This window comes from Aethalodelphis obliquidens, unplaced genomic scaffold (genome assembly GCF_003676395.1).
Source record: "Aethalodelphis obliquidens isolate GAN/ISIS:26980383/991018 unplaced genomic scaffold, ASM367639v1 scaffold7, whole genome shotgun sequence".
In the NCBI taxonomy this organism is placed as follows: Eukaryota; Metazoa; Chordata; class Mammalia; order Artiodactyla; family Delphinidae; genus Aethalodelphis; species Aethalodelphis obliquidens.
Genome location: NW_020837951.1, coordinates 24,040,372 through 24,101,585, shown reverse-complemented (window position 1 = coordinate 24,101,585; position 61,214 = coordinate 24,040,372). Strand labels below are relative to the sequence as shown.

At 39.4% G+C, this 61,214-nt stretch overlaps 1 protein-coding gene across 4 annotated transcripts; it reads right to left on the bottom strand.

Annotated features, from left to right (window-relative positions):
- Window positions 1-663: 663 nt before the first annotated feature.
- Window positions 664-54,500, bottom strand: CTNNAL1 (catenin alpha like 1). 4 transcript variants are annotated; one of them, XM_027105280.1, is made up of 15 exons: window positions 54,254-54,500; window positions 37,028-37,217; window positions 30,745-30,932; window positions 28,522-28,641; window positions 25,956-26,045; window positions 24,738-24,908; window positions 21,666-21,866; window positions 19,189-19,275; window positions 15,956-16,114; window positions 14,054-14,146; window positions 10,703-10,853; window positions 7,129-7,166; window positions 4,736-4,786; window positions 4,492-4,646; window positions 664-754 (listed from the first exon to the last, which is right to left on the bottom strand). In XM_027105280.1, exons 1-15 carry the CDS (start codon window positions 54,392-54,394, stop codon window positions 679-681), a joined length of 1,911 nt encoding a protein of 636 aa, XP_026961081.1. In that variant the 5' UTR covers window positions 54,395-54,500; the 3' UTR covers window positions 664-678. The 4 variants fall into 4 exon arrangements, with proteins under 4 accessions (XP_026961081.1, XP_026961082.1, XP_026961083.1 ...); XM_027105281.1 differs by lacking the exon at window positions 4,736-4,786 and having other exon boundaries at window positions 54,254-54,463; XM_027105282.1 differs by lacking the exon at window positions 14,054-14,146 and having other exon boundaries at window positions 54,254-54,463.
- Window positions 54,501-61,214: the final 6,714 nt, after the last annotated feature.

Genomic DNA, 61,214 nt, shown 5'->3' with positions numbered 1-61,214 from the left:
TGGAGTTTCATGAGACACACAGGGCAGAAGGGTGAGTGTCAGTATATGTGTCTCTCCCTGAATGCCCTAAATCATCAGGAATATGGAGGAAGAAAAGGAAACTAACATGTACTGAGAAGCTATAATGGTCTCAGCCCCATGACAGATGCTTTCTTATGTGTTATCTCATTTAATCAATATCATTCATCCAATTCAATAAAGAAGAAGCCAAAAACCTTTCCTCGCATTCAGGACAGTATAAGATATGCATCTGCTGACAGGATATTTTCACCTACTTGGGAAAACCTAAAACTTAATATTGCATCTAGTGACTATCAAAGCCCATTCTACTTTACCCCTATAATATTTAAGTTTTTTTCCACTAAGATAACCAAAACAGCTCCACAAGATGCTACTGCAGTCCTCTACTTTTCTACCACTCTCTACAGTACACATGTGCTGTGTACGTAGGTAAACCTACAAACATGATGCAGTAAATCATTAAGAAAACTAGCTATCACGAACTTTTAGCCCAGAATTAAAGTATCAGCATAGGGGAACTCCCTGGCGGTCCAGTGGTTAGCACTCGGCACTGTCACTGCCAGGGCCCTGGGTTTGATTCCTGGTCAGGGAACTAATAAGATCCCTCGGGCTGCATGGCACAGCCAAACTAATAATAATAGTAATAAAAATAAAGTATTAGCATAAAATGGAAATAAAACATACCTCTAGTTGATGAATTAAATCCTGGGAAGTTTTTATTGGCCCCTCTCCCCTGAAATAAAGTGAATTATTAAGGAGGTAAGAAAAAGTTACTGCCTGGAAACTGATTTTATATTAAAGTTTTAGAGCATTTTGTGTATTAACAGATCCCAAATTTTGAAGAATAATATTGAATAGACTAATAATATTGTAACTATTCTTAAAGCAGCTTTAACATTTAACTATTACCTCTTAAGGCACTTTTTAAAAAATTGGTAAACATTATATATGTTAATTTTATAATGTAAAGAAACTTAAAACTGAGAAGTTATATTTAAGTTTTATTTTTCTTTTTTAAGCTTCTTCATTTTGCTTCATAAGTTAAAGATATGAGAGCTGATAATATGCCTTAACTAAAAGACCTTTGTTCCATAATGGAAAAAAGGTCAGACCAAAATCAGGACATTCTCATTTTTGATTCTAATTTCAACTCTGGCAGGAATTCAGTTGTTTCTGATGAGGCTGTCAGTTAAGTTTCAATTCTGAGTCTATAAAATAGTCATAGCAATATTTGTGCTACCACTCTCATCAGAAGATTAGAGAGTATCATATTGAAAACTATCAAGAAGAATTCAGGCCTTTACAAGTAAAAAGTAAATTATAACAAAGAGCAACAGAATGCATTAAGATGAGCAACAGCCCAGGCATGAATCAGAAGATCTGAAATCTGGTTTACCAGTTCTGCCTTTTAATAGCTATGAGATATGAACGAAACATTCTTATTCTCTGATAAACTGTTGTAAGGATCAAATGAAATTATGACGCAGAAGCTAATTTAAAAACCATAAGGCACTGGTAAGTGTGAAATTTTTAAAAACCATAATGTACTAGAAAAGCTAAAATATATAAATTTTAAAGAAATATGAGTAACTGTATATAAATGATAAAGAAATTATATAAATTGTTAAGACAACCTTACATGACAGCCTGAAGAAAAGCTATAAAATTGCCCAAGAAAACTACAAAATTGGATACTGTGAAGACTAACAGATGAGTCTCAGAAAGAAGCAATTAGATGAGGCTGGTAAACCATCATCTTAAGGGAAAACAGAAAAATTGGGGAAAAACAGGTACACCGACAGGGTGGGTAGAAGACAAAGCCAGCTTAAGATTTTACCACAATCATATTACCAGCACTCGCCAAACTGGCACAAGGTGTTATCCATTACAGAAAATCCATTTTCTTTTCCTGAACTTCAGTGGCTCCTGTCCAATAACCATATTCCAGTAACAAGTCCCATTCCATAGAGCTTTAGTTACCCCTATTCCTCATGCTTCCTAGTCTCTGTGGGATGCATGTCACCCCTGACCAAAATCCACTATTCTGATTCAGAAATAAAAATTGCTGACCATATATAATCCTGAAATATTCTGAAATAAGAAACAAGAAACAAAAGGGGCAATCACAAACTTAAAAAATTTTCTATTGATGAATCCTTTATGTGGGAAGATTTTATATACCAAACTACATTTAGTAAGTAATAATTTATTTCTTGAGTTTCTATTGGTCAAAAAAATTTTTTTAATCTGATTTTTATCACCATGAGATAATTAGCATGATTCCATCTCAAATGAAAGATCTTTGTTTCTACAGTTTAATCTTCACATTTCAGTTACCCACACACTGAGTGTGGGTAAACAAAGGAATTCCATTTTACTTCCTTTTGCAGACTTGACTCATCCGATTTTTAAATGATATGAACCAAGAAAGGAGGTCAAAATTAGTTTTGGGAAAACTCAATCCCAGAGAAGCTTGCTAAGAATTAAGAACAGGGTTTCCCTGGTGGCGCAGTGGTTGAGAGTCCGCCAGCCGATGCAGGGGACGCCGGTTCGTGCCCCGGTGCCGGAAGATCCTACATGCCGCGGAGCGGCTGGGCGCGTGAGCCATGGCCGCTGAGCCTGCGCGTCCGGAGCCTGTGCTCCGCAACGGGAGAGGCCACAACATTGAGAGGTCCGCGTACAAAAAAAAAAAAAAAAAAAGAATTAAGAACAAAGGAAGGAAACCACCAAAGGGGGGGGCGGGAAAGGTCTCCAATGATGGCAAATATGGAAAGATATTAACAAATGACTGCTAACCAGAGGCAAAATTATTCAACTATCATTTCTCCTTCACCCTCCAGAGGAATCATTTCCCTTGAAAAGGTAGAAGACATCATCAAGACAAGAATGAATGCTTCTTCCTCACTCCTAATCTTCCTTCCATATGAAGGAATCTTCACTAGCACAGCATCCCTCACTTCACTCTGCTCTCTCACTTATTTCACCCCATAGAAGAGGGTGGACATTTATTGATCTTTTCAGTCTTTTTGGTGACTTTGTGAAAATGAAAATAAATTAGACATGGTAGCCCTTTCTTTTCTCCTTTTTCTCTTCGTAGTAAGGGTGCCTTTGGGATATACCTAGTCTGCCAAGTATTTTAAGAGATACATTCTTCCCCTACAGGGTAAGATTTCTTAATTCTAGGGATTATTTTTAAAAGCCTACTTGCCTATGGCTATAAACCTCATTGAGTATCAGCTTTATCAGTATAAATGTTACTGGACCCATCTGCCTATTCTTTTGCTTATTTTTTCATTTTGTTCAGAACTTTGGTGGGGAAAAGGGGCTATTTATTGAGCCCAAAAGCCCACACAGTTGTAGAGATCCCAATTACTTTAACTGAGCTTAAGACTCCAGTCCAAATGGATTACATTCCAGATTACTGAAATAATATGCAGATGTGAACGACTGCTGGTTATAATTTCAAAATCAAAATGAGTAGGAGAGAAGCCATAACACTGAAGATATCAAATATCTTCTAGTTTCTAAAAATGAAAAAGATAGATATCAGAAAACCAAAAGCTCAAAGTTATTCCTTGAGAAAATTCTAGAACAGGTCATTGAGCAGAAAACAGATAAAATTTTTAGCAACATGGAAATACTGTACCATATGTATAGTCTTCCATTATTATAATGGAAGACAAATGTGAGCGACATGGACTTCATTGAGGCGTTTGACCAACAGTCTTGTAAGGTGAACAAGACAGAGAATGTAGGTCAGGTAAATGTAAAGTTAGGGAAATTCTCTGCTATATAATGAATACTGATCCATGGAGGTTTGGCACCCTATTGAGGTGGTAGACATCATGGCTCTTTTCTTTGATCTGTATATAATCCGTCACTGTGTAAAGATTTAAAAGGCATGTTTTGTTTTCTTTTTTATGTCTTTATTGGAGTATAATTGCTTTACAATGTGTGTTAGTTTCTGCTGTATAACAAAGTGAATCAGCTATACGTAAACATATATCCCCATGTCCCCTCCCTCTTGCACCTCCCCCTCCCACCCTCCCTATCCCACCCCTCTAGGTGGACACAAAGCACCGAGCTCATCTCCCTGTGCTATGAGGCTGCTTCCCACTAGCTATCTATTTTACATTTGGTAGTGTATATATAAAAGGCATGTTTTCTAAACTTACTGATGCTGGCTGGGAGAGACACTGATATATGGGATGCCAAAAAGCAGAAAGCAAAATTATTTCAAAATTATGGAAGGAACCGTACACAAACCTAGAAAAGGATCTCTTCTAAATCTAAATCCTAGTTAAGTGAATGTCTTCTTGTTGCATTCACTTAATTGTCCTAAGAACTACTTATAGGCTTTTTATCATATATTTGAAACCGACTTTAACCTATCAATGTAACATGGCACTTTTTCTTTACACCAGATATCATTAAATTCATTTTAAAAGATTAAGATGTAACTACACTTACCTAGTAAATAAATACAGAGAATAGGCCATACTGGACATGTTCCGTCCGTATCGAACAACCTCGTTCTCCTGATCCTCCCACTTCTCAATCTCACAGTTGGCATCAGAGGTGAGCAAACCCAGCTTGAGTCCAAGCTTTGCTATCTTGGCTTGCTCCTACAAAACATACATTTTAATCACAACAATGTAGTCATTACGTAAAAGGAAGATTAAAAGTAAGACTACTGCAAAGAAAAAGGTCTTGCCTCAGAGTCAGGCTTGTCTGGCTTTAATGATTTCAGGTTTGCGTTATTCTTCTGTGACAAGAAAAAGATTAGGGCATCTTAAAAACAGGTAGAGTTAATTGTGAAGAAATGCAATAGTCATAGAAAGCATAACAAAGTACCTGTAATAAAATTTTAACATAAAAATTTTCAGAACATACTGAAACTATATTGAACTGTTTAAGTAAAAACAAACAACTACAGTTGACCCTTGAACAATGTGGGGCTTAAGGGCATTGACTCTCCGCCCGCAGCCGAAAATCTAACTTACAGTCAGCCCTCCGTATCTGCAGTTCCCCTGTGTCTGTGGTTCTGCATCTGCGGATTCAACCAACCCCAGATGGTGTAGCACTGTAGTATGTACTACTGAAAAAAATGCACAAAAGAGTGGACCCCAAAGTTCAAACCCATGCTGTTCAAGGGTCAACTGTAATTGCAAATACTCTACTAATACGTGCGTTCAGCTTTGAAGAAGTAGTTAGTTAGAAATCTGGAGTTAGGAAAAGCAGATCTGTGTCCCAGAAACACTTAAAGACTTCTGCAGTCTTTTCATAGTCCAATTATTACACCCCCAAACCTCCCTGGCCCCTCTGTTAAATTATTCTTAGGAAATGATGTAATAAAATTAATCACTATATGTAGCTTTCAATATATTCCTAATGTTATGACTCTGGAATTCAATTCCTTTAACAAGTATGCCTTTTTGAGGGCTAAATTTCAGCACCCTAGTTTCACTGACATCCAGATTCCTAATCCTATATGCCAGGTTATATAGGAGATTATACTTAGAATTTACGATTTAATATTTGAACCAGCATGTTTGATGGCCCCTATATTTGAAACAGCAAGTTTCTTTCTACGTAGGCTATTTAGAAATCAGAATATATTTCCCCTAGGGGAGAAGAAAACTTTGTACACTGGTTAGGTTACCAGACTGGCCCACAGATGCTTACTTACTTGTAGAAACAACTACCAATAGCAATGTTTCTTTGAAAAATATATCCAGAAGTTCTCTGGAGATGGCAGCCCAAGTTGGGCGGCATTCCTCTCATTCTGAGATCTGGTGGGAACTCCCCTACCTGGGGCAGGAGTTCCAGAACAGCTGGGCTAGTAGGGCCAGGAGATGCAGGGAGCCATTTATTTTTTTAAAGGAAACATTTATTTAAACCATCCACACACACACATGCACACACACACACACACACACACACACCCCACAGAGTATATATTCACACACATGTACACAAAATACAGATTATGATAAAACAAAACACGCATGTGCCCACTTAGCTTAAGAAGATAATAGCTTTGAGGTATATGTGTACTTCTCCGTTTTTTGTTTCCCTTATTATTACCATGACTTATTGCTTCTGACCAGCTATTCTGTCACCAATTTAACTGCAGAATAGAAGAGCCGCAACTTTTTCTCGTTTTTCTATCCCATCGTTTATATTTGTTCATTTAACATTGCCCTTTTGAAATTTTCTAATCCTGTTTACTATAGAAGAAATAGGAGAAGGTAAAGGACAGAAAATAAATACAGGGAATCTATAAAGAGGCATGGACACACACACACACACAGGCTGCCTCTTAGGTTCATTAGAAAATAAACAGAGATGACCAATGATCTCTTCGGCCCCTCCTTGTATAGTCACATCATCTGCATCTTCTTCCTTAGTCTAGCACAAAGCAACTTATAAAGCATTTAAGAAAGTTAAGAATACCCTAGAGGTTTTTAGGTTTTATTTTATTTAGAATCTTACAACCCCATCTTATTCTTTTAAATTTAGTTGTGTTTTCGTTATTTTTACTTTTACAAATTATTATTATCAAAGTGTTTAATGAAGACCAAAAGGGAATTGCCTGAAAAGGTACAGAAACCATCTTAATAATGTAACCAAGCCTGCCATCTAGTGGGCACTATTTTGCAATGCAGCCAAGATGCATCAGCTTCAACTGTGTAAAGCTAATAAATAAAGCATTTCAAGCCTCTAAACAGAATGGTTTATTTTCATCAAGAAAATTAAGAAAGTTATTAGTTTGCACAAAATTATTCCAACATGACCTTGTGAATTAGACCCAAGATATGAAGAACAAAAAGACCTCTGACTTCAGATTACAGCTTCTTATTAATCATAAGATCTGTTACGTATTCCCTCAATCCCTCAAATCTAACACAAATAACCAAACTGTGGGCTACATCTAGACTGCTACTCAGAATAACAATTCTGAACAGTCAACATTTAATATCCTAACTTTTTTTTTGTCATGTCAATCACTGGAAGTTGTGGGGGGAGCAATAGGCAACAAGAGCATAATTTGAATTCTGAATAAAAACATTCTCAAGAGTACAAATACAAAGGTTTTCTACTTACCATTGGCTTTGGAAGTGAAAGGTAGCCATACTTCTCTCCTACAAATAACATATATAACTTAAAACAAATTTTCTACTATTCACATTTAATTTTTAAAATATTATTAAATAAACAGAAATGTTAGCACATTAGTTTTGATAATTTAGTCTATTAATTACATGTGACTGAGAAATAAAATTGTAATTTGGTTGGAAAACATGAAAAAAAAATATTTGGTACAGACTTTGACGTACAGAATTGTTTTTGAAGCACTGTCTTCACAGGGGTATTATAAGTTTAATACTCCCTAAATCCTTTGTTTAATACTCCCTAAATCAACATGACACTTGTGCCATCTTTACTTCTGAGTTTACACCTCCAGATAAATTAAGTCCAGAATTAAGTTCAAAGGCCCTCTCAGCCCATGAGGATAGCAAAATAATCTCATGACAACCTAACTGCTGTCCATTTTCAATATCCAGAGCTTTTCTGCATCTCTACCAAATAAAGCTAATCCCCCAAGGACAGGAAAGCCTCATTATTTCACTGAAGGTGTGCAATATTATGCCTCATTAGAAGTTCTTATAATTAGCTTTTTTGGTTCTGAAAGGGGCTTTATATGGCATGATCCATCAGAAAAAGATTCATGTCCCCAGACCCACTTAAAATGAATCCCTAACCACTAAAGGCTAGGCAGATTATTAACTAACCTCAGGAGTAGGACTGGGGTATTTTCGAATTTGGATTAGACCAAACCCGGTTGTTATCCTCAAACTCTCCCTTACCTCTACATTCAATTAATCATCAAATCATACTAATATTACTTATAAAATTCTTAAATCAGTCCTCTTATCTTCATTTCCACTACTATCATGGCCCCATCATCTCTTGTCTGGATGGATCACTCCCTTGTTCCCGACTCATACATCCCCCAAGTAAGCTCATGTTTATCCACAAGCATGTTCCTCTTCCTGTTCACCCCATTTCAGTGAACAGCACCTCATGCGTCCAGTCTGCCAAGCAATAAAGTAGGTGCAGAGCTATGGAACCTGGTACGTCCCTATAAACTGAAGCTTAGTCCGATTAACTTCAAGATGGTGCAAATATAACAAAGGAAATTCAGCTTCCTTAAATAAGGGATAGAATCTGCAGGCTATGAGAGAAAGCTTCTTTTTGACGTTTATTTGTCTAAGATAATCTCAAATTCTAAATGTTGATACATACTTGTCACTAAGGAAAGGTGGAGTCTTTTTGATCTAGGTCCCTTCTAATACAAAGGCCATGGCCTCCCTGAAGGCAGAACTGGATGAAGGCAGAAAGGGAGGAAGACAAATATTGATTTTTGAGTTCTTTAAACAATCCCAGGAGGCTCTATTATGAAATCGAAGGGTCTCCGGGTAAGGGGACAATAACCTAGCTCTCAGACGGACTTCAAATATGCGAACACTGCTCTTTTTCACTGCTTAGCATGTTGTTTGCTACTTAATTGTTTGGCTAACTGATACTTGCAAACGTATCTAAGTTTCCTAGTCAGGAGAGTCAAGATATGCAGAGCAGAACTAAAGTGGCTAAAATAGAGCAAAGGTTTTCCAGTAACAGTTATAATACTAGTTATACCAGTAGCAAAGAGAAACCAGAATCTGAAGAATACACTCTGTCCTTTGCAGTGGGCAGGTGCGAGGAAACAGGCAGCCCCGTCCTAATAACCATACAGAACAGGAAGAGCAGCACTGTGCCACTGGACTCAGTTCAGTCAACGGTGGCTGACTCAGAGTTGGGCTTCTTGGCGGAAAAGCTATTCTTATGAGCTTCATGATGACAGTCAGGAAAAAAAAAAAAAACAAAAAAAAGAAATTAAGCAACTCTATCTCAATTAACCCCACATAAGTAAGGATGCCTCTGAACAGCAAGATACTACCAGTTAAACAATGGGTGTCCCATTGATCAAAGGCAGCAGTGTCCCACCTAAAGAGGAACTTCTGTTCAGCACTTAGGAAGTTAAGATAACCCTGATTTGTGGGGGACAGGTTACTCAAACCTAAAGAAGAGATCATTTACATAATATCCAGTTTGAAAGTAAAAGAAACCACAGTGACCACACAGGCCAAAAATAAGTATAGGATTTTCCTGTTTCAATTCTGGTCTATCTGTAGGGGACGCTAGTCTAGCGCTCAGAAAGACCAGGAAGCTTCTTCTCTTCATTTCTTAAACAAGTCTTATGGCAAAGTGATCATTCTTCTTTAAATATAGATCAATTACATCAATTTACCTTTTAATATATAAAACTTGCCTCACATAAAAACCCATGCAGCGGGGCTTCCCTGGTGGTGCAGTGGTTAAGAATCCGCCTGCCAATGCAGGGGAGATGGGTTTGATCCCTGGTCCGGGAAGATCCCACATGCCGCGGAGCAACTAAGCCTGTGCGCCACAACTACTGAGCCGGCACTCTAAAGCCCACGAGCCACAACCACTGAGCCTGTGCCACAACTACTGAAGCGTGCGCACCTAGAGCCCGTGCTCCGCAACAAGAGAAGCCACGGCAATGAGAAGCCCGCGCACCGCAATGAAGAGTGGCCCCCGCTAGCCGCAACTAGAGAAAACCCGCGCACAGCAACGAAGACCCAACACAGCCAAAAGTAAATAAATAAATTTATAAAATAAAAAAACATGCAGCTGTAAGTACTTTATCAAAGCATCAAAATGATATGCCATTCAGACTAGCTATCACAGAAATCTTTAAATGCAGAAGCATGGTAAGCATTTATTACACATTACAAATTATGTAATATCTACAAAGTCTACCATTCCCTGATTTTTAAGCAAATCAGCAATTACCCTAAATGGGTGTTTTTTAAAAAATGAAATGTTTAGATGTTCATAATCAGTAAAAATAAATATGTAATTTGATGTTATTATGGCTTTAAATGACATCTTAATTTAAAAAACAAACATGCTTGACACTAACAGAAGCCATTAGAAAGGAAATACATAAAAACACATGAACATAGATAACTGGATACACAGTACAATGGGAAATAAACAAAACTCCAAGTTGATGTTAAAATAAAGAGTAAAAATTATGCCTTCTGTACACTGTATGGTGCTATTCTACATGTTGTAGAAATACCAATGAACTTACCCACCAAAGGAAATATTCCAAGATTACGTAGTCATCAAGGAAAGAGATTCCATCCAAGTGGAAGGAAAGCAATTCGAAAATCAAATAACTACATTCATTTCATTATGAAGTTAGTAGAATTACATCAGAGAATTATTGTATTACAGAAGAGCATTTGTACTAAAACTAAAAAACAATTTATAAGAAATATAAAAATAACAATTTCAATAAGAAAACTAGATTGTTAATATTCATTCAAAGGAATCTACTATACTGTTGTACAACAAATTTTATTGCTTTGATACTAAAACGAAGGACAAATAATATTTTTATAATTTTTTGTGGAAGATACTTTACTATAAAAATAACCCAGTTGGGTTATAACAAGTTATTCATTTTGCATCTGAGGTTTGACATTAAAAAACTAATAGTTACATTAAAATACTAACATATTTCAATATATAGACAGTTTCTCACCTCGTCTTCCTTCAAACACATCATTGATTTCTCTCAGCAGTGTTAACATGTCACTAATTTGGGATTCCCAGGCTTCACAGAATACATCTAGATTTTCTTTAGCAATTTTACTAGATGGATGCAATGTCAAAGTTTCAGCAGCAGAAATTATCTAAAGAAACAATATACACAGGTGTGAGTTTCAAAATCTTACCTCTCAGAATCATACTGGAAATCAAACTTAAGCCTGTACTGTTCATATCACTCAATAACACAACTACAAAGCAATTTCCACACATAAGCCCCATGTTGGGCAGTATGGACATACAAAACTTCCTGTTTCTTATAATCTTATCTATAGATAAATAGTAGGCACTATTATATATAAGCCTTTATTCAGGGAGCAATTATCTTTATTCAAGGAAAGTTCTGTTTCAACAAAGTTATTTCCATAGCATAATTCAGAGTTATACTCTGACTACAAAGAGTGTACTGTATACTGCAGAAGAGATGGTGTAGTAGTGGTAGTATTAGTAACAGTGGTAGTAATGGTGGCAGTAGTGGTGGTAGCAGTAGTCATAGTGATGATAGTAGTAGTGATGGTAGTAGCAGTATTGGTATTAGTACTGGTACTGGTAGTAGTGGCAGTAGTAGTTGTAGAGGTAGCAGAATCAGTATTAGTACTGGTAGTGGTAGTGGTGGTGGTAGTAGTGGTAGTAGTAGTAACATACACATACACCTGTGAGGACATGGTAGATATATCCTTGAGGTACTGTGATAGGTGCTTGATATACATTAGTATTAATCCTCAAAAACACAAACAAAATACTATCCTTCTCAATAAGCAGTGTTCCCATTTTACAGCTAGAGAAACTGAGACTCAAAGGTACCAAGTAACTAATATATGACTCTTCATTCACCTGCTGTATGCCTAGCACTGTACCCATGTTCCAGGTGCTGGGGAAACAGTTGTTTCATTCGAAACAAATAAATGTTCCTCTCTTCATGGGGCTCATATTATAATGTGGGGAGACAGGTAATTAAAAACATGTAAGTAAATTATGAAATATCTTAGATGATGAACGATATGTACAAAAACAAAGGGTAAGGAGGATGGAGGGTGTTAGGCAGTCACAGTATTTTAAGTTAGGTGGTCACTTGCAAAGGTGGCATGTAAGCAAAGAACTGAAGAAGGTGAGGGAGTCACAGGGAAACCTAGGGAAAGTCATTTGGGAATAAGGCGGGAACATTTCTGATACATTTTAACAACAGCCAGTAGGTCAGTGTGACTGGACTGACATCAAAAAAAAGGAAGGTCACCAATGGCCACGTGATGGAGAAACACGCACAGTAAAGATGGACTTTACTCTGAGTGAGATAGGAAGTCACTGAAGAGGTTTCAGAAACTGATATGTAATGGAAAAGAATACGAGAAAGAAAAACTAAATAAATATATATATATATATATATATATATATATATATATATATATATAAACGGAATCACTTTGCTGTACGCTAGAAAACTAACACAACATTGTAAATCAACTATACTTCAATTTAAAAATAAAGAAAAGAAACTGCTATGGTCAGAGTCAGGCTGCCTTCGAGAGAATTAGACCTAGGCGCTCCTCCTGGGTGGGCATAGTCCCACAGGCACAGGCTTGACAAGCAGGTGGCAGCTTTCAGAGTAGAACAAGGTTCCCCATCTTCAGGGAAGGTGGGCAAATGGCTCGCCATGGACTACAAGCTAGATGCAGCAGTATCACCTTCTCAACCAGGAGCCACTGTACAGTGTGGAAACTGTTCCACTGTGCCCTGGATATGCTGTAACATTGTAAAGGAAATATAAAAATGACATTGCTAAAGCAGAGGTGTCCAGAAGTAATATAAATTCTCCTAGAGGCATGCTCTGTTTTCTTAAATTATCCCTTTGTGAGACAGACAGTCAAGACTAGGAATAAAAGCTGAAGCTATGGGAATAGAAAAAGCTTCTCAAGTTACAGAAATTGACAGCAGGCTCTATCTATCACCATCCTGGAAAAGAAAATATACTTTTCCTAATATCCCTGCTGCAATGAAAACAGTAAGCAGAGAATTACAACCAAATAGCAAGTAGGGCCTGAGGATATAGCAAGCAGGGCCTGAGGATAACAAGAGCTGATTGTATATGGCAGGAGAGTCAAACTTTAGCTCTACTGAAATACATTTATGGCCAAGGCAAGTAGTATGACTCCCAAATGGACAAGTAAATATTGAAGCCTTGGTTTCTCCCAATAAACAGAGATCCTCTGGTTATAATAAAATGCTCAGCCGATGGTCACTGCTGAGGGTCACTCAGATAGTTCCTGCTTCCGTGAGAAGCTTTTGATACTGTTCTCCACGGGGAGTATAAACATCCTTCCAGCATCCAGCTTGGGTCTGCTAGAGGGCACACACCACCTTTGTCTCTAAGTTGCTTTTGCTGTTCTCAACTATAAATCCAGGAGCTCGACATCTACCATCCAATAATGCAATAAGGAGTAAGTCCTTTTGGCTGCCATGATGAATAAAACAAATACACCTGGTAAATTGTATTTCAGAGCTTAGACCTAAAAGGGAAAGGAACTTCTGTCCCTCCCTTTTTCCCTTAATTTGACAGACAGTATTAAATACGATATCAATTGTTAAAATGCTTTTGAAAATTATAAAAACGAAGTAATATTATAGAGAATTCAGAAAAAATAACTCACAGTTCTCCCTAACAAGCAGAACTTTCATTTCTGCACATTCTTATAGTCATTTTCTTATATATGTACATTTTATATAGTAGCAATTATAGCATATAAACAAATCTGTATCCTGCTTTTGTCACCTAACATTTTAATGAAACATTTTTTGATGTTGCTAATTCTAGTTATCAAAATTATTACTATAACATCATACTATATTATTTACCTAACTTAAGATTGTTACTTTGCTTCCAACTGAATCTTATTATAAGTAATGTAACAAGTATTATTTTTATTTTTCTTTTCATCTCCTTATGTCCTTAGGAATTATTGGGTCAAAACATGTGAGTATTTTTATGGCTTATCACATAATGATAACTTAGTTTTCAAACATGTTATAACGACCTGTATTGTAAACGGCTTCAATTAAATAGATATAAACTAGGGCATCAATTAAATGGGCCAATCTCTAATTTGCCAGATGACCAGATAATCCAATGGAATGTTCTGGCACACTACCAACAAAAATTCCATTACCTTCATTTCGCTCAGTAGATTTGGCCCGTAGTTATGCAAAACCATTTGTGTCTTCCTTGTGCACAATTTGTTATGACACTCAGATAAAACATAATATGGAAGGAACGATCTGCTGTTGATCATACCTGCTGGCCAGTCACCTGAAATGTCTCCTCTGCATGTATACAGGTTATTTCAAGAGGTTCTGTCCCAGACACATGTCTCAACAATCGACAGGTCTACAAAAAACCATTTCTACAGTTCAACATTCTCATTCTTCACAATACATAGCATCATTTTATAATTAACAAAGAAAATAAAACATTAAAACCTATAAAAATAAATCTGTACATTAATAAGCTTATTATAATATTGCATTGGTTACCAACGGATTCTCTAGGAGCAAAGCAGGAACAAATACGGGTTTATTAGCATATACCCTACTGTTTCTACTTCCTATCTGATCATGGCAAGGTGGTCACAGAATATTAGAATCAAGAGGAATCCTGAAAGGACCTTGCAGTGCCCACAGATTTCACGTATGAGGAAACGTGGCTCAGAGAAGGACTTATCCAAGGTCTCTCAGCTAAACTATGTCAGTTACCACAAGCTACACATTCTTTCTGCCAACAAATAACACTTCTCCCTGTCAATTAACACACCTTTTACTGGAGATAACACTGGATTAGGCAAGACTGATAGAATGAGTAAAGAGCCTGTATCAGTGAAAATTTTTGAAAATAATTTTTCAATAATTTCTTGAGGCTTAATACAGAAAATTGGGGAAAAAAATTTTTTTTTCACTTTTTAAAAAGATTTGCTGCAGGATTCCTATAATTAGCAAGTGTGCCTGCAGTCACAATGCTTGACTTATAAACAAAACAGCATCAGATCTACTTTAAAAGGAGATGTATCCACAGTCATTTTAAGAATGCTCCCTAGTAGTTTTCAGATGTAAACAAATAAAGGAGAGGAAGCCAAGCTTAGTCTAAAAGTTCCTTCTAACCATTAGTATGTGAGATTCAGTGAGCATGGGACATTAGATAATATGAACACAGCTAGATGGTTCATATCTGTGCATTAATATACATGTTGGCTGGGACGTACCTCATATATACAAGGGGATATATTCTTCACGTGCACATGGGTTGAGTATACATTTCTTTACTAGCAGATGTCTGACATTCTCAATAGGTAGAAGGCTTACAATATCAATCAATAATTGGAATTATAACAAAAGGGGCAGGTTATGCATCAGTAACACATAACAAAGATTTGGGCACAACAGGAGAGATTCCGAGAAGGAATACTGTGCTGGATGTCTTCTCTTTGTCCCTCCATATCCACTCTTTTTCCTTCTTGGGAGACTGACCTATGTGGTCTACAGCTGTTTGGCCAATGGGAAGCCCCAGCAATACAGCAGCAGGGATTTGGAGGGTAAGGGCCTTTATTCTCATGCTCTTTCCCTGCAGGCTGCCGTGAGCTGTCTCTGTGTCTAGTCCTGAAACCACAACTACTCAAGGCTCTCTGAAGGACTCTGTGCCCTTCCAGTTTCCAGAAACCACTCACTCCCCCCGTTAATTTGGTTGTAGGAGTAGTACCAGCTCTGCTGTCACTAACCCCAATTCCTGTACTCTCATGGTTTCCCCACATCCTATCCATGCAATTGTAAATGGCTCCTTTGTTAAACCCTCTTAAGATTAACCTAATTTGAACGTGCCATCTCTTTCCTGCTGAGACTCAAAAGATTCAAATACAAACAGGGTCATACGATGTATCTCCACTGCTCTACTCCAAGATCTAATCTCTTTGATGGAATAAGGAAGGAGGTTAAGAAGGGCATTTGTGGGTTCTAGCATTTTTTATTGTTTTGTTTTAGAGGACAAATTGTTTTAAGAACAGATAAACATGATATTTTTAAAATTCCAAAGGCAAGAGAGAAAACCCTCTTATGAGTAAACCAAAAACTGTATTTGTGTTAATATTACTTGATGATAGTACAGCTTTCATTAAACTACAGTTTCTTTAACAAGCAACCTATTGCTCACCTCAACAAGCCGCTCTTTCTGTTCAGAGAGTTTGCAGGCATATTCAGCCAAACCTTCTAAATTTCCTTCTACTCCAGTAAGTTTTAATGCTTTGAGAACCACATGATCAGCGTGGTATTTTACCAGATCTGCTGCCAGCTGAACTGCTGTACTATGAAGCTGCAGATGTGGGGAGTGAAGGGTAATGAAAAAAAGACAACAAACAATAAGGTTTTGTGACCAAAAACCTCATGAGTACTTTAAAAACTAAAGAGTAGCAACCTCATATCAGTCCCACTTGATCTGCTGAAGGGTGTGTATATATATATATATATATATATGTATATATAAAATATATATTCAACAAATTTTATTAAATACCTACATTATCACAGGAACTGAACTAGAGGCTGGACATACATGACAAGTAGGACACAACCCCTTCCCTCGGGGGCTCAGTTTATATTGCTATCTACAGCTTTTCTGTCTAACTCTTGGGTCACAGGAGAAATGATGGATAAAAGGATAATGAAAACCTCAAGGTTTTATTTAACTTTAGGTGGAATGGATTTTAAGTATTGCTCACTCTCACTGAACATCTTTGCATACTATTTAACTCCAAAATCTTTTCTTCTCCTTATCCTGCCTTTTTAAAAAAATGTTATGACAGGTTATTTTGGGGTTCACCAGAAAGAGATCATTTTTAATAACATTGTCCTAAGGAAAATCTGATTTTTAATTAAGCCTATTTGAATGAAGTGATTCTTTTTTTCCTGGAAGTAATCCAATGTCCATTCAAATTGCAGGACTTTGTACAAAATTAACAATAGGGTAGTCCACATTCACCAAATCAAGTGAGAATAATTACAATCAGAAACAAAGACATTAAAATGCATTTTCCTTTGGAAATTAAATGCACATGAGAATTCAAAAGATTTTGTTTAACCATCAGGGTCATAGAAAATAGCTAATGCCAGTCTTTTATTTTACAAACTATGAAACAGGTCCCTAGAGACTGAGTGACTTGTTCAAGGTCCCGTAAATCTTACAAATGGTTCTGGAGACTACTTACAAACTCCAAGGCAAGAAGGGTGAATAAACATGAAATTCCTGCTCTGTGCAAGGTAGTGTAAGTAGCTTTACAGACATTATCTCCCTTAATCCTTATAAAAATTCTTCTAGGTTGATGTTATTATACCCATTTCAGAGGTAAGGGAAATGAAGCTTATGGAAAGCCACTCAGGCTATCACCAAAAGATTTTATGTTCAACTGATAGTCACAGTCTTAACAATAGTTTAGTTTAAATTGAATAGGCTGGAAAAAATGAGTAGGCTTTTTTTAAACCAGAGAAGACCATATCCTTCTAATGTTTAATAGGATGTTAAAATGAAGGTTTCAACAGAGGTCAATGAAACATCACCAGATAATTTATATATGAAACTCTCCCAAACCAATTCATTCTCTTGAGCCCTTGACTCTCTTAAAAAATATAAAAGAACAAAGAAATTAGAGATAAGAGAGAAGAAAGGTTTTTGTGAGGAGGGTCTTTCTGGTGCTTGCTGTGAGTCCCCTCCCAGGCACACCCCAAAATGGAGGGAGCAAAGTGGCACAGAAGTTACAAAGTAAGGGGCTGGTCAGGGGAGGCACCAGGAAAGCCTCTGAAGAGCACTCAAGTATTCACGACAGAGAAAGTCAGCTTTAAACATCTTCGAGCCCAGTGCATCTCATAAGGGCACCGGGCACTAAGAACTCCCCACTTCCTCTCTTCTTTCCCTGTGCCACAACCTGGCAAAGATCTGGAACAGAAGCTAGATAATAGGAGATGAAGGGCCTGAAAGAGAGACAAGAGACCACACTTCCCCCAAAAGCCCTAGGCGGGCTAGAGGAGTGGGGAACAGGAGCAAAGCCCTACAATTGAATGAATCAAAATACTGACTAATAGGGCTTCCCTGGTGGCGCAGTGGTTGAGAGTCCGCCTGCCGATGCAGGGGACATGGGTTCGTGCCCCGGTCCGGGAAGATCCCACATGCCGCGGAGCGGCTGGGCCCATGAGCTATGGCCACTGAGCCTGTGCGTCCGGAGCCTGTGCTCCGCAACAGGAGAGGCCACAACAGTGAGGCCCACGTACCACCAAAAAAAAAAAAAAAAAAAAATACTGATTAATATATTGGAATGAACATTCTCATTTTTGAACTGAGTTTGTGTTTTACGACCTAAAGCAGGGATTGGTGAACATTTTCTGTAGAGGGCCAGAGAGTAAATATTTTGGGATTTTCAGGCCACATAGTCGCAACTACCCAACTCAAATGGGCAGAACTGTGTCCCCCCAAAAAACTTTATTTATAAAAACAGCCTGGCTGTAGTTCACAAAGCCCTGACTTAAAGTGACTTTCAATTACCTAAGAGTGACCAAATAAGTCATTAGATGGTAAAGTTTTCATCCAGGGAACAGGGAAATCTTCACAGCCAAAAGAACATTTTAAAATACCAACTTTATTAAGGTATAATTTATATACAACAAAATGTACCAAGGGTACAGTTCGATGAGTTTTGACAAACATTTACACCCAAGTTAACTACCACCATAATCAATATTTACGACACTTCCATTAGCACAAAAAGTTCTCCCATGCCCCTTTGTAGTAAGTATCCCCCCTTTTGACCCCAGCAGTCACTGACCTGGTTTCCGTCACTAAAAATCAGTTTGGCCTTTTTAAGAATTTTTTCTAAATAGAATTACACACACACACTTTTGTGTCTGACTTCTTTCACTCAGTGTAACGTTTAAGCAATTCATCCATGTTATTGCCCGTATCGATAGTGTTCTTTTTTATTGCTGAATAGCATTTGATATAGTTATACCAAAATTCATTTATTGATTCCCCTGTTGATGAATATTTATTTATTTATTTATTTGACCATACCGTACCACTTGCAGGATCTCAGTTCCCCAACCAGGGATTGAACCCACGCTCTTGGCAGTGAAAGCGTGAAGTCCTAACCACTGGACCACCAGGGAATTCCCTGGAAATTTAGATTGTTTCCACTTTCCGGCTGTTATAAACATTTGTGTACAAGCTTTGAGAATGATGGCACTAATAAAACAGTGGCTTCAAAATAACTAGGTCAAAGGAAAACTTTACAAACATTTTCTGGGCACAGGAACATACTAATGCTAAGGCATTTTATATATACCATACAACACGACAACTTGCAAAGAATTAAAAGAGGCTAGATTTCAAACTGTACTTACTTCTTTCTTAAGTTCATTGAGGCTGTGACTGATTTTCAATATAGCGAGTTCCAGTTCTTCATCGATGCTCTTTGTTTTCTTTCTTTGCTAAAAAGTTTTAAAAGTACATGTGAAGAGTTATCTTTTTCATCTTGTAATTCCAATTTTACTCAAACTACAAACATAATAAATTTTTAATATCATCTGTGAACTATAAGAAAAGTAGGGCTTCCCTGGTGGCGCAGTGGTTGAGAATCTGCCTACTAATGCAGGGGACACGGGTTCGAGCCCCGGTCTGGGAGGATTCCACATGCCGCAGAGCAACTAGGCCTGTGAGCCACAACTACTGAGCCTGCGCGTCTGGAGCCTGTGCTCCGCAACAAGAGAGGCCGCGATAGTGAGAGGCCTGCACACCGTGATGAAGAGTGGCCCCTGCTTGCCACAGCTAAAGAAAGCCCTCGCACAGAAACGAAGACACAACACAGCAAAAATAAATTAATTAATAAACTCAATTTGTTTAGTTAAAAAAAAAAGTAGATTTTTTAAATTCATCTGTTTATGGTTAGAGTGGAAAAGAGAATTTTTATTTAGTTACATTTTTCTACTCTAAACAGGTGAATTTTTTAAATCTAATTTTCTTTAATAAATTTATCATGTCTAAAACTAATCTGTTTTACCTTCTGCCTGGAATTCTCATCTCTTCATTCTTAACCTAGATAAAAATTAAAACCCTATTCATCTTCAAGTCCTTACATAAATGTTTCTTTCTCAGAAAGGCCTTCTTAGATCACACAATTTAGATTAGACCCTCTTCTTACCCTAACCTTTTCTCTAAGTAATCATCCTAGTTTGCAATTACATACGTACTTTTGATTTTTGTTGTTGTTGTTATTTAAAGCCTATTTTCCTCACTAGGCCTTGGTAAGCTCTGTGAAGGCTGGGATCACATTTATTCTGCTCACCACTGAATGCACAATACCTGGCACAGCAAATGGAAGGTAGCAGGTATTCAATTCTTTGAATGAATAAATCAGTTAAATGTCAATCTCTTCATGAAGCTTCTTGATTCCTCTAGATAAATACAAATTCAACCTCCTTTAAACCCTCTCAACACATGATCTGTACTTTGTACTCGTTTCACACCTTCCCACATTTTTCTACATTGCAAAATTCTTACAGGCAAAGATTTTATCTTATTCATCTTTAGATTTTCGGTGCCCGGCATATAAAAGGTACTCAGTGACAACTGCTAAAAAAGTGAATGAATGAACAATACATCTGACATGCAGAATCAGAGATCCAAGTGCTTGTGAAACATGTGAAAGGTGCTAACTGCAAATTTAAGTATTGATAGAACTGGATGCCCAACACAGACAGCGCTTCCTCACAGAAACTCTTTATATTGCATGTTGGGCTTAAAATTTAATTCTGAAGCCATCTACACTTCAGATTAGATATCACATAGACAATTCAAACTAAACACAAAATACTGCTTTTATCCCTGACACCATTCTACCATAGTTAAGTTTTCCTGTTAATATGAGCATTTGCAATATTGTGATGCCAAGAAAATATGAGGGAAATCTGTGATTTATACTACATTCATAAATCAATCTCTTCACAAGGAAGCAGACTGCTGGACCCTCTCAGGCACATTCACCCTTCTTCATCTTTACTGCCTAAGCTTTTGTCCATGATTTCCAGATTTGTTCTATCCATGCTGTATGTTGTAAACCATGTTAAATACTTTTTTGACATATCCTAGGCCTAAGAAATAAATAAATGGTGCCAGAGACATGTCTCAGGGCTCTACCTTTCAAATCTGTAATCCACGCTCTAGAAGAGATTGGGTGCATACCTCCTGTGTTGTACCACTTCTGTCAGTCCTTGCCACTCTTGCCCAAATAACTCCCACGTTTGAAGCGCACCAGCAGCCTGTTTAAGGCTCTTAAAGGGGCTGCCCGCCAGTCTGAGACCAGGAATCTGTGCGAAAGTGAAAAATCTTTCACCTGCCAGCTGGATCTACCCTGGTCTTCATTGCATCTAAACCTCAATACGTTTTCTAAATCCTTGTGTCTATAAATCAGCTGTCCTCAGAGTTAAGAACTGTTCACATCTGAACGGCTCCAGCAGTAAGACTCAGGTTCCAAGAACCTCTAGGCTTGGTTGAACCTCTGCTCTTCACTCTGAAGAAGGATTTTGGGGAGGAATTTTCCAGAGGTGAGTCTGGTGGAAGAGTGGGGACGACAGGGTGAACTAGTGATGGTGATGGTGGCAGAATCCAGACTGGCCAGGATGAGAAACAACAGGCCTAGAATATCGTGAGTGCTTATGGGAAGGATGCTTTGGCCAAGTAGGGGGCAGAAAAGGAATGAGACACCCTTGGCCCACTCTGGACCACATTCACACTCCTGGTGGTGACGGCGCCTGCCACAACTCTCAGGGCTCCAGGGAAAAGCTATTACAGAAGATTTACTTTGATGAAATAAAGCTCTTACAGCTTCAATCCACACAGAAATTAACTGCTGCAGTTCCATCCTGGCCTGAGCTGACAGTTCCAAGATGCGTTCCCTGTGCTCGTGGCTGGTATAGGCACAATCAGTAAAGTCCTCTGTGCGCTCCAAGAGGGCATCCAGCATCGCAGAGAGAGTCTCTTTTGACTGAAAATAAAGATTCTCCCGAAGAGTTTCAATATTCATCTGAGAACAAAAAGGATATACATCCACATGAGTCAACATTCCCACCTAACCAGATGGGCTGTACTTTCGCCCAGGGCCCAGGAAGACGCTAGCAATTTCTTTCCCTGTCTGAAAGCTCAGGAGAAATACAGCATCCAGGGATGACTTTATTGTCCACTAACCCAGGAGGACACATTGCTCGAGAGCCACCAATGGCCGTGCGGAGCTTTATTACTATAGTCGTTAACAAAGCACTTCTACAAGATCAATGAATACTAAGGCAGAAGGAGCATTATCATGTAGCAACTGGTAGGAAAAATGAACCAGCTTCCAGGTAAAGGATTTGTATCTGACAAAATGCCAAGGCAAAGTCCTGGACGATGTTACAGCCAAAAATGAATGTGTTGAGCCCAGGGGGAATGGTGTGGAAGGTATGGGGTATAGAAGGCACTAGGAAAGGCATCAATTTTTCCTTCATTAATTCAGCAAAACTAGTCTCCCTACATTTTGTCTTATGTCCCCAACAGTACCTCCCTGACCAAAACATTCTCTACCAGGGGACCTCAATCATCTTTCTAAAATGTACCTCTTCAGATATTGCCACCTCCCTCTAATTGGCTCAACACCTATGAAACCAAGCCCAAACTTGTACCGCATAACATAAAACCTTCCAGGGTCTTGTCTTTACATATCTTTCTAACAGTCTATCTCATCTCTCTGAGTTCCTAAACCTTCTTTCACTTCAGCCAGCCTGTGCTTAGAGTTCCCTGAATGTGTGACGAACACATGTTCACTAGTACAATTTTTCTCTCTCTCAGCTTTCTGAGATATGCTATGTCACTTCAACCTTATTTAACCTCTAGCCCTTGAAATATGTCACAGAAACAACCTGGGCTGAGAGGCAGTAAGTGGTGATGATCATGATTGTGGGCACAATTCTTGCTCTGATAAGGATAACTTACATTTGTTTCACACTTTAAAGTCCTTTCACAACTATCATTCCAAATTAATCCTTACATATGACCCATTTTAACATGATCCCTGAAAATACCAAGATTTGGGAAGGTTGAGAGGCCACAGGGAAGTAATACCTTCCCCTTCTCCTCCTGGCCCAAGTTATCTCCAGTAATCACTCTGTTCTATGGAGACAGGATTTTTCTTTTTTTTTTAAGCTAGGAAAGAACATGGATAAAAGTGAGGTATGGAATTGACAATGAGAACCTAAGAATGTGAGGATTTAAACAGAATTACAACGTAAAAATCAGTCCACATACCATTTATGTTAAACTTTTTTATTTTCCTTTAAAGAGAACATATATATGTTTTTAAACAGCAACTTAGTAGAGTTTTTTTTTGAAAGCCACTTATTTGCATATTTTCATAAGATCTGTTCATATATTCGAAGTAACGAATAAAGTATCCAGTTTCCCTCTACAGATGCAAAGAAGATAACCACTGACAGTGAGACTGAGTCTATTCATGATCGCTTTGCTCTGCAGAATGCCTGCTGGCGAAGAGATCAGCAGCTGGAGCTGCCAGCAGCGGCCACAGGCACCACGCTGCCCTCAGTTAGCCTGGAACCAGAAATGCAGCGTCAAGAGGCCAAAGACCTGGCTCTACCCCTACTTGTTTCCTTATTATCCTTTGACCTTTGATATCTATCCCTTCAGCCTTAACAAAATGAGAGAATTAGAAAAATTATCTCTAAGATTCCTTTCAGTAATAAAAACTCTGAAAGAATGACTGGTCCCTGTAAGCTTCCTCCCCCTCAGGAGGAGATGTGGGGTAGGACAGACAGCATATAAACTGAAAGGTCATGGACTTTGGGATCAGAAAGTCCTGGTTCTAAACAAGGGTTCTACCACATATTAGCTTTCCTCCTCAAAAACATGGGTATAGTAATATGCATCTAAAAGGGAAGTTAGAGATTAAATGAGAAAATACTTATTGAGAGAGCATGATGCCTAAAAATAAATGTTCTTTCCATTACTTTCTTCCACCCCACGTTCCTACTTAGATGGAAAGAATACCATCCCTGTCACAGCCCTGGCTACTAGAAAGGGAGGTAACCCTTAGCATATTAGAGAATTTCTCAGGGCCCTAGTTTTCCCACGTATTAAATGAGGGAGTTGTGTTAGACAATTCCCTGGGTCTTCCCGACTAGACACCACTCCTACTAAAGAGCACTGTCACCATCTCTGAGTTGTGATGAGTTCTGCCCTGAAACGGTGGGTATTCTGGAGTCAGGCTGCCAATTTTCAAATCCTAACTCTGGTGCTTTCTAGCTAGCAAGTTACTTAATCTCTGTTTCTCAGTCTCCTCAACAGTATAATGGGAATAATAATAATAGTTCTTGTGAGACTGAGATACACACACACACACACGCACGCACGCACGCACACGCACATTTAAAGCACAGAGCTGGCGCAGAATAAGTGCTTGATAAATGTTAGCATGTATTATTGTTCATTTAAAATCTTCAAGCATCATTAATGCTATCACTATTACTACAGTCTCAAAGTATCTATTCATAGCACAAGGAAGAGCAGGGATTCCAGCAGATTCCAGATCTGCTGTCTGTAATCATCCATGATGGTATGGCATTGCTCTAGAGCTGGGAAGGGAACACTTCTAAACAGAGGACAAGAGGCTACAGCTAAACCATACAGCTAAACAGGGCCAGAGCAGCTACTATAACCCTAGACCAGTGTTCTCTGTACAAACTACCGTAAGCTTTATGTTACTTGTACACTGTGGCACTGTTTTAAAGACAAATATCTGCCTTTGTGAAGCATCTATTCTAAAATATTAAACAAAACTACGGATACTACATATAATGATGCTTCTTTGAAATGGCAAGAAAAAAACAAAATATATTCTCTCTATTCTTACCTTGAATTCCTTAATTCCAGTAAAAATACTGATAGATGAAATGTCAGTCTCTCCATTTGGTTTGCATTCAGTCACAATTTCAATTACCTTATCCAATGCCACTTTCATTCTGTCAAATACTCCTTCTTTGTTTTTATGGGCTGATTCACAGTTGGGATGCCTGAGACACGTCTTTGAAACAATTGAAAATTTTTATGTTAAGATTTGGCCCATATCATAATACACAAAATCTTACAGAGAATATGCCATGCTAATAAAAATGGTTCTTTACCAAAATCTCCCGTGTCCCTGGCTCACCCAGCTGCTTCTCCTCACTAAAAGTGGAAGTAGGATGAGTAAAAAGCGACAGCAAGGTTAAGTGAAAAAGGCAGAGTGCAAAACTGTATCTTTATACTTTAGTATGTTTACTTAAAATTTTTGAAAAAAAAACAACAACCCTATATCTTCATCAGGATTAAAACTTTTAAAATGTTGCCTAATATGTGCAAGAGCTAAAAAAAGAATGAGGAAAAATGAACAGATGTCTTATGACTGTGGATGCATCTTTGACTTTTAAAAAATGATGTAAAGGAAAAACTACTCCAGGGCCTAGCTATGAACAGAGCCTTCCAAGCAGACTCCCGTGAATCCTGTTTCTGTGGCTTCACTGATCCTAGCATCGAGGCAATATTCCGAGCAGAAAAGGCAATCCTAAACAAACTGCTAATGAGATGTTTACTAGTTCTTTCTTGAATTGTACCAATTTGCTGGCCGACTGCTGTTTGAAATTACGAGCTCTTGATTGACAATTTTGTTAAAAGTAGAATAAGGACTCAGAGGTATGAATTTACAGAATAAACAAGCTAAGGGCTGACTTAATACTCCACTGTTACTTAACAGATTCTAACTTGCCTAGCTTTTTCTAGAGCACATGTGCTGGCTCCCCAATGAGACTAGCAAAACCCCACAGGCAGTGACCGTGTGTGACAGGCCTCCATTCACAGCACTTAATAAGCCATTTTCTGCTTAGTTGCTCAAAGCTGACTCATAGATTACCTGATGTTTGGAACTGGGGATGGAAGTTAACATTCTTGTTAAAGAATAACTGAAATTTAACTGTTATAGCCCATATTCCAATTTATCACTTTCATCTTTTTAATGTGTAAAATACATAAATTAGATGCATTTAATCAGGTTTTTTAATTAATTTACAACACAGTAAAACAAAAATTTCCTTACCTTTGAAGCTGTGAGAAGCATCATTGTACACTTTTCAAGAACTGCCCTAGCTGCTGCCATTTTTGCCTTTTTTTTTTCATCTTTCAAATCCTAAACATGGAATAAAACCACTGAGCAGTCTAGGATCATGTAAACAACTCAATTTTTTGAGAAATAATTTACTCCATAATAGCAATACTCAACAATTAAGTAACATTGTTTTAAAAAAGTGACAAAGTAGAAAAAAACCCAGAATAAATGTTTTATAAAATGTCACCACTTTAGTGTAAATGTATCAACACAATAGAGTAGAAAGAAACAGCTGCCCTTACTAAGGGCAGCACAGCCAGGAACTGAGACCTAGCGAGAGGCTGCCATGTGGCTCATGTTCTGGTGGCCTGCACACCTGACATTCTGCCCATGTAAACACACCTCATTCCCAACCAGAAACAACCATCCTATGCTTTACTTAATTAAAAGCGACTTATTTACTGAGCATTTGTGGACTATTATTTCCTTCAAAATAGACACTTAAAGCCAACTCTTTCAGGGATCATGTGATTAATCCCATCTAAGTGCATATTCATCTCAAGTTTTTTGTTGTTGTTGTTGTTGTTTTAATCCTAAACTTAGCCAATATGCTGCTCTAAAATGTTCTTAAGATGTTTCTTGGGCATATAATTTTCCCCAACTAGAATATAAACTCTGAAGTAGGCACTGTATTTGGGTTTGTTTTTTTTTTTCATTTGGTTTCTCTTCATATAGCCCTTGATATGAATGTGTGCTATCACAGAAGATCTCCAAATATTGCTGATTAAATCTACAACCAAATACTCTCATAATAGTTTGGTAACCATCTAAATCAGGGGTCAGCAAAAATTTTCAATAGAAGGCCAGATAATAAATTTTTGAGGCTTTCTGGTTCATTTGGTCTCTGAAACAACTACTTAATTTTGCCAGTGTATCATGAAAGCTACCCTAGACAATACATAAACAAATTAATATGGGTGTGTTCCAATAACTTTACTTATGGATGATGAAATCTGGATTACATAAAATTTTCACCTGTCATATTAGTCAATTTTTTTTCTCACTTGTCAGTTGGATGAAAAGGCTTTTCTTACAAATAACAAGGACCTAAAGTATAAAAGTGATTTCCTTTTATTTGTTTTAATAAATGGGAGTGGATTCAAAGTTACCCCTGTAATAATATCACTCTCATTTACTTGCATCCCAATACAGCTTTCTTTAATAGGAAAGAAAGAAGCAAAGTTACATCTAGTAAATGAGAAACTGCAAAAAACTCCAAAGCTAATTCAGGTCACAAGGTAACATTCCAAAGGACTGTATCCTACATGTGATTATCATCCATTAGGAGCATCTTTCAAAAATAAAGGTTGAGGTCACTTCGAAAATTTCCATCCATTCCTTGTCTTTAACATACTGGACAGGACTTCTAGCAAAAAAACCTGTGGGTCTAGTTGACAATGCATCAAGTGTGTATACATAACACTTGTAAGCCATACATTACACCGTAGATTGTATGGTGATAGCAAGTGATCCAAAAAGGTGGCATCTCAATCTGTTAGAGAGCTGGTCCACAGGACGAAACATAGGCCTCATTAAACCCAGATGTCCAAGAAGCACTAAGTGAAGCATATAATCCAGCCTGCCACTTTCCAGGCCAATACCCACCTTCCAACTCCAGCTACAACCAGGAAAGTTCACGCCCCAAACCATGGCCTATGGGACTATACCAAAGCATCTCAAGAAGTGATCAATTATATATTTAACTTGACAGGATAAATACATGCACAAGTACCCCAACAACAAGAAAAAGTCAATCCTGGATTTGACATGGTTTTCCACCTCCCTAAACTTCAGAACTTACGGTCTGAATTGGGGAACAGACCTACAAAGACCTAATATCATGGTGCGGTTTGAAAACTACAGGCTTTAGAATCAGACATAATTGAGTTCAACCTGCTAGAAAAGTGACCTTGGGAAACTTTATTATCTTCTCAAGTTCAGTTTCCTCACGTGTGAAACAGTAATAACAATATCTACCTTACACGGATGTTCTGAGAATTAAATGAAATCATGAATATTAAGTAGCTAACATATAGCCAATGCAGATCACCCAATGCTTGGGTTATTACTATTAATCTAATATAGAACAATTATAGAAAGATATAATAACAGAATAATATATAACAAATTACACAAAGAATAATAAGAGATATATAACAAAATACTATGAGGATATGTATGATGACTCATTTATTTGCCTGAGCCCTTGTAGAAGAGTCAAATGGAAAGTTCTGTGAAAGAGGAAGCACTTGAATTGGGGCTTGAAGGCAAGTATGACCTTTCCCAGTGTGTGAGGTGGGAAAATATTTAACTGTTACCTGTGAGCAAAAAAAGGCATACAGATCTATTTACTTTATCCTGGCTTATTTATGAAAGGCTTTCAAGAGCAAGGTTATAGATTTAATAAGCAAAAAAAACAACCCAAATGATCACAAAGATCACACCTCTATCCAAATTGAAAAGTATAAATGTATTTCAAGATTTTGTAAACACATACATTTTGTCTATCTCCAGTAAGATGTGCAAACTCCACCATTTCATTTCCAAATTGACTGAATATTTGGACAAACTCTTGAAAGTTGTTCACTTTCTCCAGTCTTTCCATAGTTGCAAGAACCTGCAAAACAGACATTATTTTATTATCAGGTTTAGATGTGAAACAGACTGAAACATCAAACCTGAGCCAAGAGAGGAACAAAAGAGAAGTTCTAAATTCTAGGGGGAAGTTGAGAAAGAGTCCGAGGAAAAGACAGAGAAGAAAGGACACAGAGAAGTAGATGCAGATTCAAAGGTTAGAATCATCTAGGGAATGATTTCTTTTTAGGATGGGAAGACTTGGGCTTACTTGAAAATTAAAGGAAAAAGTAAAGGAAATGACTAAATATGCAAGAGATCATTTATGCAGCAAGGTCTGGAGAAGGCGGGAACGTGCAGGACTAAGGTAATCAAATCTTCATAGATGTAGGAGGCGGATGAGGATAAAAGATGATACACAGAAGCTTTAAGGTTCAGTGAACCAGAACTGGGGGAACCCCATCCTCCTCAGAAAAATGGAAGGAAGGTCACCCGCATAGTAAGGAGTGGAAAGGGCGATTAGGGACTTCAAGAGTAGGAAAAGTTTGCATCAGTCAGAAACTGCCTGTGGTCAATCAGTTAATTGCCAAGAAGCTTTGGGCAGCGAGGAGTAGATAGAGAGCATGTTTGTAACACAGCCAACAGAGAACGTTATGTATTTTCTTGATATTTAGAAGTAAAGTAAATAGATGTGAAACATATTTTCAAATACTTTTCTCTAAAATAACAGTACTGGATTAGTTTTAGTCAGACCAAGATAGGTAAGGAAAACACAGATAGCCTGTGTTTACTTATTTTTAATGAGGATATGATGGATATTTGGCATGTTAATCTGCCCCAGCAGCTCAGGAAGCCTAGGCAATTAACGTAGATAAGGCAGATTGCCACCACTGAGCAGAACCTCCGTCTTCCAAAGAGAGGAAGGTTTGTTCCTATTCCTCTAGCACTGTCCGATTCACCACTCCAATTTCTTTTTCTCTTTAAACTTACACTTTTCAGTTCACTCAATACTAGCCAGGTAGTTTTGCCCTCAGATCAGTGGGAGGATCCCTTCCCTGGCTGACTGCCCTCCTCTTTGCCTAGGGGATTATCCAGGGAAAGAAGTGATTGGGACTTCCCTAGTGGTCCAGTGGGTAAGATTCCGCGCTCCCAATGCAGGGGGCCTGGGTTCATCCCTGGTCAGGGAAATAGATCCCGCATGCATGCCGCAACTAAGAGCTTGCGTGCCACAACTAAGAGGTCCACATGCCACAACTAAAAGATCCCACATGCCACAACGAAGATCCCGCCTGCCACAACTAAGACTCGCAGCTAAATAAATAAATAAATAAATAATTGTACACACCCTGGCTTCCCTGTTGACGGAGAAGCATGGCCATTATCTGAGAGACTGAAAGAAGTCTAGACTGGAAGAGTTAAAATCTATTCTCTAAATTTTACGATTATTAAGTAATATTTAGGAACTTTGCATACAGAAATTTTATAATGTGGATAATTGTGGTTTCAGGTAATTGAGCTTTTTCTGAAGCATATAAATTGTTACTGTCTGACTTGGGGGAAAAAAGGCACTGAGGAATTCAGTATTTTTTTTTTTTTTTTTTTTTGTGATACGCGGGCCTCTCACTGTTGTGGCCTCTCCTGTTGCGGAGCACAGGCTCCGGACGCACAGGCTCAGCGGCCATGGCTCATGGGCCCAGCCGCTCCGCAGCATGTGGGATCTTCCCGGACTGGGGCACGAACCCATGTCCCCTGCATTGGCAGGCGGACTCTCAACCACTGCGCCACCAGGGAAGCCCGGAATTCAGTATTTTTATCAGCTAGGTTTCTACTACATACATTGTCATGGTGTTCAGCTTTTCTTCCCATATTTGTACACATGAAAAGTTTTCACCAATAAACCTCAACAAGTAGATAATGGTTTTCTGAGAAGAAATGTTATTTGCATTCAAAAGTTTGAGCCCAGTATATACATTTAGGAATTACAGGTATAGATGAAGCATCACTTTTAAACTGTAGACAATTAGAATAATAAACAATTAAAACAGATAAGCATTGCTGAATTACCTGCAGTTAACCTAAAAAAAAAAGAAATAACTTTTTGAACAACCCTGAAAGACACAAGTAGAAACATTAGAAAGGTAAGTACCTTATTTCTTGACCTTATTATCTGCTTAATGACTACTCGGTCTGCCAGCAATAACACTTTTGTCACTGAAGAAAGAAGTAATCTTGCAGCTTTTATAACTCCTGTTTTATCTGTAAAAATTGTGATCTGGCCATCGGATTCTGGACGATTCAAGCTGCTCATATCTGTAAGCGCTGCAATTGTTTCTCCTAAGAAGAAAGGCAAAGGGTGGGGGGTGGGGGGTTAAACTGGGAATAAGTCACACAAATTAAAATCCAGACTTTAATCTTTAAGGTAATGTGCTCAATGGGCAGAAACTCAACTTTGGAGTCTTATTTCAGGAATAAGAAATAGCTTCTTCTTGATGAACCTACGGATTATCATATAAGGTTCTCTAATGGCAAAATAATGGTACATTCCTAAGAATTGTGAAAAACTGTTACATTCATCGAGTTTGAAAAATATTATAACTTTTGTTTCCAGCGGTACGGCAAACTACATGATCCCAAAAGCCTCCTGCTCTATAAGGTCAAGAAAGAGAGATCCCAGGAACCAATAACCAAGGAAGAACCTAAAAGCAGAGAAGTAAGCAGCTGCCCAGGCTTTGGCTAGGGCTGAGGGGGTAGAGGGAGCATCAGGGGGGCAGGGGGGGGGGTGGGTGTCACTGCCCATCTCCACAACCTGAAGGGGTTTGGGTTTTTATGGATATGCAGGGAGAGAAGACAAGACTTTGGGCCCCAGCAGGAGACATCCTCAGTGAAAAGTGGGCCTAGAAAAAACATCCCTCGGGCTTCCCTGGTGGCGCAGTGGTTGAGAGTCCGCCTGCCGATGCAGGGGACATGGGTTCGTGTCCCGGTTTGGGAAGATCCCACATGCCGCAGAGCGGCTGGGCCCGTGAGCCATGGCCGCTGGGCCTGCGCATCTGGAGCCTGTGCTCCGCAACGGGAGAGGCCACAACAGTGAGAGGCCCGCGAACCGCAAAAAAAAAAAAAAACAAAAAAAAAAACAGTCTCTTCTTCATTGTTGCTATGAAAATCTTTTGATTTCTGTAATAGCAATTATCCATCAATAAAACAATTCAAATATTTCTTGTCCCCCCAAATTAAACCAGACTGTAACTTTTTCCCAAACCTTACTGTTTAAATTTAAAAGTTTAAAAAAATAAACTTTTCATCATCTTGTAATGTTCAAGATCATTTTTAAGTCGTAAATAAGTCTGAGTACATAATGGATTGATTTTCTCACAAAAGCCCTCTTGTCAATATTATTACATACACCCAAGAGGTTAAGGATCTCGAGAAAAATTATCTGAATTTTAATGGACATATCACAAGGTATGACATAATGAGTCAGGATTCAGGAAGATTAGTCTGATAGAAGCATATAAAATGGACTAGAAAGGAGAGATTCAGAGCCAGGCTACTAACCAGGCAGCTATTCTAATTGTGAGTGTGAAGCAGTAAGGAACTTACTAGGATGACAGCCATAGGAATATAAAAAAGATGATTCGGGAGGTACTGAGGGAACAAAATATAAAATTAGGACCTTAACAGTGATACGAAGGAAAGGAAAAGTGAAAAAAATGGCTTCAAGGTTGTAAACCTAAGTCACTTAAAAAAGTCAGAAGGGCATGGGAAGGGAGATGATAAATTTAGTTTCAGACAATCGGAATTTGAAATGATACAGGAAAACCCAAAAGATAAGCCATCACATATGGAGTGGTTACATAACATGACAACAGCTGAAGTTCTACTAACAGACGAAGTCTGTGGTAGCCAGCCTCCAAGATGGCTCCCAATGGTCCCCACCTCCTGGTATTTTCATCCTTGTGTTCTCTCCTCCCACAGGATACCAGGGTTGGTATGGCAGAAGTGACAGTATGCTACACCCAACCTTAGGTTGTTAAAGACTCTGAGGTTGCCATCTTGGTTGCTCTCTCTGAGGGAAGCCATTTACCATGTTGCACGCAGCCACTACTGCAGAGAGGTATACATGGGGAGAATTGGAGGCCTCTGGTCAAGAGCCAGCAAAAATGTGAAGCTTGCCAATAACCAAGAGAGGGAGCTTGAAAGCAGATCCTGCAGTCCCGCCAAACCTGCAGGCCCAGCCAACACCCTGAGTGCAACCTCATGAGAGACGCTGACCCAGAACCAGCTGGTTAAGCTACTCCCTGATTTCTGACCCTCAGAAACTATGTAAGGGAATAAAATGTTTGTGGTTTTAAGTTGCTAAGTTAGGGTTAATATGTTACACAGCAATAGGTAACTAATACAAAGTTTATATAGCAAATATGAAGAGAAAAAAGAGGTTAGAATTAAACTTTAACGTACAGAGAAAGGAGCAAGAGGAAAAGTATCACTTTGTAATAGCAAGAAGTATAAAAATGTTTCCTCTGCACCCCTGGAAAATGTTACTTTTTCCAGTAGCTCTCAGTCATCAGAGATATTACATACGAGCTTGCCCATATGGCGTTATTTAACCTTTCCTTTTTCTGACTAAACCCCAGGCATTTAGCCCTAAGTATGTGGGACGGTAACATTTGGTTAGCTCCATCAACAAAGTTAAATGCTTCCTTAACATTATAAAGTTGTTCCAAGTATAGACTGTTCAGAAATTAGTCCCCTGGAAAAGTCACAAAGCTGCCTTATAGTTTCATGGTTGTCATTTTTTAACTTGTTATATGTAACTAGTTAGTGTTATGTCTTAAAGCAAAAACTCAAAGTCGGTCAAATACAAATATTTATTGAGTGCCCACAGAAAATGTAAAACTTGACTAGAAGCCAAGTAAAAAGTAAAAACAGTTGCGGGGTGGACAAAATGGGTGGACTCAAAAGGTACAAACTTCTAGTTATAAGCTAAATAAGTCATGGGATGTAATGCACAGCCTGGCAACCATAGTTAATAATACTGTATTGCATATTTGAAAGTTGCTATAGAGTAAATCTTAAGTTCTCACTGCAAGAAAAAAAAATCTTGTAACTATGTGTGAATGTTAACTAGACCTACTGTGGTGATCATTTCACAATACATACAAATATCTAATCATTACATTGTATACCTGAAACTAATAAAATGTTGTGTGTCAAATATACCTCAATTAGAAAAAAGTAAAAACACAATGCAAAAGTTCAACACAGGGAATGAAAAGTTAGAAATAATCATTACAATGACAACTAATATTTATTGAGCACTTTCTATGTGCCAAATGCATACATGCATTATGCTAAAACACTGCTATAAACACTAACAATATCCCCACTTTATAGATTAGAAAACTGAGGTTTAAAAAAGTTTAGTAGCTTGCCCAATATCACACTGCTAGCAAGTGGAAGAGTTGGGATTGACTCCAAAGCCACAGTTCTTTATCACTACTTTACATTATTCCCCTCAAGTGAATATTAAATGGTCCAAAGGAGAAAATGACTACTATGAGCTGAGTGGGCTAGAAACATTCCAGGAGTGACTTAAGTCTTAAATTTGTATATGTTAAGAGAAAATAAGGCTTCCATATCCTACAACTCCAGGAGGCACCATTCTCATTATATTATCTGAGTGACCGTAAGAGGCAGTTCTCAAGAAGGGAAAGGGCACTTCACGTGAGAAGAGACAACAGGAGCAGCCCATGACACCAGACAGCATCCAAAAGACACCTGCATGGAGCTCCTAGGCTTACAGGACTTGCAGGGCAGCACAGTCTACTGGAGCTGGGGTAGGTGTACACATCCTCTTCTCACCTTACACTGAGCACAGTGACATGCTACGAAGCCAATAAGGTGAGGACTCAGGCTGCCCTTTCTTTTAAAAACCCTTACTCTTGCTTTAATTAAGGGTCTGCTTAAGAAACAGTAACATGAAAAACATCTCTACGTTTTCTGTTGAATTGTCCATGGCATTATGTAATAATGTCTCTTGTATAAGTGCCCACACAATTTAGTTCCAGGAAAAAAAGTCACTTTCCTCTTGACAGCTGGTTTGTTTCCTTTCAACAAACAATGAGAATTATATAACCCCTTCTTTCCCACATTTCTTGTCTTGCTTTCCAGGAAGTACAAAGATAAATTTCATGTTTAATTAGAGTAACAATGTTGGCCAAAGTTTCTAGTATATTTATTTTCATCTCCTATTTTAATGGGTTTATTAAACATATGTTTAATTGTTAACTATTTTACATCTCTCTCTCTCTCTTTTTTTTTTTTTTTGCTACACCCTACGGCTTGCAGGATCTTAGTTCCCCGACCAGGGATTGCACCTGGGCCACAGCAGTGAAAGCACCGAGTCCTAACCACTGGACCGCCAGGAAATTCCCTTAAATCTCTTTTAATATGTAGGCAAAACATAAATTATGACTAGAATAAGGCCATCCCCCTTCCCTACATAAAATCTATTCTATATCTTAGTGATGGCTAGAAACCCAAGAGTCAAGTCAGAATCCTCCCTTTGCTTTAGCCAATAACCAAGTTGTATCATTTAATCATCTTAGTGAATATTTAGTGTACTCTTTCTGGTTTTCATATCCCTAACACACTGTCTTGGTTTAGCCTGGTTTACTGGAAAAGCTTCCACATTAATCTCTCTGCCTTTAGTCTCAACTCTCTCTCAGTCAACCCTCATTTGTTCATTTCCTCCGTACTACCAGAAAGATTTCTAACACAAATTTATTGTCTTTCAGCTGGCCCCAAATTCCTCAATCTATCAAGTATAGAATAGTACCTGAAGTCATTCATATAACATTAGGGCCATGTATTGCCTGGTTGGCCCCTCCACATTACTTGGCCTTATCTCACCCACTCCCTTCCCCCCATGATGACCCTCCAAACATACCTGCTCCTCTCTCAGGGTTGCCCATCTCAATTAAGAGCACCACCATTTACCCATCAAACCTTGGAGTTATCCATGACTCTTCTTCCCATCACATCCCACATCCAAACTATCAGCAAATCCTACCAGCTCCACCTTTTCAATATAACCAAATGCAACTCCTTTTCACCACCTCAAGTGCTATCACTGGGTCTAAGTCACCATCGTCTATCACCTGAACCACTACAACAGCCTCCTAACTGGTCTCTGATTTCACCCCCATACCTCCTAAAATCTATTCTCCCTACAGCAGCCACCAGGGATCCTTTTAAAATATAAATGAGATTATGTCACCATCCTGCACAAAACCTTCCACTAGCCCCACTGTGACACTTAGAACATGGCCCAAAGTTCCTATCTTTGCCTAGAAAGCCATACCTGTTCTTGCTCTTCTCCTTGCCTGGAATGTCCTTCCCCCAGATATTCATATAGTTGGGGTCCTCACTTCACTGCAGTCTCTGCTTCAGTGTTACTTCCTTAGAGAGATTTCCTGACTCCACCCCCCGATTTCAGTAGTTCTCAACTGGGGGGGCCATTTTGATCCCTCAGAGGACATTTGGCAATGTCAAGACATTTTTGGCTGTCACAATGGGGGAAGAAGGGATTTACAGGCATCTGATAGGTAAAAGTTAGGGACTGTACAATGCTCGGGGCAGCCCGCACAAAGAATTATCAAGCCCAAAATGTCAACGGCATCAAAGTTGAAAAACCCTGCCCTCCCTAAAATATACCTCCTTTGGTCTCCTAACCCTTATTCTGCTTTACAATTTTCTCCATGATAACTGTCGCCACCTGTCCTTATGCACATATCTATTTATTCATTTGTTTATGGTCTCCCTCACTAGAATGCAAGCTCCACGAGGGCAGACTATATACTGATTTCTATGTGGCTATATCCCTCTGGTCTAGAAGAATGCCTGGCATATGGCCAGCACTGAGTAAATATTTATTTAAAGAATAGGTGGATAAATGACACTTTAACAAAGCTGAATTATCTGTATCCGTCAAAACTCCCCAGGTTCTCTCAAACTTCTATGCCACCAGTTATAGACTTGTGAGACATCAGGAAATCTGAAGTCAGATTTGTCTGCTGTAGAGACAGGAACAGGCTTATTTTTATTTCCATTTCCTACATGATGGCAAATAGGCTAATATGCTCCTTGACAGTAGAGTCCATGCCTCATGTTCCTTCTATACCTCTTGCATTCAATGGCTGATGGCCAGGATGGTGGGCTTCTACCCTGCCCAGTGAAAGAATTCAATGTTTCAGATTTAGGACTTAATCCAAGAGAAATTCAATATTCCTGGATGCTAATCTAGGGCTTTAATGACCCAGGCATCAGTAATAAAAGGGCTAAAACACAGTACACATCTTTACTCAAAATAAGACAATAATCTGTCATGATATCCAAAGCAAGAAAATTCGTATAAATAGGCTTTAACATACCTGCTTGTTTAGCTTCAACACAGGCAATACTTATTTCTTCTTTCAAGTCCCAGTTTTCATTGGCTATAGCTTCCCCTACTTTAACAAATCTTCCAACTGCCAAGTTTACGGCTTGTCCTACACGCTGAATTGCTTGCAGAGTTTTATCAGACTTTTTGGTATTATCTTTATGATTAATAAGTGTGGTGATCTAAAAATAAAAGATAAAAGCAATCTGCTTAAATTTTATCTCAATACTTTTTTTTAAAGCTGTATCACAATGGCCAAGAAAATTAAGCCCAGCATACTACACTAGCCTAATACACTAAATTAATTGATAGTTTTAATGCTTCAACCCAAAGACAACGAGCAAATCATCTTGCAACCCTCCTGAGGACAACATTTCCATTAATAACAATTCTAAGTTTACCTGAGGGCAGTTATCCAGGGCACAAAGTTCTATAAGCCCTCCAGACATTTCAACAAATCTTAAAGACAGGAGAAAAGTAGGAGAAGGTGGATCATTACATTCAAAGAATCCACATAAAACCAAAGCACGTCAGGTCTAGATTCCTCTACTGTGACTTGAGCTACTGCGAGAGCAGAGACAGCATCTTCTTCACCGCGCATTCCACTCCACTGCCTAGCACAGTGTGTAGGTTGTACAAAATGGTACATGAACCATACTTGTTTACACTTTAGAAGGACCACTATAATCTATGTTTTATACTTCTCTCAGTTTTGTTGCAGACTCAAAGTAAACGAAATACCAAGACCTTTAACACTTGACTCCAGGCCCTGAAATAAAATATAAAAGGCGACAAGTTAAGCTGGTTGAAACAAATACAAATCTTCAAAATGTCCTAGAAAATCAGTACCTGAACTATAGTGACATATGAAAATATTTAAAGAATGTTACATGAAAAATATAAATCCCAAATGGTACATGTCCATTGTGTATAACTTTGAAATGATTTATATAAATATATTAACAAAGACCAGAATAGTGAATTAAGAGAAGAGGAAGGGACTTGCCCTTTGAGTGGCAACTACGTGCCAAGCACTTTATGTGTTATGGTATTAATAATTTAGAGTCAGGAAGGCCTGGGTTTGAGCCTTGGCTCTGCCATTACTAACTAAATGACCTAGGGAAATGTACTTAACCTCTCTAAATTTCCTCATCTATAATATTATCTTCCAAATTTTGAAAATTTCCTAGAATCCAGGTCCTGAGGATGCATCACTGAACAAGACTAACACAATCCTGCCCTTATTCTGTTTACAGTCTATCAAAATAACAATAATCCAATTGTACAAAATATATTTGTTGCACACCTATCATATGTCAAACAAAATTCTAGGCAATGATGAAACAGCAATGAACAAGGAAGAAAAGGCCCATATTCTCATGGACCTTACATTCTAGTGGGCTGAGGGGAGACAAAATAATTACACACATAGGTTAAAAAAAAATTAATGTAAATGCTATGCAAAATATTAAAATAGGACAATGTGATAGAAAGTATCTGTGTAGCTACCTGAGATTAGTTGATCTTCCTTCTATGAAGGAAGTGGGATTGCTGGATCATATGGTAGTTCTATTTTTTAAATTTTTTGAGGAATCTTCATACTCTTTTCCATAGTGGCTGCACCAACTTACATTCCCACCAACAGTGCACAAGCATTCTCTTTTCTCCACATCCCCACCATCACTTATCTCATCTTTCTGATGACAGTCAATTTTAACAGATGTGAGGTAATATCTCATTGTAGTTTTGACTTGAATTTCCCTGGTGATTGGTGATTTTAAGCATTTTTTCATGTACCTGTTGGCCATCTGTATGTCTTTTGAAAAATGTCTATTCAGTTCCTCTGCTCATTTTTAAATCAGATTGTTTGCTGTACAGAAGCTTTTTAGACTGATGTAGTCCAACTTGTCCATTTTTGCTTTTGTTACTGGTGCTTTTGATGTCATATCCCAAAATCATTGCCAAGACCAATGTCAAGGAGATTTTTTCCCTATGTTTTTGTCTAGGAGTTTTATGGCTTTGGGTCTTACACTTAAGTCTTTAATCCATTTCAAGTTAATTTTTGTGAGTGGTATAAGATAAGGGTCCCATTTCATTCTTTTACATGGGATTATCCAGTTTTCCCAAATCATTTATTTAAGAAGCTATCCTTTACCCATTGAGTATTCTTGGCTCCCTTGTCAAATATTAGTTTACTATGTATGCACGGGCTCGGGATTTTGTTCCAGTGGACCATGTGTCTATTTTAATGCCGGTCCCATACTGTTTAATTACTATAGCTTTGTAGTATAGTTTGAAATCAGGAAGTGTGATGCCTCCAGCTTTTTTCCTGTTTCTCAGGATGTCTTGGCTAGTTGGGGTCTTGGTGCTTCCATACAAATTTCAGGATTGTTTTTCTATTTCTGTTAAAAATGCCATTGCAATTTTGATAGGAATTGCACTGAAGCTATAGATAGCTTTGGGTAGTATGGACATTTTAATACTAATTCTCCTGACCTATGAACATGGCTTATCTTTCCATTTACTTGTGTCTTCTTCAATTTCTTTCATCAAAGTTTTAGAGTGTTCAATGTACTGATCTTTCACCTCCTTGGTTAAATTTATTCTTAAGTATTTTATCATTTTTGATGCTATTGTAAATGGTACCATTTTATTTCTTTTTCAGATACTTTGTTTTTAGTGTATAGAAACACAACACCAATTTCTGCATGTTGATTTTTTTAGCCTGCAAGTTTAGGAATTTGTTTATTAGTTCTGACAGTTTTTTGGTGGAGTCTTTAGGATTTCCTTATATATAAGATCATGTTATCTGCAAATGGAGATAATTTTACTTCTTCCTTTCTGACTTTGATGCCTTTTATGCCTTTTTGTTGCCTGACTGCTCTGGCTAACACTTCCAGTACTATATTGAATAGGAGTGGTGAGAATGGACACCCTTGTCTTGTTCCTGACATTAGAGAAAAAGCTTTCAACATTTCACTGTTGAGAATGATGTTAGCTGTGAGCTTATAATATATGGCCTTTATTATGTTGAGGTACATTCTTTATATACTCAATCATGAAAGAATGTTAAATTTTGTCAGATGCTTTTTCTGCACGTATTGTGATGATTATATAATTTTTCCTTCATTTTATTAATGTGGTGTATCACATTTATTGATTTGCATATATTGAACCATCCTTGCGATCCAGGGATAAATCCCACTTGATCATGGTGTATGATCCATTTAATGTGCTACTGAATTCAGTTTGCTAGTATTTTGTTAATAATTTTTGCATCTGTATTCATCAGGGATATTGGCCTATAGTTTTTTGCTGTTGTTGTTTTGGTTTGGTTTTTTCCCTTATAGTGTCCTTATCTGGCTTTGGTATCAGGATAACGCTGGCAGAGACCACACTTTTAAGTACTACATTATAATGCCCCACAAAATCCCAATGAAATAGGTACTAATATCATCCCCATTTCAGAAATGAGAAAACTAGACAGCATGGAGAGTAAGGAAATTAGACATCAAGAAGAGTAGGAGATTTAAGATTTAAATCCAGATACTCTGACTCAAGAGCCTAGCCTCTTCACCACTTAGCCAACCTGACTTCCCTGCCTCTGACTTCTCAACTGACAAGAGGATTAAAGAAAATGATGTGGTATCATATTTAACATAGGACCCAGTTTAAGTACTCAGAGGCATATTATCATTAGCGCTCTTATTTAATCCTTACATACTATTCAAGATAAGAAAACTGAGGCTGAGTGAAATTAAGTACTTGGCTTACACAGCTAAGAAGCGGCCTGGTTTAGAATTTGAACCCAGGTTTATCTGACACCAAAGTCCACCCCATACTCTTTCCTTTAGTGGAGCTTTTCAATCTTCCTGGGTTTTTTGAGTGTTTTTGTTTTTAGAGGGAAAAATATTTTCTTCAAGATAAAATATTACCTAAAATTACTAGGTAGTCCATCAAAGAAGTATTTCTATGGTTGAATTTTGAGGATAACTATGGGTTATGGGAAGCAGGGAAACAAATATGAATACTATGAGCACCAGCTTAGTCCTTCTCCACACCTGATACATCCTAGGGAACTCTTAGTATCACCTGGAAAACAGAGAACTTGACCACCACTGACTGTTCCAAACAACCATGTTGCAAGAAACTCTGGAGAAAAGTTTAAGTTGTTTTTATTAAATCCTTTATAAAGTTTAGACTTTTCAATTGTAAAGAAAAGATCCTGCAATTAGGCTAAAGTACCAACTATTGTTCAGTTCTGAAACACACATTTTGCTTTCACTACAAGCATCCTCCCCAGTGCATAATTAGGTGTGGCTATCTTCCTTTTACTCAAAGCACTCTGCAAAATATTCAGTCCAAATACAGGTATGCATTTCAAATTGAATTTGGAGGAGCCAAGTCAATTTATAAAATTTCTTATTAAAAGGTCTATGTATGGGACTTCCCTGGTGGCGCAGTAGCTAAGAATCCACCTGCCAATGCAGGGGACACAGGTTCAAGCCCTGGTCCAGCTTGACCACAACAACTGAGCCTACGCTCTAAAGCCCGCAAGCCACAACTACTGAGCCCACGTGCCACAACTACTGAAGCCCGTGCACCTAGAGCCCGTGCTCTGCAACAAGAGAAGCCAACACAATGAAAAGCTCACGTGCCACAACGAAGAGTAGCCCCTGCTCACCGCAACTAGAGAAAGCCCGCACACAGCAATGAAGACCCAACACAGCCAAAAATAAATAAATAAAATAAATAAATTTATACACAAAAAAGGTCTATATATGTCCTAAAATTATTTTCAAACTTTTTAAAAGGGAGATCCAAAAAGTTATACATGTTGATTGTTTTTAAAAACGGGAAGGGGTAATATAGGAAAGCCCTAAGAAATAAAAGTGACCCATAATCCCACTACCTTGTGAGCAATTTGGCATAGTTCTTTTCAGTCGTGCTTTCTACATAGACATACTTAAACACAGTTTAACAAAAGTGAGACCAAACTTCCATTTCCTTATCAAGCAAAAAATAAAACTAGTTAACATTTAACATTAAGCACAACAGCAAACGCTATCTGATGTGCTTTACATCTACTGATTCAATCAATGCTTACACCTCTGTGAGGTAGATACTGTTACTACCCTCATCTTACAGATTAAAAACCTGAAATTTGAAAAGGTTAAGAATTTTCCCAAGGTCACAAAGGCAATAAGTTGCCTCTCAGTCGCTACACAGCCTCTTTCCTCCCAGGATTACGTTAAGAATCAGGGGAGGCGTGGCAAGTCCCACGGCTGAGTGCTCCCAGAGCTGGGGCCTGCTCCCCACATATGCCTGAAGGAGCTGCAGGGGCCATGGGCATAGGCAGAGAACCTTGCAGGATCTTACTTCCCAGGCCAGAGGTTGGGCCCAAGCTCCTATGGCGGGGGCTCCGAGTCCAAACCGCTGGACTAACAGAGAACCTCAGAGACCAGGGAATGTCAATCGGAGTGAAGCCTCCCAAAGGTCCTCATCTCAGCACCAAGACCCAGCTCAATCTAACTGCCTGCAAACTCCAGTGCTGGATGTCTCAGGCCAAACAACCAGTAAGACAGGAACACAGCACCACCCATCAAAAAAAAAAAAAAAAAAGAAAAGAAAAGAAAAGAAATGACAAAAAAAATATGTTACAGACAAAGGAGAAAGGTAAAAACCTACGAGACCAAATAAATGAAGACAAAATAGGGAACCTACCTGAAAAAGAATTCAGAGTAATGATAGTAAAGATGATCCAAAATCTTGGAAACAGAATGGAGAAAATACAAGAAACATTTAACAAGTATCTAAAAGAACTAAAGAGCAAACAATGATGAACAACACAATTACTGAAATTAAAAATATTCTAGAAGGAATAAATACCAGAATAACTAGGGCAGAAGAACAGATAAGTGAGCTGGAAGATAAAATGGTGGAAATAACTGCCAGGGAGCAGAATAAAGAAAAAAGAATGAAAAGAATTGAGGACAGTCTCAGAGACATTTGAGACAATATTAAATGTACCAACATTAGAATTATAGGGGTCCCAGAAGAAGAAGAGAGGGCTTCCCTGGTGGCACAGTGGTTGAGAGTCCGCCTGCCGATGCAGGGGATGCGAGTTTGTGCACTGGTCTGGGAAGATCCCACATGCCGCGGAGCGGCTAGGCCCATGAGCCATGGCCGCTGAGCCTGCACGTCCAGAGCCTGTGCTCTGCAATGGGTGAGGCCACAACAGTGAGAGGCCCGCATACCGCAAAAAAAATAGAAGAAGAAGAAGAGAAATAGAAAGGGTCTGAGAAAATATTGGAAGAGATTATAGTCCAAAACTTCCCTAACATGGTAAAGGAAATAGTCAATCAAGTCCAGGAAGCACAGGGAGTCCAATACAGAATAAATGCACAGAGAAACACACCAAGACACATATTAATCAAACTATCAAAAATTAAATACAAAGAAAAAATATCAAAAGCAGCAAGGGAAAAGCAACAAATAATATACAAGGGAATCCCCATAAGGTTATCAGTTGATTTTTCAGCATAAACTCTGTAAACCAGAAGGGATGACAGGACATATTTAAAGTGATGAAAGGGAAAAACTTACAACCAAGATTACTCTACCCAGCAAGGATCTCATTCAGATTCGATGGAGAAATTAAAACCTTTACAGACAAGCAAAAGTTAAGAGAATTCAGTAACACCAAACCAGCTTTACAACAAATGCTAAAGGAACTTCTCTAGCCAGGAAACACAAGAGAAGGAAATGACCTACAAAAACAAACCTGAAACAATTAAGAAAATGGTAACAGGAACATACATATCAATAATTACCTTAAATGTAAATGGATTAAATGCTCCAACCAAAAGACACAGACTGGGGCTTCCCTGGTGGCGCAGTGGTTGAGAGTCCGCCTGCCGATGCAGGGGACGCGGGTTCGTGCCCCGATCCGGGAGAATCCCACGTGCCGCGGAGCGGCTGGGCCCGTGAGCCATGGCCGCTGAGCTTGCGCGTCTGGAGCCGGTGCTCCGCAACGGGAGAGGCCGCAACAGTGAGAGGCCCGCGTACCGCAAAAAAAAAAAAAAAAAAAAAGACACAGACTGGCTGAATGGATACAAAAACAAGACCCATACATATGCTGTTTACAAGAGACCCACTTCAGACCTAGGGACACATACAGACCGAAAGTGAGGGGATGGAAAAAGATATTCCATGCAAATGGAAATCGAAAGAAAGCTGGAATAGCAATTCTCATATCAGACAAAATAGACTTTAATATAAAGACTATTACAAGAGACAAAGAAGGACACTACATAATGATCAAGGGATCAATCCAAGAAGAAGATAAAACAATTGTAAATATTTTTGCACCCAACACAGGAGTACCTCAATACATAAGGCAAATGCTAACAGCCATAAAATGGGAAATTGACAGTAACACAACAAAAGTAGGGGACTTTAACACTCCACTTTCACCAATGGCCAGATCATCCAAAATGAAAATAAATAAGGAAACACAAGCTTAAATGGCACATTAAACAAGATGGACTCAATTGATATTTATAGGACATTCCAACCAAAAGCAACAGAATATATTTTCTTCTGAAGTGCTCATGGAACATTCTCCAGGATAGACCATATCTTGGGTGACAAATCAAGCCTTGGTAAATTTAAGAAAACTGAAATCATATCAAGTATCTTTTCTGACCACAACGCTATGAGACTAGGTATCAATTACAGGAAAAAATCTGTAGAAAATACAAATACATGAAGGCTAAACAATAGGCTACTAAATAACCAAGAGATCACTGAAGAAATCAAAGAGGAAATCAAAAATTACCTAGAAACAAATGACAATGAAAACACGACAACCCAAAACCTATGGGACGCAGCAAAAGCAGTTCTAAGCGGGAAGTACAATCCTACCTCAAGAAACAAGAAACATCTCAAATAAACAACCTAATCTTACACCTAAAGCATTAGATAAAGAAGAACAAAAAAAAAAAACCCCAAAGTTAGCAGAAGGAAAGAAATCATAAAGATCATATCAGAAATAAGTGAAAAAGAAATGAAAGAAACAATAGCAAGTATCAATAAAACTAAAAGCTGGTTCTTTGAGAAGATAAACAAGATTGATAGACCATTAGCAAGACTAATCAAGAAAAAAAGGGAGAAGAATCAAATCAACAGAATTAGAAATGAGAAAGAAGAAGTAATAACTGACACTACAGAAATACAAAGGATCATGAGAGACTACTACAAGCAACTATATGCCAATAAAATGGACAACCTGGAAAAAATGGACAAATTCTTAGAAAAACACAACCTTCCGAGACTGAACCAGGAAGAAATAGAAAATATAAACAGACCAATCACAAGCACTGAAATTGAAACTGTGATTAAAAATCTTCCTACAAACAAAAGCCCAAGACGAGATGGCTTCACAGGCAAATTCTATCAAACATTTACAGAAGAGCTAACACCCTTCCTTCTAAAACTCTTCCAAAATATAGCAGAGGGAGATGGAGAAAACTATAAGACATTGATGAAAGAAGTTAAAGATGATACAAACAGATGGAGAGATATACCATGTTCTTGGATTGGAAGAATCAACATAGTGAAAATGACCATATTACCCAAAGCAATCTACAGATTCAATGCAATCCCTATCAAACTACCAATGGCATTTTTCACAGAACTAGAATAAAAAATTGCACAATTGGTATGGAAACACAAAAGACCCCGAATAGCCAAAGCAATCGTTTTTGCGGTACGCGGGCCTCTCACTGTTGTGGCCTCTCCCGTTGTGGAGCACAGGCTCCGGACGCACAGGCTCAGCAGCCATGGCTCACGGGCCCAGCCGCAGTGGGATCCTCCTGGACCAGGGCACGAACCTGTGTCCCCTGCATCAGCAGGTGAACTCTCAACCACTGCGCCACCAGGGAAGCCCCGCCAAAGCAATCTTGAGAAAGAAAAACGGAGCCAGAGGAATTCAGACTATACTACAAAGCTACAGTAATCAAGACAGTATAGTACTGGCACAAAAACAGAAATATAGATCAATGGAACAGGATAGAAAACCTAGAGATAAACCCAGGCACATATGGTCACCTTATCTTTGATAAAGGAGGTAAGAATATACAATGGAGAAAAAACAGACTCTTCAGTAAGTGGTGCTGGGAAAACTGGACAGCTACATGTAAAAGAATGAAAATAGAATACTTCCTAACACCATACACAAAAATAAACTCAAAATGGATTAAAGACCTAAATGTAAGGCCAGACACTATCAAACTCCTAGAGCAAAACATAGGCAGAACACTCTATGACATAAATCACAGCAAGATCCAGTTTGACTCACCTCCTAGAGAAATGGAAATAAAAATAAACAAATGGGGCCTAATGAAACTTAAAAGCTTTTGCACAGCAAAGGAAACCATAAACAAGACCAAAAGACAACCCTCAGAATGGGAGAAAATATTTGCAAATGAAGCAAGTGACAAAGGATTAACCTCCAAAATTTACAAGCAGCTCATGCAGCTCAATAACAAAAAAACAAACAACCCAATCCAAAAATGGGCAGAAGACCTTAATAGATATTTCTCCAAAGAAGATAATACAGATTGCCAACAAACACATGAAAGAATGCTCAACATCACTAATCATTAGAGAAATGCAAATCAAAACTACAATGAGATATCATCTCACACCGGTCAGAATGGCCATCATCAAAAAATCTAGAGACAATAAATGCTGGAGAGGGTGTGGAGAAAAGGGAACTCCCTTGCACTGTTGGTGGGAAGGTAAATTGATACAGCCACTATGGAGAACGGTATGGAGTTTCCTTAAAAAACTAAAAATAGAACTATCATATGACCCAGCAATCCCACTACTGTGCATATACCCTGAGAAAACCATAATTCAAAAAGAGTCATGTACCACAATGTTCATTGCAGCTCTATTTACAATAGCCAGGACATGGAAGCAACCTAAGTGTCCATCAACGATGAATGGATAAAGAAGATGTGGCACATATTTACAATGGAATATTACTCAGCCATAAAAAAAATGAAACTGAGTTATTTGTAGTGAGGTGGATAGACCCAGAGTCTGTCATACAGAGTGAAGTAAGTCAGAGAAAAACAAATACCATATGCTAACACATATATATGGAATCTTAAAAAAAAAATGGTTCTGATGAAGCTAGGGGCAGGACAGGAATAAAGGCACAGACATAGAGAATGGACTTGAGGATATGGGGAGGGGGAAGGGTAAGCTGGGATGAAGTGAGAGAGTGGCACTGACATACATACACTACCAAATGTAAAACAGACAGCTAGTGGGAAGCAGCGGCATAGCACAGGGAGATCAGCTCGGTGCTTTGTGACCACCTAGATGGGTGGGATAGGGAGGGTGGGAGGGAGATGCAAGAGGGAGGGGATATGGGTATATATGTATGCATATAGCTGATTCACTCTGTTATACAGCAGAAACTAACACAACATTGTAAAGCAATTATACTCCAATAAAGACGTTAAAAAAAAAAATCAGGAGACTGACAGCTGGTAAAATTGCCTTGAATGTGCCAAATAAAATTTTAGCTATTATTCTGCAAAAATAGGAGGCATATTAAATTGGGAGTCACAACCTAGAGTTGCCCTAACACCAGAGTGTAGAGAATGTCTGAATGAACTGGAAAAGAGGGCAGAGAAGGTATCCCATGGGGAAGAAAGAGGATCTGATATATTGAAGAACTCTCCTGTGGAATAAAAGAGTAAGCACCCGGACCTACTTGATACCTTCTAACAAAGGGTGTCAAGAAGTTCTCATCGCCGACAAAGTATAGCCTAGCAGTTAAGAGCATGAATTCTGGCGTCACTCTGCCTGGGTTTGAGTTCTGGCTCTGTCATATGATTATATAGCAAGTTATCTAACCTTTCTGTGACTCAGTGTTCTCATCTGTAAAAACAGGAGTAATAACAGTACCCATCTCATAAGGTCATTGTGGAGAATAAATTAGTATATGTAAATAAAGTACTTAGAATAGTGTCTGGTATTTAGTAAGCATTACATAATGATTAGATATTGCCCTTTTCACATTTCTAGAATCTCTGTTCTTTCCCCTTGTTTGTGATGTTATTCTTATTTTCTAGAATAACTGACAGTAATCTCTTGATTGAAATGGATTATCTTAGTTTACTTATTTTGTGGGAAGATAAGAAAGCAAGTGAAGACCCAGGGAGAAAAAAAAAAAAAAAGGTAGGCCAGATAAAAGAACAAAGCTTTATTTAATTCCCTGGGACCTGAAAAACAAGGGAGTCAGCCCAGGAGAGAGAAGTTCATCCCTGGGCTTAACTCATTAGTAAATTCTCAAAATTATTAGATAGAAAAATCAGCTAATCAGCTATAGCAACCAGTATGGAAGAAAACACACCGAATCATGAGGAGGTCTTTAAAAGCAGGAAAAAGGGCACTTTCACTCTCTTTATACACTATTTATGTGTTTTTCCTTTGCAATTAAAAACACATATATTCACATACACAAATCAGCAGAGTCCCATATGTATTCATCTCCAACTTAGTGAGACAAAGATCCTAAGAAGCTTCCAGGACAACGCAGAGAGAAATGGGAAGACAGGGGAGCTACCCTGGAGATTAATTAAAGGGTCTGTATTACGGTGAGTGAAGTAAATCTATCACAGACAGGAAAAGACTAGTGGGTGGTAGAATAACATTCCACACCAGGGTGGAGCTGTGTGGCAGATATCCCTCTTCCCTTCCTTGGATAAAAGCATTGTAAGACTGGGAGTGGGAATTTTGACAGGAAGAATAAAGTGATTATTAAAGAAGGTGGGGAGCTGCTCTGTAGAAAATGTGCTTGCGACTTAGCCCAGGGCTTTTAAAAAATCATCTGAATTAGGAAATATACAACAAATGAGCGTATAGAACATGTATGTATACCATTTAAAGAAATGAAAGGAAGACATAACAAACCTACCACCAAGCTTAAGAAAACATTAGCAGCACCTCTGACAACCCATGCGCCCTGGGGGCCCCTCCCTTTCTACATCACCCCCTCATCCCCCGCCCCAGAGGAAACCACTGCTCTGATTCTGTGCTCATCATTCCCTTATTATAACTATTGCATATGTTATATCCTTAAATGATGTATGGTTTTGTTTTGCCTGTTTTGAACCTTTAATTTTTTTTCCTTAACATTATGCTTTTGAGATTCATCCATATTGATAATTATAGCTATGGTTTATTCATTTCACTGCTGCATAGTATCTCGTATGAACTTAGCACATTTTATTTAAACATCCTACTGCTAAAAGACGTTTGGGTAGTTTCCAGTTTGGAGCCATTAGAAGTAAAAAGACTATCAACATTCCAATCTATGTCTCTAATACACGTGCAGGATTTTCTCTAGGGGTATGGATTTAACAGTGAAATTCCTGGGCCTTAGGTAATACCCACCTTGAACTTTATTACATCAAACTGGTTTCCAAAACTGTTGTACTATTGACATTTCCATCAACTCCACATTCCTCACCAACACTTGTTCTCACTGCAGCTTTAACTTATACTTCACTGACTTCTAATAAAGTTGAGCATCTTTTCACATATCTTTTAGACATCTGTTTCCTCTTCTACAAGATGAGTATTCATTTTACCAATTTTTAATGGGTAATCTTATTTTTGATTCATTGGAGTCCTTTATTTATCCTGGGTGCTACCAATCATTTGTTGGTTATTTGTGTTGCAATCATATTCTCCCACTTTAAGGCTTATCCTTTCAACTTTGATGAACAAAGATTCTCCATTTTTTTTTTTATTTATTATATTTTTACTTTTGGTTGCCTTGGGTCTTTGTTGCGGTGTGCGGGCTTCTCATTGTGGTGGCTTCTCTTGTTGTGGCGCATGGGTTTAGGTGGTCCACGGCATGTGGGATCTTCCCAGATCAGGGCTCAAACCCATGTCCCCTGCATTGGCAGGCAGATTCTTAACCACTGTGCCAACAGGGAAGTCCAATTCTCCATTTTAATGGAGCAAATGTATTAATTTTTGCTTAGGGTTTATACTTTCAGTGTATTAAGAAATCTTTTCCCACCGTGAGGTGGTGAAGATATTGCCCAATTTTTTTCCCTAAAAGTGTTTTAAGTTTTTTCCTTTCATATTGATATTTTTAATCCATTTGGAATTGGGATTCAATATCATGTGTTTCTATTCAGATAACCAATTGTTCCCATTTTTTAAAAAGTTCTTCCTTTCCCCACTGACGAGCAGTGCCAATTCTGTGAATTATCAAGTTTCTGTATACGTGTGGATCTGTTTCTAGATTCTCTATTCTGTTTCACTAGTCTATTTGTCCATCTCTGTTCTTAGACCCACATTGTCTTAATCACTCTAGCTTTATAATAAGACTTGAAATCTGGTAGAGCAAGTCCACCCACCTTGTTTCTCTTCTGGCTATTCTTGGCTATTTGCTCTTTCATACAAATTTTAGAATTACTTTTATCAAATTCTACTAAAAAAAATCCTGTTGAAATTTTCATTGGAATTGCATTAAATTTACATATCAATAGGGGAAATTGATATGTAAATAATATCAAGTCAATCTAGCCAGGAGCATGGTACTTTTCTCCCATTTATTTAGCTCTACTTTGGCTTTCCATAAACTTTTTAAATTTTCTTCATGAAGTTTAGCCTCTCTTTTGTTATACACATATATACACATATTTTGCTGTCAGTTTTATTCTAACTGGTATCATGTTTTAGGATGACTTTTCTGTTTGTTATTAGAAAGAAAAGCAGTTGACTTTAGAAGCCTACATTCAATGAACTTACTAAACTTCCTAACTTTTATAATTTATTTGTAGACTCCAGTTTTCTATGTAGATAATTATATTTTGATTTTTCCTTTCCTACCTTTATACCTTTCGCTTCTTGTCTTGTTCCACTGGTTACGATTTACAGTACAATTGAATAGAAGCTATGAGAGCAGATATCCCTCCTCTCGCTTCTAGTTTAAAGGAAATGTTTTTGGGTTTTGTTTGTTTGTTTGTTTTTGTTTTTTTTGCGGTATGCGGGCCTCTCATTGCTGTGGTGGCCTCTCCCGTTGCAGAGCACAGGCTCCGGACATGCAGGCTCAGCGGCCATGGCTCACGGACCCAGCTGCTCCACGGCATGTGGGATCTTCCCAGACCAGGGCACGAACCCGTGTCCCCTGCATCGACAGGCGGACTCTCAACCACTGTGCCACCAGGGAAGCCCCGGAAATGTTTATTTTAAATTTGACTTGTTGCTGTGATGTTAACTATAGGTTTTCTGTAGGTACTCTTTATCAGGTTAAGGAAGTTTTCTTCTATTACTAGTTTACTATGTGCTCCTTATCATGATTAGAAGTTGAATTTAACTGAAGCTATTCTGCATCTATTGCTAAGAACATGGATCTCTTCTAATATGTAAACGCAGAAAATTGTATATATATATTTGTCTAATACTGATGCTGCATTCCTAGAATAAGGCCATTGAACCCAGAACTTTTTACCTGGAGAGTCAGAAGAGGTTAAATGATATCAGAGTAGAAACTCTGCTTAAAACTGACTAAGCGGTACAAGGCTAGCCCTACTTGTTCACCTCAAGACCCTGTCTCCTCGAGGGCATTGTTGCTGACTCATCCACACCTGCTCTGAGCTCTTAGAGCATTTACTACGGATGATGCTCATCTGACACTTGCCATGTGCTATTCTGTACCTGCCCCGTCTCCCAACTAGAATACAAGTCCCACAGAGTAGCAACTAGAAAGCTTACAACAAATGCTTGCCTGAAAAGCTTAAACTTATTCTTGTGGATATGGTGGTAAAACATGAGTTGGATAATAACGCCGTATCCTTAGAAAATGAGACTCCTGGACATGAGTTTTCTAGAGAGCTGCACTTTAATCCACTAACACTCACTAAAACTTAAAAATCATTCTAAACTGTATTTCACACTTAACTGCTTTGTGAGTGTTCTGGCCATGCTTTATATATTTCTTGATTTTAAGCATAAGCTAACTTTTTTGTTGTTGAGTACAGTTAATCATTAGGAATATCAGTTATAATAATGCTAAAGATACAGCTGTGGACACATACTGTGTGGAATGCAGAACCTCAGCTATGGCCCTGAATGAGTCTTTAACAGGGAAGGAAAAGAAAAAAAAAAAAGCTGGCATTTTCCCCCTTTGGCATTGACCTCTAGTTAACTCTCAGCAGCCAATTCACATTTCCTCCTCCACTCTCCTACTCTCTCCACCCTCTCTTACCCCAGAATTACACAATGCAGAACTCTAGGATACATTTCTAGCAGTGATACTGTGAAAAGTTACCATTTCTCCAGATTACAACAACCTTCCAGCTTGTTTTTCCACTGTGGACTCTCTTCTCTGTACCTACTACTGGCTGACCTCATCACCGCCCCTAATCTCTAGGGAGAACAAATATGGTGTAGCTAACAGCACAGACTCTGGGACCAGGCTGCCTGGATTCAAACTCCAGTTCAACATTTACAGGTGAAAATCCCACTACAAGTCACTTAACCTCATTATTCCTAGTTTCCTCATTCATATAATGAGAATAAACATATCTCTACCTCACAAGATTGTTATGAGAATTAAATGAATATGTATAAAGTGCTTAGAACACGGCCTAGCGCATAGTAAGCATTATATCTGGATTGTTAAAAAAAAGAAAAATGGATAAAATACCACTCTCTTAACTCTCTCTCTTAAAACTACTCCAGTATTTTTCATTTTGTGTTGTGGTTGTGTTGGTGGTGGTAGTGGTATTCTTTTGTGGGAGGGGCAGTGCAGACATCACTAACTAATCCTCAACTCATCCCACCTGTCAGTGCTTCTTTCAGACCTGGAAGGGAAGGAGGATGGGGAGTGTCAAGGTTATTCATTCACTGTTCTGTTAGCCAGGCTAAAATGAGCACAGGTGAAGAAAATGGGGCTGTTTATTTAATCAGCATAACAGGAATCTAGGGACATGTACCACTGCTGTTTTCAAATATCTGCAGGGCTGGGATGGAGAACAGATAGCATTGGAAATTCTATGCAATAGCTACAGGCTCCCCATCACTGAGCATGTTTAAGCAGGGGACTGGTGACCAGGTGTGAAGGATGCTGTAAGAATTTTTAAATTTAGCATCAGATAACCTTTAAGATTCCTTCTACCTGTAAAATCTTGGCAATGCTAACGTGAAGCATCAAGATGTTAACAGTCTTGCTGTGAGTCACACATCCAACGAGCTCCTGAAGGCACAGAATTCTTCACTTCCCACAGTGCTTAGCACATCACAACAGATCTAGGTGAGGAATTCCAGCCCGGAGGCTGCGTAAACTCGGCTCACAGTAACAAAAACTTCTCTAAAGCTACGCGCATCAATTAGCTGATTCCAGACTTCTGTTGGGACCAATAAATTCAATAAAGCATACATTCCCAAATGGGATTTGGCAAAAAGATGTGTACCCGAATTAACTATCAGACGGTCCTTCACTTCACCCTTCCGAGGCCGGACAAAAGCCAGCTGAAGTGAGCAGACAGGTTAAGGTGAAGGGGCCGGGTGGCCCGGGGTGAACGGGCGACTGGCGAGCCGACTCACACTCCGGGGAAAGGGACAAAGGCCTAGGGGAAAGGAGAGCACGCTGGACTTGGAGGCCGGCAGCAACGCCCCAGCCAGACTGGCCACGGTCCGGGTTTGGACTGGAGGTGCAAAGGTGTGCGGGCAGTGGGTTAAAGAGCGGCAGCGAGGAGGGCCCCTAAGCTCCAACGTAGCCCCCGCGGGGGTCCCCTCTGCCCCCGGGGAGCTGGCCTCGGGGAGCCGGGGGCCACCGGTGCTGCAGCCCCGAGGAGGATCCTGTGGGGAGGCAGGGCGGCGCACCTGTGGCCGGCACTCAGGTCCTCACGGGGCTCCCCGCCCCGCAGCCTCCGCTGCTGCTCAGCCCACTTGGCCCCGCAGCCGGATTTCGGATGGTCCCTACTCCCGCCGCCTCAACCAAGGCCAGTCCTCAAGCCCCAGACAAGCGGTCCGACACTGACGCCGGAGTCCTGGCGCGGAATGTGGGGCAGCGGCTGCCTCCCGCCCGGCCCGGCCCCTGCCGCGAGAGCGACCGCCGCCATCGCGGGCCGCGGCCGGAGGGAGACGCAGGGGCCGCGCGCGCGCGCCGCTTTACCTGAGAAACCAGCGGGAGCAGCGTCTGCTCCACTGAGCGAGTTTTGATCTCGAGTCCGGAGTCGAAGGCGAGGCCAAACGGGCCGGAGCCGTGCACTGCCCCGGCGGCGGCACCGCCGGCCGGGCCCGGAGAGGCGGCCATGGCCCTCAGCCCGTCGCGGAGCCCGGACGCCGTGCCGCTGCGGACCCGCCACCCGCCAGCCTGCTTGCACTCCGCAGCTGCGATGCACCCGCGCCGCCCGAGGCACCACCCCGCCGGGCCCGCCCCCAGCACGGGCCCGCCCACTCTCCGCCTCCAAGCGCCCCAGTCTGGAGTCCGCCCTGCAGCCCCACCCCCTAACCCTGGCCCCGCCCCTTCTGTCCTCTGTCCCCAATCCCCATCCTGTCTCTCTCAGATCATTCCTTAGTGGGTTCCGCACACGTCTCGCCCCCTCTAGAACAGAGAAACAAGATACCTGAGGGCGTTCCACGGCCACGTGGCCTCTTACCAGGGCAAAGACATCCATGCCCAGCGAAGCTTCCCATGATCCCCAGAAGTGGCTCGTCCTAACTCCGAATTCCCCGCGATTACTGGAAGCTGCGCTGGAATTGAAACTAACTGGTAGACCGGGACCAGAGTCAAGCCTATAGGGAAGGGCTTTTACCATAAGACGGGAATTCTACAGGTTATAGTCTTTCTGGAGCTTCTCGAGAAGGTCCCATTTCCCCCTTCCACCCTGCTCTTTTCCTAACTGTATCTTTCTCACAATTTCAGCTGGACTGAAGATGAAACTTTTGATAATGCAATCATTTAAGGAGTATCTGGGTACCCGGCAAGAAAACACTGATTTGGGTATCTTCAGGCTACTGTTCAGAATTACTCTTCAAAAGGAAATTAAATAGAACATATGGAAAAACTTCACCTCTGCTCAACACTATTACTTTTTAAAACTACTTTTGCCCTCATGCCTAGCGCAGAGCAGTTTCTCAACAGCTGTTCAGTAACTGAAGATCATTAGTGTGTAACTCTGACTAAACTCACTTAAGGGTAAGGCTAAGAATCAAGGAGCCCCTGTGTGATGGAGATGGGAGAACTGGACACCTGTGACCCTAAAGTTTCCAGAAGCAAACCCAGGGGAGGCTGACAGAAGCACACACCCTGTGAAAGGGTCCTAGGCTTACGCAACAGACTGAGAAGCATGAAGAAATATTTTGTGAACTAGCATATTTGCCAATAAGAAACTATCAAGAGTAGAAAACAATCTGAATCTGAGGCTGGCTAGCCCACCCCTTACACCTTTGCCAGGATCATTTCCTCCATCTATAACGTCAGATTGATGAGCTGAATACCACACCAGCTCGAGGTGTCAGAAAGCTCTTTCCCAAGCACTGTTGAGACGTGTTTTAAAATACCTCCACTTGGGGTTCAGCTCCATCTGCTACTGCTGCATAGATTATCTTTGCTATTGAAGATAGCCATACCTTAGGTTTGTTTTCTTCATGCAAAACATGTGGTTCTTTCATCCAACTTTCTTTTCATTTTTGTTTTTTTGTTGTTGTTGTTGTTGTTTTGAGGTACACGGGCCTCTCACTGCTGTGGCCTCTCCCGTTTGCAGAGCACAGGCTCCGGACGCGCGGGCTCAGCGGCCATGGCTCACGGGCCCAGCTGCTCCGCGGCATGTGGGATCTTCCCGGACTGGGACACAAACCCGCGTGCCCTGCATCGGCAGGCGTACTCTCAACCACTGCGCCACCAGGGAAGCCCCCTAAAGAGGTGTGGGGTTTTTTTTTTGTTGTTTTTTTGCGGTACGCGGGCCTCTCACTGTTGTGGCCTCCCCCGTTTGCAGAGCACAGGCTCCGGACGCGCAGGCTCAGCGGCCATGGCTCACGGGCCCAGCCACTCCGCGGCATGTGGGATCTTCGCGGACCCGGGCACGAACCCGTATCCCCTGCATAGGCAGGCGGACTCTCAACCACTGCGCTAGCAGGGAAGCCCTCAACTTTCTTTTCATTTGAGTCTCACTCCCCAGCCACCCACCTCATCACTTCCTTATCTACCACAAAGCCACCTTCCCCTGGGCTCTGAGGGTCCCAGCCTTAGCCTTGGACCCTTTCACCTCTTTAAGGTGCTCAGCACCCACTCCACAGGTACATCTTCCCTTATGTAAGTTGCCCATATTTCATAAAAATTCAGTGTCGGCATTGGTGTCAAAGAAAAGGCAAGATATAAGGCCTAAGAGATGGATGTATTCGTGAAAGTTTGACTTCACTGAAGACCAAATTTCTCCACAGAAATGAAACTAAGTTTACCACCTGATTCATTCAACACAGTAATTTTATTTCAAAATATAAATATTTTACATTTACAAAGATGTTACATCAGTCGGTTGTCAAAGCAAGTTAAAGCTAAGAAACAGTTTGTGAGAATAAAGATGTATTGTTGTATTTGAATAATCTTTTTTTTACCTTCAAACCATTTCTACTTTGCCTGAGAATGCAAAGATGATACATTTTCCAGAAGTTACATAAGCAATTAAAACTATATATCCAATCTTGGTTTCAAAATCAATGGTATTTGAAATACACTCCAATCACCTAGACAAGTGGCACTGCAAAGCACAAAGAAGGGTTTTCTTTGGGATAACTACAATTGGAGTTACACTTTCTGGGTCACTGCCATAAAAAATAGTATTTGATAAGAAGCCAAAATGATGTTTAAGATCTGCTTCCATACCTTTCATAGTAAAATATGAAGCTAGAAGAAAAAGTAAGAAACCAGGTGTGGAGTAAAGAATTCTGGACTTGGAGTCAGAAGCTCTGCAACTGAATTCTGGCTCCATCATTTTGTGGTATAAACTTAAGGGGAAAATCACAAAAACCTTTCTGAGCCTCCAGTGCCTCATCTGATAATACTTACACCTGCCTGTCTCACAGGGTTGTTATGAAAGCATTCTGAAAACTATAAAGTGCGACACAAAAAAGCATTATTAAAATGTAATATCAATATATCACCACTGTATTTGCACAATAATTGATCTTTGAAAAACTTTCAAAACCAAAACACAAATACTGATTCTACACACCACAGGTAGAAAAGAATCTCTGTACTTGATGTATAGCTCTGAATGGCAAATACGTTTTCTTTCTGGCATCTCACTAAACTTTGAGATATATTACGGTTTACATGGTGGATGTACCATTCAGAATTCCATTAGGGATGTCTTCTAAAAGACCTGTAAACTTTTGAGAGTCATGTTTCCCAAAGGACACGGAGTCCTTTGAGCTGCTCTGAGAAAAGGAGGATGGGGCGCAGTTTAAGGTCAAATAAGTCTCGTAAACACAGTCTTTGTCCCCTTATAAATTCACAATATATAAGAGCACATTAAAAACTCTTCGAAGTCCTACAGAAAGGAAACAAACTCAGCATTCCTCAATTTTAACTGAGCTTGGAGTCCCCACCCCCCCCACCCCACATACACTTTTGTTCTCTTGTAACATCTAATAACATCCCTTGCAACTACTGCTATAAGGAACACATTTTTCCAAAAGCTACTCAACTACAAGAGGAAGGGAAGAGAAGTAGAACAATGGGCTGGGAGAAAAGAACTTACTCTGCTCTGAATTGTTACTGACTGGTCAGAAAAGACACTTTAACCTGTGGATTTGTTTCCTTCTCTAGAAAATGACAGGATCACCTAATTAGATAAGGCTCATCTGGCGTAGAATTCCTATGACTCCAGGATGCAGGCAGAACATCTTGATTTGTAATTCTCTTGATTATTTTTGAACTACCAAAAAAATTAACTGTTCAGTGGTTTCACATAGCATTCATATTTTTTGCAGATCCTCAATAAGTTAATGAAATGAATATATTTTAATGGCAAAATGGGTAAAGACAAGAAATACATAAAAAACAAAGAAATACTTGTTCTTGGCGGGAACTAGCATTTGGAAGTATGTTGCCAGAGGCTATAGTTCAACTGCGAAATGCCTAGTCTAATACTTTTGTAAGGATCTTGGAAGACACTTAGAGGAGACTGTAGGGGTTTTCCTATAAACCTTGAGGTTGAAAGCTCTGGATAACTCACCTAAAATTACTTTGCTCTAATCTAACCCCTCATAGCCTGAATTTCTGAGCATTTCTTGCTCAATAGTGACACAGCCTGAAGCTCTAAATACAACCAAAGTGGGAACTAGGGGTACTAGCAAGTCCTGATGGGTCACAATGGGTTCTTGTTAAGACCAAGGCTAGCCAGAGGACCTCATGTGCAAGCCCTTTAATGGAATAAACGGCTATTTCCAAAGCTACTTAGTTTGTTTAAATAACACTTCTTGGGTATCAAGAGTCAATTTGCACCAGTCTCAGAAGTCAAGGGAAAACTCTGCCAGCTAACCACCTCTAATGGAAATGCGTGTTAAGAATCCTTGCAAACTTAAGAATAAATAAAATTGGTATCTAAGGCAGTCTGGCAGAGATCACTTCCAGAAACAGAGAGTGTGATAGGAATTTTGGAACTGAAGCTGGACTTACATGACATGGAGTTTATCTGAAAATCCCGTGCGTCGTTCTCAGAAAAGAGAGGAACATACTGTGTGGGGAGATCTTATCCCCTCCATTCAGTTTATAATTGAGTAGTGAATGTGACCTTCAAACTCATCTTTAATAAAGCTACAAAATGCAGGACATTGTGACAGGATTTCTGTACTATGTTTTTGCTGAAGCTACTTCTACTTCATCAATGCATTATCTGTTCCTAAGGAAGCTTCTTTCTGGGTCAAATCCTGAGAATCACCTCTGAGACTCGAGCTTGAAACTCCTACTTTTTCATATCATTTGATCTCAATGCCTTATGAAGATCTGTAAAACCTCCTCACTGTATCTGAGGGGGCATGTTCTCTCTGTTTCTGAGGGTTCCAGGAACACCTCCCCCAGCTGCAGGGACTTCAAGTCCTTAGGCTGTTGCTGGAGTACTGGGGCAGTTCAAGTTTCCTGACAGGACTGGGGAGTGCTCTGGGGCACCTCTGCTCCTGATACTTCAGGGTGATACTACATCACTGCTAATTTTGGCAGCTCTAAACTATTCTCTTAGGGCTCAGAGTCCCCCTCTAAGGACCTGGTATTCACACTACCAGCAAGAGCCATATATTACCTCAAATTTATATTTTTGCAATATCACTTTACAGAGCTAAAAGCACTTTGGAAGAACATAATTTGTATATGCACACTAACTTACTGTGCATAGTGTTTGCCTCTCATAAATACGTGCTAATCACAGCTGTAAACTTATCAGTATACCGTTAACAAAAACAAACCTGATTTCTTTCTTAATACTTTTAAAGCAAAATTTTTAATTTTAGCAATACACATGATCTGGCTAAGATTTAAGGTGAGAGAAGGCCTTCTTATGAATTATCCCCTACAGCACCCTGTACAGTGCCTGGCATAGAACCTAGAGTCTGGCAAACTCTCAACCAATGTTCTACTGAATGAATGAATGAACAAGTGATTAAAGAAAAGAATGAGTTACTTAGTGCCACTTAGTGCCAAATGTAACACTTGGTGGAATACCAGATTGTAATTGTTGAAGGATTCACAGGAAATATATGAGATCTGTACAGTCTACTCTACAGACAGAGACCTCAAGGTAGCCTCTTTCCTAGATGGAGTTTTTCTGAAGTAATATCAGAATAAATTTAAAGTAATTATCATTAACTATGCTTCTTAATGAGAAGATGTTTTAGAAAAATATGATTTCTACTTTTAAATGTTTTCCAAAAATGAAATCTTTGTTACTTAAGAACTCTTTCTCCTCCATACTCCTTTGGGGGCAGAGAAAGAGCCTGAAGATTGTTTTACACAGTGGAAAGGGCACAAAGCTAAGAGCTGGGTTCTAGTCCCAGCCCTGTCATTAACCCTAGGACAAGTCTATGCGATAGAACAGGACACCTATTCTACCTCATAGCACTGGAAAAATTGTGTAAGATATTAAAAGAAACACTACAATATAGCAGAGTTGGCAGAGTGTGGAGTCAGAAAGATCTGAGGTCCAATTTTACTAAACTTCACGACTTTTGAGTTGGTCACTTCTGAACCTTACCTTCCCCATCTGTGTGAAACTGTTGCAAAATAATGTGAAGCTATATGAAAACTGATGTGAAGTGCTTGTGAAATAATATGTGCAAAAAGACTTTGTCAAATGTAGAGCACTATGCTGGTTATTGTGATATCTGAGATATTTTAAAAGTCATAATTTAATTCAACAAGCATTCATCTAGAGTCTATGTGCGGGCTTCCCTGGTGGCGCAGTGGTTGAGAGTCCGCCTGGCTGATGCAGGGGACATGGGTTCGTGCCCCGGTCCGGGAAGATCCCACATGCCGCGGAGCGGCTGAGCCCATGAGCCATGGCCGCTGGGCCTGCGAGTCCGGAGCCTGTGCTCCGCAACGGGAGAGGCCACAGCAGTGAGAGGCCCGCGTACCGCCAAAAAAATAAAACAAAAAAAAAGAGTCTATGTGCAAGGCACTGTGCTAAGTGATGGGAAAATACTACACAGATATAAAATTTTACTGCTAATAAAACTAATTGGTCAAATTCCAAATAGTGAAACAGGGATACTTTTAATGATCGGAGCACTGCTGCCCGAGATTTTTTTCTTAAAACATTTGGAAAGAAAAACATTACAACATGAATTCTATCATACTGTTATCATTAATAGCAGCTTAATAAGTATTTAATTTCAATGTGGTCAGCCAAGTTTAAAAAATTTGGCAATAGAGCAGTAGCGGATGGAGGGAGAAGGGGAGGAAGAGCTTCAGTCTTTCTGTGGTCTCCTGTGGTTGTAACATACAACTAACTGAACTTCAAATAAGCCACCTGCCCTTACACTGAAGATTTGCTCTTCCTTACAGAGAGGACCATACACTGTGGAAGAAGGGAGAAGACTCATTTTTCCCGCTCAGGCAACTACATTCTCAAAAGTGAAAG

Bases quoted from the DNA above. Each gene is read 5' to 3' on its own strand.
- CTNNAL1 (XM_027105280.1), bottom strand. From the start codon at position 54,394: ATGGCCGCCTCTCCGGGCCCGGCCGGCGGTGCCGCCGCCGGGGCAGTG. The intron at 28,642-30,744 runs GTACTTACCTTT...TCTGTTTTGCAG, and splicing joins TAATAAGGTCAAGAAATAAG to GTTCTTGCAACTATGGAAAG. The intron at 24,909-25,955 runs GTAAGGAAATTT...ATTGTTTCAAAG, and splicing joins TGCTTCTCACAGCTTCAAAG to ACGTGTCTCAGGCATCCCAA.